Source organism: Eucyclogobius newberryi, unplaced genomic scaffold, assembly GCF_026437365.1.
Source record: "Eucyclogobius newberryi isolate DKJ021-1_F unplaced genomic scaffold, fEucNew1.0.hap1 SCAF_13, whole genome shotgun sequence".
In the NCBI taxonomy this organism is placed as follows: domain Eukaryota; kingdom Metazoa; phylum Chordata; class Actinopteri; order Gobiiformes; family Gobiidae; genus Eucyclogobius; species Eucyclogobius newberryi.
In genome coordinates this window covers 17284699-17356787 of record NW_027315757.1, presented here as the reverse complement: position 1 = coordinate 17356787, position 72089 = coordinate 17284699, and the positions used below count along the sequence as shown (strand labels likewise).

Sequence of the window (72089 nt, the reverse complement as noted above, 5' to 3'; positions counted from 1 at the left end):
AATGCATAAAAAATGTTTTTTTTAAATAAAAGCGAAAAAATATATAATAATAATACAAAATATAGCCGCAAGCGGCAATGATCGGCCCTCGCCACGCCGCCGCCACGCCGCAAGAGGAGGGGGCGCTAACGCGCCCCAATTGTCCTTTTATTACATCTACTGCTGAATCTGTGACGCTGTCACATCTTCTCCCCTTTGTTTTACCATCAAAAAGCAATTTTATTTTGAATTCTTGGCAAAATGTGCGGCTTTGCCGCACAGACACCGTGACTCTTTGAATAAAAATGTGGATTTGATGGTCCACCACTGAAGATGAGTCTCACCAAATTTCAGGTTAATATGTCTAACGCCCTGGGAGGAGTTTGTGAAAGTATAAAGTGTAAACATGTTCTGGCGATTTCCCCATTGGAATAACATGGAAGGTTTCGGTCATCGTTACGGCAACGCCATAACAATATGACATGGGTCTCATTGACTTTTTTGATGGGGATTCTAAAATTGAGTTGTGTGTCAAATTTCATATAATTTCGCAAAACTAAACATTTAACCTCCATATAAAATCTGTAGGGGGCGCTGTGGCTCCAAATTAATTTATTTCACTTCAAGTAGTTTTAGGGCAAAGAGTTTAACAACTGATTCTAATTTGACACAATTCGGACTTTATCTGCGCAAACGGCAGAAATGTAAAATTTGGGAGATTTCTGAAATTCTTGCTACAGTTTGCGGCTTCGCCGCACAGAGACCGTGGCAGGAGACTTAGGTCTTTTGGAGTGACAGGGCCACTCCTGAAGACCTTCTATGACTCTGTGGTGGCATCAGCTCCTGTAGGTGTGGCCTGCTGGAGCAGCAGCATCACAGAGAGGGAGAGGAGGAAGCTGGACAGAGTCATCAAGAAGTCCAGCTCCGTCCTGGGCTGTGCTCTGGACTCGGTGCAGGAGGTGGGGGACAGGAGGGTCCTGGCTAAACTCACATCTATGCTGGACCATGAGTGTCGCCCCCTGCAGGACACTCTGTCCGCTCTGGAGAGCAGCTTCAGTGAGAGACTGATCCACCCTCGCTGTGGGAGGGAGACGTTTCACAGGTCTATTCCTTCCTGCTGCTGTCAGACTTTATAACAAACACTGTTAGTCCTGAACACTCGCAATACTGACTTAACCTAATACTGAAGTGCAATTCCGTCATATGCACATATGGAGGAGATCTTCTACTGAAAGTGTTTTTCAGACTTCCTATAAGTGATCTGTTCTTCTGGATCTACCTCTGTATCTTCCTGCGTTGCACCAATGAAATTTCCCCATGTGGGACAATAAAGGAATATCTTATCTTATCTTAAACCGCACTCCCTTTTCGAGCCGGCTGAAACCGCTTTGTTTATCAATTGTTTACTGATTAATGGACGATGCACAAGCGCGAATAAACGACACTGAAGTTTTGATTGATCGTACAAAGCCGAATGATGCAGGTTCAAACTCTTTTACTGCTGGAACTTGAACCAAAGCTGCCAATTACCGACTTGTGTAACCATGACAACTGCTCCTCCTCTGTGACCTCTGACCTTTGCACTTCCTGGTTCACACGGCGAGTCGGGCAATTACATCAGGAAGTGGTGGACAGTACAAGACAAACTTCACTTTCTCTCTCGGCACAAGGAGAAGCCACAAAGGCAGAAAGCCACAGACGACTTTATAAATAATAACGTACAAATATCGGAGGGAAAAATCTAGAAAATCTACGGAAAAAACAGTCTGATATTTGATTGAAGTGACGTGTTTACTTTCCCCCGGCCGTCAAAAAGAGTTAATCTCATCTGCTGCAAGCACAAAATCGTTCCGTTCTCGGTGTGCAGATGTTAAAACCCGTTTGCTGAGCCGTTATGTCATAAAAAGATAATAATAATAAAGTAGATAAAAGTGGATTTTATCAATTTCAAGAGTAACAAACGGGAAATACCTTAAACTGTTTTCTAATTTCACATAAACACAGTGTAATTCATTTGTCCTGATGTGTGACATGTTTTAAAGGTCATACTAAACCGATTTTTTATTTTATATTCGAGCCAGTGACTTTTTAAAAATGTTCTTTCATTCAAAAAAAAAAAAGGCAACGTTTCATAATATTAGTACATTTAAAGTATTATGTGGTATTCAGGGTACATTGTGTAAAACCTGGTGATTTCATGCTGTGAAGTCATAATGTACAGATTATACTGCAGTAAGGCATTAAAGGGGACGTACAGCGTAATGATAAATCAACTTAAATTGGATTTTAACCTCATTAAAATGTATTTCCTCATAATTTGTTCACTCAAATTAGTATTTTGTTTGATTCCTGAATGTTTGAGTTTATTGTGTCCTGCAACCAAGGCTCGGGAAAATTTTCTGAAAATTCCTGTTTTCACCTACCCCCTAGCCCCGCCCACTCACCTGTATTTAGTTATGATTTATTTTGATTTTTTTCCAATTTTATTTTAATGACAACAAAAATGAACATAACAATACGGTTGATTTTGTTTTGTGATCGTATTGTTATGTTCATTTTTGAAAACAAAATCAAATATACCCCACCTTCACCACATATTTATTCACAAAAAACTACAAAAATTAAAAAAATATATTAAAAAAGTAAATAACATTGATACTGTACCCGGTGCATTTGGGGGGATTATCGCTGCTGTGCCCGGTGCATTTGGGGGATTATCGCTGCTGTGCCCGGTGCATTTGGGGGATTATCGCTGTTGTGCCCGGTGCATTTGGGGGATTATCGCTCCTGTGCCCGGTGCATTTGGGGGATTATCGCTGTTGTGCCCGGTGCATTTGGGGGATTATCGCTCCTGTGCCCGGTGCATTTGGACGCGTTCACAGAGCTCTGCATTAGCTCAATGTAAAAGAAACGTGGAAATGTTGAAATGTTGAAAGTGTACGCTTTGTTATCATTATTTTTTGAGGAGTTTCTTCAAGTGTAGACCAGTTGCCTCATCATTTAGTTCAAGTTTAAGATCAAAATTGGGACTAAATCAGGAATAAACTCCAAACCAAGTCCACATTGGGATTAAAATGGGCTCAAATCAGAAATAAATAAAGTATAAACCCTTTAGTCCAGATATAGTCTCGGCCTAATAAATGATTATATTTGTTAGTAATGTTTTGTATGTTTTGATTCTGCCTCTTGGTCGTGGACTGTTTCGTTTGTTTGTAATGTCTACCGTATTTTCTGGACTATAAACCGCACTTTTTTCATAGTTTTGGCCGGGGTGCGACTTATACTTATATTTATACTTATGTACTTATACTCCGGAGCGACTTATATGTGATATTATTTGTTATTTTCACACTTGCATCCGCATTTCATACTCCAGTGTGACTTATATATGTTTTTTTCTTCTCTATTATGCTTTTTTTGGCTGGTGCGACTTATACTCCGGAAAAATACGGTAATAGTTGATAAAGTTGACCAAAAACACACATTAAATGAAGTATTTTTGATCCTTTATCAGCAACGTCAATATCTTGGACTAAGCACATTGGTTCATTGGAGGGCAGCTTGTGCGCACATGCCTTCGTCCTCCGGGGGCAGCGTTAACACGTGCGCGGTAATTAAATCAAAGAGTAAACAGGGCGAGATAATTAGCATTTCGCGCTAACCGGCTTTTGTCTGAGATAAGTAATCGATATACAATCCTCTGCCCTGCCGTTTTGATTGATTTGCCACCGGCCTGTGGCATAGGAACCGGCGCTGCTGGTGGGGGGGTGGTGCTGGTGGGGGGGTGGTACTGGGGGGGTGATGGTGGTGGTGGGTCAGCAGAGAAGTTGTTGCTTGGTTTTAATGTTCCGCGTTATGGCATTAAAACTTCTCTTTCATTGCATCACAGGCGTTTTTATTTCTGTATACCTTGAAAAACATAATTTCTCATTCTTAGAGGGGGTCATCTTTCCACAGATCTGACCTGTAACGTGGCTTGGGAGAGGGGTCACCTTTCTACAGATCTGACCTGTAACATGGCTTGGTAGAGGGGGTCACATTTCTACAGATCTGACCTGTAACATGGCTTGGTAGAGGGGGTCACCTTTTCACAGATCTGACCTGTAACATGGCTTGGTAGAGGGGGTCACCTTTCTACAGATCTGACCTGTAACATGGCTTGGTAGAGGGGGTCACCTTTTCACAGATCTGACGTGTAACCCGGCTTGGTAGAGGGGGTCACCTTTCCACAGATCTGACCTGTAACATGGCTTGGTAGAGGGGTCACCTTTTCACAGATCTGACCTGTAACATGGCTTGGTAGAGGGGTCACCTTTCTACAGATCTGACCTGTAACATGGCTTGGTAGAGGGGGTCACCTTTCCACAGATCTGACGTGTAACATGGCTTGGTAGAGGGGGTCACCTTTCCACAGATCTGACCTGTAACATGGCTTGGTAGAGGGGTCACCTTTTCACAGATCTGACCTGTAACATGGCTTGGTAGAGGGGTCACCTTTCTATAGATCTGACCTGTAACATGGCTTGGTAGAGGGGTCACCTTTCCACAGATCTGACCTGTAACATGGCCTGGTAGAGGGGGTCACCTTTTCACAGATCTGACCTGTAACATGGCTTGGTAGAGGGGTCACCTTTCCACAGATCTGACCTGTAACATGGCTTGGTAGAGGGGGTCACCTTTTCACAGATCTCACCTGTAACATGGCTTGGTAGAGGGGGTCACCTTTCCACAGATCTGACGTGTAACATGGCTTGGTAGAGGGGGTCACCTTTTCACAGATCTGACCTGTAACATGGCTTGGTAGAGGGGGTCACCTTTCCACAGATCTGACGTGTAACATGGCTTGGTAGAGGGGTCACCTTTTCACAGATCTCACCTGTAACATGGCTTGGTAGAGGGGTCACCTTTCTACAGATCTGACCTGTAACATGGCTTGGTAGAGGGGGTCACCTTTTCACAGATCTGACCTGTAACATGGCTTGGTAGAGGGGTCACCTTTCCACAGATCTGACCTGTAACATGGCTTGGTAGAGGGGTCACCTTTCCACAGATCTGACGTGTAACATGGCTTGGTAGAGGGGGTCACCTTTTCACAGATCTGACCTGTAACATGGCTTGGTAGAGGGGATCACCTTTTCACAGATCTCACCTGTAACATGGCTTGGTAGAGGGGTCACCTTTCCACAGATCTGACCTGTAACATGGCTTGGTAGAGGGGGTCACCTTTTCACAGATCTCACCTGTAACATGGCTTGGTAGAGGGGGCTGAAGACACATTTCTACCTTTGACGTCACAAACAAAGTGTGTTGGAGAGGCTCAGTAAACAGGATCAACAAAACAAAATCCAACCCCGGGTTTATTTGGGAAAGGAGCCCCCAGGACCCTCTTGCTGTGAGGCGAGAATGGCAGGAGCCCCCCGGACCCTCTTGCTGTGAGGCTGTTAGGCTGTGTCCTTCAGTTTGCCTCGATGCGGTCCATGTTTGGTGAGTTCTTTTGGGGTGAAAAGTGCACGTGTTGTTGCCTGGTATTGTCCGGTTAAACAGCGGAAACACAATGCAGCCTCCAGCTCGTGTGCGGGACGCTCCGAGAGGACAGAAAGAGCTTTTGTTTCAGCCGTTCCCAGGGCAGGAGAATAAATAGCATGTGCTTAACCAATGCTATGTGCCATCGCAAACATGTTACAGCGGTTACCACGGCGCTGCTGCTTCTGGAAACGCTCAGTCACTTTGGGCTCACTGCATTTTTAGCTCTGGTTCAGGCCTCCAGTTTAGACCAAGATGAATCCTGGTTTAGACCTGGTTCAGTCCTGGTTCAGTCCTGGTTCAGTCCTGGTTTAGTTCTGGTTTAGTCCTGGTTTAGTCCTGGTTTAGTCCTGGTTTAGTCCTGGTTTAGTCCTGGTTTTGACCTGGTTTTGACCTGGTTTAGTTCTGGTTTAGACCTGGTTTAGACCTGGTTTAGACCTGGTTTAGTCCTGGTTTAGTCCTGGTTTAGACCTGGTTTAGACATATTTTAGTCCTGGTTTAGACCTGTTTAGTCCTGGTTTTAGTCCGGTGAAGACTCACTTTAGATTTGTTTCACTTTCAGTCCCAGCGTTGAGACAAGTATTCCTGGATTTTGTCTTTATTTAATGCTATTTCAAACCACGACTCCTTTAAAGTGTGTTCTTCTAGCTTTTCTCGCGACCTCAAACACATCTCTCTGTCTATGAACTCTAAACATCCGTCTGAACCGAAACAGGAAACAATTTCTCAATCATTCTTATTGTTTACCCCTATGTTGGTGTTTTGGAAGTGGGCCCTCGATCCCTCCTCGCTCCCTCGCTTCTCACTCACTCGCTCCCTCGCTCCCACCCACCCTCGATCCCTCCTCGCTCCCTCACTCCTTGCTCCCTCCTCGCTCACTCCCTCGCTCCCTTGCTCCTTGCTCCCTTGCTCCCTCGCTCCCTCCTCGCTCGCTTCCTCGCTCCCTCCATGCCCCCTTGCTCCCTCCCTCTCTCCCTCCTCGCTCCCTCGCCCCCTCGCTCCCATGCCCCCTCACCTCCTCGCTCCCTCGATCACCCCTCGCTCCCTCGCCCCCTCCCTCGCCCCCTCACCACCTCGCCCCCTCACTCCCTCCCTCTCTCACTCGCTCCCTCCTCGCTCCCTCGCTCCTCGCTCCTCGCTCACTCGCTCCTTCCTCGCTCCCTGGCTCCTTGCTCCCTCCTCGCTCGCTCCCTCGCTCCTTGCTCCCTCGCTCCCTCCTCCCTCGCTCCCTCGCTCCCCCTCACCACCTCGCCCCCTCGCTCCCTCCCTCTCTCACTTGCTCCCTCCTCGCTCCCTTGTTCCCTCGCTCCTCGCTCACTCGCTCCTTCCTCGCTCCCTCGCCTCTTGTTCCCTCGCTCCCTCCTCGCTCGCTCCCTCGCTCCTTGATTCCTCGCTCCCTCCTCGCTCCCTCCCTCCATGCTCCCTCCCTCTCTCCCTCCTCGCTCCCTCGCACCCTCACTCCCATGCCGCCTCACCTCCTCGCTCCCTCCCTCACCCCTCGCTCCCTCTCTCCCTCGCTCCTCCTCGCTCCCTCACCCCCTCGCTCCCTCCCTCCCTCTCTCCCTCGCTCTCTCCCTCACTCCATCCCTTGCTTCCTCCTCGCTTCCTCCTCGCTCCCTCCCTCCCTCCCTCCCTCGCCCCCTCGCTCCCTCTCTCCCTCCCTCCCTCCCTCCCTCCCTCCCACAAAACAATACAAATAACGCTCCTTGTTTTGAGTTCGGTCCCTTGAGGAGTTGGAAAAGTGTCATATTGTGTGTAATTAAAAGCAGAATGGACCTGGCGGGGAACAGGACATTGGTATTGACAAAACACGATAAAAGATTGCCGTCGTTTTGTTTTGGGACATTTTTGGAAAGTATGTTTGTCGGTCGACTCTTGACGGGAACAAAAGGGAGGGTTTTTGGGGGTTAGCTAAAGGTTGTTTCATTGTTGCGTTACTTCAATGCAAATAAAGCGAGCGCAAACAACAACGGACAACGAGAGAAAGCAGAACACATTTGTTCATCTGGTTTATTTAGACACTTTGCAACACATTTAGTTCCGACTTTCACACGGTCACATGATGTCAAATCAACCTTTACGAGCTTTTAATCTTGTTTGAGTTTGTTCTCTTGTTTGGTTTCTTATAGAGCGGCAAAACTAGATGTATTTTTCTTCTCAAAATCACAACTGAAATGTGAAAAAGCTACAGTTTGATGACAAATATAGTGTCTACAACTCAAGGCTAAATGTATAGTTTGTACGTAACATGAATAAAAACAACATAAAAATATAGCCGCAAGCGGCAATGATCGTCCCTCGCCACGCCGCCGCCACACCGCCGCCACGCCGCAAGAGGACGGGGCGCTAACGCGCCCCAATTGTCCTTTTATCACGCCTACTGCTGAATCTGTGACGCTGTCACATCTTCTCCCCTTTGTTTTACCATCAAAAAGCAATTTTATTTTGAATTCTTGGCAAAATGTGCGGCTTTGCCGCACAGACACCGTGACTCTTTGAATGAAAATGTGGATAACTTTTGATGGTCCTGAAGATGAGTCTCACCAAATTTCAGGTTAATAGGGCTGACGCCCTGGGAGGAGTTTGTGAAAGTCTAAAGTGTAAACATGTTCTGGCCCCATTGGAATAACATGGGAGGTTTCGGTCATCGTTACGGCAACGCCATAACAATTATGACATGGGTCTCATTGACTTTTTTGATGGGGATGCTAAAATTGAGTTGTGTGTCAAATTTCATATAATTTCGCAAAACTAAACATTTAACCTCCATATAAAATCTGTAGGGGGCGCTGTGGCGCCAAATGAATTTATTTCACTTCAAGTAGGTTTAGGGCAAAGAGTTTAACAAATGATTCTAATTTGACGCAATTCGGACTTTATCCGCGCAAACGGCAGAAATTTTAAATATGGGAGATTTCTGAAATTCTAGCTACAGTTTGCGGCTTCGCCGCACAGAGACCGTGAGAGGTATCAATGTAATTTGGATAACTTTTGATTTCCCACTCCTCAGTAGCATTTTCACCAAATTTCAGCTTTTTAGGGCCAACGCCCTGGGAGGAGTTCGTAAAAGTACGACGTTTGGAAAAACTCCGAAGTCATGTTTAGCCATTTTTGAAGCAATATGGCCGACATTTGGTTGGGCGGACGGCGTTGCCGTAATAATATTTTTTACTTTTCTTGTCACCATCTACCTCTGCGCCAAATTTCATGATTCTACGATCAGATTTTTTTTGGGTCATTTCCCATCTCTCAATGCATTTTTGGTACATTTGGGGGCGCTGACGCGCCAATTTTTTTTATTTTAGAAAAGGGAAATAGCCAGAATGTAGAGAGGCACGATTTTTAGAGGTGTGAACATTTTTGTGACTTTTCGTCAATGTTCACTGGGTGAAAAATAGGGGGGTTGGTCCCGAGAAGAAGAAGAAGAAGAAGAAGAAGAAGAAGAAGAAGAAGAAGAAGAATATTCCGATGCGAAAACAATGTTTCCCATTTTTCAAATATCATAAACTATACATTTTCGGAAAGCGCTCGCGCTTTCCTACCTCATGGTGTGGGTCCCTGGTCACTGACGGGTACTTTCGTTAATTTTGAGTGGGCTCCGCCCACTTTGTGTTTTTGGCCCTCTATACAGTAATAATGTTCAATTTTTGCATTACATGCTTATATGCACGGAACATGCAAGAGATGGGGAACGTATTCGTGAGCTACTTAGCGCAAATGAGTGCTTTATATGGGGATGACGACCGCGAAGCGGTCGTCATCTCAATGTAAAGTGCTCGTTTAGTGCGCACTTTTGCACGGGCTTCGCCCGTTTACAACGGTAATGTTCCATTTTCCTACTACTAATTAGTATGCACGGGGCGTGCATGAGTGAAGGAGTGCGTTAGTGAGTGTTTGGAAGTGGGCGAGCGCTTCGCGCTCGATTTCGTGCGCACTACGTGCGCACTTTCGCAGCCGTGCTTCGCACGGCCTTACGAGATTAATAGGCCTCTCGCCAGCTTGTGGCGCTCGGGCCTAATTAAAGCCGCAAGCGGCATCCAACGGCCCTCGCGGGCCGCCGGCCTTCCGACTCTGCGCTTTCGACTTGATAAAGATGGCGCCCTTATTGTGTGTTGAATAAAAAAAGAACTTGACAGACGGCGACACATTGGACATGGCCAATCCAGTGCAAATGAACACAAGTGTCAGTCAAATTTGCTGCGCCGCCGAACAGAGACCGTAGCACTTGGAATAAAAATATGGATAACTTTTGATGCCCCGCTTGTGTAGATGATTTTCCCCAAATATGAGCTTGATCGAGCTATTGCCCACAGAGGAGTTCATTAAAGTGTGAAGCGTAAATGTGAACATTTCAGAGATTTCGCTGTTTTCCCATTTCTGACATATATTTGCGGGTCCGCCACACAGAGACCGTAGCACTTAGAATCAAAATATGGATAAGTTTTGGTGCCCCGCTTGTGTAGATGATATTCTCCAAATATGAACTTGATCGGACAATCGCCCTAGGAGGAGTTCGTTAAAGTGTGAAGCGTAAAAATGTGGTGATTTGAGCAATTCTATGATTTTCCCATAAGGATAACATGGGATGTTTCTGTCATCGCTACGGTTACGCCGTACAAAATATGACTTTGGCTCTCATACTTTTGTGATCAGGATGGCAAATTAGAATTTTGTTCAAAATATCATGTCATTTGGAAAAACTCTATTGTTTATAGGCCACTCTGAAGGCCAAATTGTCAGAATTCTGGGAAACGTTTGCGGCTCCGTCGCACAGAGACCGTAAAAGCTATCCTTAAAATTTGGATAACTTTAGATGCCCCACTTGTCTAGAGGACGTACACCGATTTTGAGGTCGGTGGGCAAAACGCACAAGGAGGACTTCGTTAAAGTGTAAAACATAAAAATGTGGATATTCGAGAGATTTAGCGGTTTTCCCATAGGGATAACATGGGAGGTTTATGTCATCGCTACGACTACGCCGTAAAAATTAAGGCATTTGTCTGATTGGCTTTTTTGATCGCGACGCCAAAGTAGAATTTTGGGTAAAGTTTAGAACATTTTGGTAAAACTAATTTTTGACCTTCAATGTTAATTTAAAGGTCACTCTGTAGGGGGCGCTATCGCGGCCATTTCAATTTTGTCATCATAAACTGGTCCAAACTAGAAAGTTTAACAACTGATTCAAATTTGGTCCTAATCGGACTGGTTTTGATCAAATGGGAGCAATTTTTAGATCTGCAATATTCCAAAATAAATTGTCCAACTTTGCGGCTGCGCCGCACACAGACCGTAAAAGGTATCTCAAAAAATTGGATAACTTTAGATGCCCCACTTGTCCAGAGGACGTACGCCGATTTTGAAGTCGGTGGGCAAAACGCCCTAGGAGGAGTTCGTCAAAGTTTGACGTGAACAAAATGGCTAACACGGCGTGTTTTCATTTTCAAAGGAAGATGGCGGGCATAGGGTAATTCTGGGGGCGTGGCCACAATAACATTTGTTTTTTGTCCTCACAAGAGGAATGCGTGTTCCGAATTTCGTAGCTCTACGACAAAGTTGACCTCGGGGCGTCTCCCATAGGCGCAATGTATTTTGACTTTTGTCGGTGGCGTTGTCACGCCATTTTTTAACAAAAAAAAAAATGGCCCAGAAAAAACAAAATTTTTCGCCGATTTTGAATTTTGGGTAAAGTTTGGTGAGTTTTTGAGCATGTTCAGGGGGTAAAATTAGAGCTCAAAAAGCAGAAGAACAAGAAAAATAATAAAAATAAAAATATTTTTAGCAAAAACAATATAGCCGTTTCCACTATAACAACAAATTATACATTGTTTGAAAGCTCTAAGCCTTCCCCATGCCGCCATGGGGTGGAATCATCATTACGAGCGCTTACGCGCTCGTCACTCCCCATTCCGTCGGGATGCCCCGCCCACTCCCCATAGACTTCCATTGATTTGAGCAGATACAAGCATGGCCCATGCCTGCGGCATGGATTCTCGCGTACAGGACAATGCCAGGAGGGTTTTTGGAGGAATGCAGCGCTTCGCGCTGCTGTTGTCAACAATTTGTGAATGGGCTACGCCCATTCACAAATTGTTGACTATTTCTGTCATAGCAGGAGTAAGTATGCATGATCCATGCCTTCGGCATGGGCTAGTTCACTGTACTTGCCAGGGGCGACGGGGTACCAAACATGCGGGCTGCGGCCGCATGTTTGGTACTTTTGGTACTTCGCGACAGTTGCAACGCTGCCTTCGGCAGCGTTGCGGGAGCAATAGGCCCTCCGCCCTGCTGGGGCTCGGGCCTAATAAGCATTATTTTTGTGAATCCTAATTTAGACCGGGTTTAACGGTGGTTTCATTATAGAACTATCCATTCATCTTCTTCTGCTTTTCAGAGGAAACAGCTCCTCAGGCCAAACTCAAACAGAGCCGTGCAATCAGGTTTATCTCAGGGACACTTTGGTCATTTATCATTTAGGACAAACTTCCTAAAAGTATAAAGAAAGGCCGTCTGGATCTCTCCTGGACGAATGAGGTATTACACCTACTACAAATCTGCAAAGTTTTGTTCTGTTGTTGTCACGTTTGTCTTGTCCCGCGCACCTGATTGGCTCATCCACCCGTCAATCATGTCCGGCAGAACTCAGCAGTTAAAAAAACAGTTTACACATCCAGAATTGACAACACGCTTCTTTATTATAACGACTTTGTTTTCTGAAAGTCACTAACCCAGTAAGGCCACAGTTATATTATTACTTGGTTCACGGATCCGCCGCACTTAGATTATTGGTTTCTACAATATAAATAAAATAAATTATTATCAATTTTTTTTTATAAAGTACCACAGTTAACGCAAAATAGCTTTAAATGAAATATAAAAAGCGGTAAGAAGTCAAAAGATAAAAGCGCATGAAGCAGTTTTTCGTCAAAATCCTGCTGGAGTCTGTGTGACGGAGCGGGTCCGTCCCTGTGCGGGACCGTCTCTGTGCGCGGCACCGGGAGAGTACGAGAAGACGAGTGCGCCCGTTTCCTTGTCTGCTAGGCGCAGGGCTAACTCCTTAAATCGCAAATACACATTTTAAACCCTTTTACCACATTTTCTCCAGCGCATTTTGCCATGACTAAGCTGCACACTTAGAAGTGTCAAGTCTCCCCCCCCCCCTCCTACCATGGTGTATTTTGGGAAAACCCGGAAGAAACGTCTTTTGAAATTGAAATTACATTTATATATTTCGACCGCCTGTTCAATATATTTCATTTAAAAATCAGTAAACCAAGTAATAAAATAACTGCGGCCTAATGACTGAAATACAAGCTCTTAACAGCTAATTTGTTCTTTTTTACAAAGGTGCATCTACTTTGCCCTCTTTTAATGGCAAAACACATTGTTTAACTAATATTTATGTTCATTTATTTATGTTTATCTGATTTCATGTGGGACAGTGCACATTAATCGACATGCGTTAGTTCAATATGTAAATTTATCTATATCTGTATACTTTATTTTATAATTTATCTGTTTATTTTTGTGGGTTTTGTTCTGGGCTGTGGTTTCAGCTTTGTCTTGGTCGCTTGTTTCCCTCTAAAGATCTTGAAACTCTTCACATATCTTTGTAAAGTGTTGGAGAAATGGAAGTTTGGGTGTTTTATAGTGACACATTTCATGCAAACTCGATGCACTAAAGAAAACAGTCCAAAGCAGGAAACATGACATAATATTGGAGCAAAGATCACGAGTAAAAGGCCTTCCCCCCGTCCTCCTGCATGACCGCGTCCATCAGAGTCTCCTTTAATCCTCACAAGTGCCTCCCTCGTCTTATGTAACGGGGGAAATACCTTCACGCTCCAACCCACATTCAAAAAAGTCACGTACATCAGCTGACCTCAACGTATACTTCAGCTGTACACGCGGCGAAATCGGGAATGAACTCGTACCGATGTCGTGCTGGGGTCGTTTCTTTCCGTCGAATGTTGCGTCGTCTCGGTAGTCGCGAAGTGCCGGTTGGAGTCGGGATTCAAACGGTCAACTTTTGGGGCGATCCCATCTCAAAATGCTCACGACTCGGGTGACGTTCCAGAATAGTCGTTTGTGGCACATTCTGTAAAATCGTGATAATCGCCAACAAACGTAATCGTCAATATACGCCAAATGGAAAAAAGATATTTATCCACGATGAGATGTAACACTAACCCATACAAATAACGCTTAACTGTGCCTTTTAATGCTATACTCTGGAACATTTCAGTGACATAGTGCATCTTTCATGAGGTAGTGTAGTCGCCTCAGTAACAAAAATGTTGTACACAGTTGACATATTATTGAATACTTCTCAAGATCTTGAACCAGGAGATTTTTTTAATAGAATTTGATAGAATTTTATTTTATTTATTTTATTTATTTTATTTATTTTATTTATTTTATTTATTTTATTTATTTTATTTTATTTATTTTATTTATTTTATTTATTTTATTTATTTTATTTATTTTATTTATTTTATTTATTTTATTTTATTTTACATACATACACATATACATATACATATAAATATACACATACATATAAATATTTATATGTACATATACATTTTAGTTTTACACAAATCGAGCGGGTATTTGTGGAGGAAAGTTGCCTTTTTTTGGAAGATGACAGGAAGTGACATCACACCAGGGACACTCATTCCAGTCAAATTGTATGCATAAATTACACAAAGAAACAACTTTCAATATGAATTCAACAAAATATACTTTTGTCTGTCAAATAAAAATAATCAGGTGACTTTCTGCCTGGGTAATTTCCTAGTGTGATGTCATCAATTACAAACAGCAAGTGAAATTACAAACCTAAAAAATTTGCTGTTCTGTGATTGTTATTTTTTACATTTTTCAACAAAATTCTAAATATATTTATCGTAACTGCATTTTAGTTCAACGAGTCGCCCGACCTGTAGGGGGCGCTTTAACTGTAACACACTGCTCATTGTTTCCCCCCGACTTAACAACATGTAACACAGAAAATGTTTAGTTTTTAGCAACGTTTTGAACCAAATTAAAGTAATACTCTTTCTATAATCCAGTGAGATGTTTAAACACTTTAATAACGTTCTTGAATTCAAAACCTCCACAATCAGTGATTCTTCTCCGTGAATCTCGACACAGACGAGACACGGACGCTTTTGTGGTGGTGAAGATACTTTGACCCGATTAAATAATACAAAGAACCATTACGTGCTATAATAACATGCAGCCGTGTAACTCTGAATGAGAAACATGCACCAAACATGGAATTACGAGACCCCGCCCAGTGTTTTGACCATAAATGACAGAAGTAGCATGTATATAAGTAACAGTAGTAGTAGTAGTAGTAGCACGCTGTATAGTTAGGATTGTACTCTGTAGTTAATCACATTGAAATACATCTGTTTCGACGTGTCACCCATCAGTTTGTGTTTCAGTAAAAGCGGTTGTGGTTTGGAGCCGAGTTCAGACTGTGGTGGGAAAATAGACTTTTTATTTGTGTTTTAAATAAGTCTTTAGCTATTTTATGTTTTTGCTCTTAGGATTAGGTAAAATGAATGGAGCATTTATTATTCATTGCTATTACATTATTATTATTATTACTATTATTATTATTATTATTATCATCATTATTATCATGATCATTATTGTTATTATTATAGTATCATATCATCATATTATTATTATTTATTGCTATTATTAGGCCCGAGCGCCACAAGCTGGCGAGAGGCCTATTAATCTCGTAAGGCCGTGCGAAGCACGGCTGCGAAAGTGCGCACGAAATCGAGCGCGAAGCGCTCGCCCACTTCCAAACACTCACTAACGCACTCCTCCACTCATGCACGCCCCGTGCATACTAATTAGTTGTAGGAAAATGGAACATTACCGTTGTAAACGAGCGAAGCCCGTGCAAAAGTTCGCACTAAACGAGCACTTTACATTGGGATGACGACCGCGAAGTCAATGAGACCCATGTCATAATTGTTATGGCGTTGCCGTAACGATGACCCAAACCTTTCATGTTATTCCAATGGGGAAATCGCCAGAACATGTTTACACTTTAGACTTTCACAAACTCCTCCCCCTCAGGGCGTCAGCCCCATTAACCTGAAATTTGGTGAGACTCATCTTCAGGACCATCAAAAGTTATCCACATTTTCATTCAAAGAGTCACGGTGTCTGTGCGGCAAAGCCGCACATTTTGCCAAGAATTCAAAATAAAATAGCTTTTTGATGGTAAAACAAAGGGGAGAAGATGTGACAGAGTCACAGATTCAGCAGTAGGCGTAATAAAAGGACAATTGGGGCGCGTTAGCGCCCCCTCCTCTTGCGGCGTGGCGGCGGTGTGGCGGCGGCGTGGCGAGGGCCGATCATTGCCGCTTGCGGCTATATTTATTATTATTATTATTATCATTATTTATTATCATTATCATCATTATTATTATCATCATCATCATCATCATCATCATCATCATCATCATTATTATTATTACTATTATCATTATCATGATCATCATTATTATTATCATCATCCTTATTATCAATATTATAATTACTATCATTATTATTGTTATTGTTATTATTATTATTATGGTTTCACTCTGTTTCCGTACAGTGCTTTAGAAACAAATATAAATAAAGTGGACTGGATTAATGAGAGGATTGTTTTGTGGTAACGCCCACAAACTACAGAACTAACAGTCAATTTTGGAAGTTGCATCAAACAAAATTAAATATTAGCAGAAGCATTAGTCTGATAGAAGTCGTCCAATATCAGCCGCAGTCAAGTTGAAACAAACCTGTTCTGTCCACATTCTGGAAAGTGACTGATTTATTGACATGTTAGTGAGATAGTGAGATAGTGAGATGGCTTTGGTGATATGACTTCAAATAGTTCTGAACATACGTGGAACATACGTGGAAAGGCACTGACGTGATATATGTCCGTTGCGCAACACGTGCTCTGACCGTCCCCATCAGGTTTGAGTTTGGGAATCCTGGCCGAGGCTTGTGAGGTGGATTTTTTGGAAACTTCGGGGATCAAAACGGGATAAAAGAGAAGCGAGAGTGACGCAGAGACGAGGGAAAAACACATCCGTCACTTTAACAAAGCCTCCTGCGCGTGTTGAACCGCCACGTGCATTCGTACTGAGCCTCTCAACAGATCTGACGTGTAATCTGGTCCGGTGGCGTCGCCTTTTTCGCTTCACAGCGCTAATAAAGAAATAAAGACATGTATTATGCAAAATTGACTTTGTTTGAGCTTCTAACCGTGTTCTAGCTTTGTTCCCTCATCACAAACACACGTGGAGTTGTGTTCAGCTTCATTCATGCGTTTTAAATGAATCTTGTTTACGAGGTCATGTTCTCGGCTTCTTTTCTGAGCCTCACAAAAACACCCAGTTTCAAGTGTCCCAGATTGATGCCATCAGAGGCAGAAATCTTAAGGTCTGCAGCTGTTTTAATTCCATAAATCATCTCCAGACTCGTTCTGAGCCTTTCTGCCACCAACTCGCTTGCATTACAACCGCGTGGCTACATTAGCATATCGGGGCAAGCTAGCTTTTGTTTATTGCCTCATAGTAATACTTTCTGCTGTCGATGGAGCGCTAACGCTTATCGCCCGTGAAGGCCTGTTTATTAAGTAGTGTGTGGTTCTGAAAGATGAAATGCCAAAGCAGAGTTACTCAAGAGCATGTTTAAAAGCACAAAACAATACAAATTACGCTTAACTGTTAATGCTATACTGTGGAACATTTCAGTTACATAGTGCATCTTTAATAAGGTAGTGTACATAGTCCCCTCAATAACAAATATGTTGTACACAGTTGACATATTATTAAATACTTCTCACGATCTAGAAACAGGGGATTTGTTTTGTTATTGAATTGCATTTTTTACTTTTAATTTAATTTAATTCAATTTAATTCATTATTTTTATTTTATTCTATTTTATTATTGAGTTTATGGTGTAGGACATATGCTTTACAATAATTACATATAATACAAACGTACAGATGCACAAACGAGTTCATTCATAATTGTACACATGAAGTCCCTGATACAAATCAATGACAAATACTAATAATAGACAATATTATCTCGGAGTGTGAAGGGTTCATAGCAGGAGGATTATTCTGTTCTCTGCATTAATAAAAATAAGAAGATAATACTTACAAACACAATGCCGTCATGTCTTTCTTTCTCTAAATTGTTTGCTAAACTTGTACAACTCAGACGTAGTTTCACATAAAGTCAACGGTTCTCGGACAATGGCATTTCCTCCTCGGACTTCAAAGCCGTCGAGTCTATAACGACATTAACAAGACACGACCCAAACATTTGTAGATTTATCTCTGAACTTTTCTTTTCCCCCGCGCTTCAAAGCCAAGTCTGCATCTCAGCAGCTGTTCACAATCACCCCTGAAAAAACATCTCAGACCCCTTGGACCCCTCGTAACATCTGGGACCCCTCGGACCCCTCGTAACATCTGGGATCCCTCGGACCCCTCGTAACATCTGGGACCCCTCGTAACATCTGGGACCCCTCGTAACATCTGGGATCCCTCGGACCCCTCGTAACATCTGGGACCCCTCGTAACATCTGGGACCCCTCTGACCCCTCGTAACATCTGGGACCCCTCGTAACATCTGGGACCCCTCGGACCCCTCGTAACATCTGGGACCCCTCGTACCCCTCGTAACATCTGGGACCCCTCGGACCCCTCGTAACATCTGGGACCCCTCGTAACATCTGGGACCCCTCGGACCCCTCGTAACATCTGGGACCCCTCATAACATCTGGGACCCCTCGGACCCCTCGTAACATCTGGGACCCCTCGGACCCCTCGTAACATCTGGGACCCCTCGTAACATCTGGGACCCCTCTGACCCCTCGTAACATCTGGGACCCCTCATAACATCTGGGACCCCTCGGACCCCTCGTAACATCTGGGACCCCTCGTACCCCTCGTAACATCTGGGACCCCTCGGACCCCTCGTAACATCTGGGACCCCTCGTAACATCTGGGACCCCTCGGACCCCTCGTAACATCTGGGACCCCTCATAACATCTGGGACCCCTCGGACCCCTCGTAACATCTGGGACCCCTCGGACCCCTCGTAACATCTGGGACCCCTCATAACATCTGGGACCCCTCGGACCCCTCGTAACATCTGGGACCCCTCGTACCCCTCGTAACATCTGGGACCCCTCGTACCCCTCGTTCCCCTTGTACCCCTCTGACCCCTCGAAACCCTCGTACCCCTCTGACCCCTCGTACCCCTCTGACCCCTCGAAACCCTCTGACCCCTCGTACCCCTCTGACCCCTCGTACCCCTCTGACCCCTCGTACCCCTCTGACCCCTCGAAACCCTCGTACCCCTCTGACCCCTCGTACCCCTTTGACCCCTCGTAACATCTGGGACCCCTCATAACATCTGGGACCCCTCGGACCCCTCGTAACATCTGGGACCCCTCTGACCCCTCGTAACATCTGGGACCCCTCGGACCCCTCGGACCCCTCGTAACATCTGGGACCCCTCGTAACATCTGGGACCCCTCGGACCCCTCGTAACATCTGGGACCCCTCATAACATCTGGGACCCCTCGTAACATCTGGGACCCCTCGGACCCCTCGTAACATCTGGGACCCCTCGTAACATCTGGGACCCCTCTGACCCCTCGTAACATCTGGGACCCCTCATAACATCTGGGACCCCTCGGACCCCTTGTAACATCTGGGACCCCTCGGACCCCTCGTAACATCTGGGACCCCTCATAACATTTGGGACCCCTCGGACCCCTCGTAACATCTGGGACCCCTCGTACCCCTCGTAACATCTGGGACCCCTCGTACCCCTCGTTCCCCTTGTACCCCTCGTACCCCTCTGACCCCTCTGACCCCTCGAAACCCTCGTACCCCTCTGACCCCTCGTACCCCTCTGACCCCTCGAAACCCTCTGACCCCTCGTACCCCTCTGACCCCTCGTACCCCTCGTACCCCTCGAAACCCTCGTACCCCTCTGACCCCTCGTACCCCTCGTACCCCTCTGACCCCTCTGACCCCTCGTACCCCTCTGACCCCTCGTACCCCTCTGACCCCTCGTACCCCTCTGACCCCTCTGACCCCTCGGACCCCTCGGACCCCTCGTACCGGACGCCCTCTTCCTGTCTCTCTTGTTTCTGTCAGGTTTAAATGGAGCGACCTCATGCTCAGGATCAGACGCTGAATTATGGACATTTTTCACATTCCTGAGCCAAGTCACCGAAGTCAAGAAAAGTGGACTCTGCTCCAAGAGCACTGGACCCAGAGACCTCCTCCTCTCTCCTCCTCCTCTCTCCTCTCTCCTCCTCCTCTCTTTTCCTCCTCTCTCCTCTCTCCTCCTCCTCTCTCCTCTCTCATCCTCCTCTCTTTTCCTCCTCTCTCCTCCTCCTCCTCCTCCTCTCTCCTTCTCCTCCTCCACCTCCCCCTCCTCCACCTCCTCCACCTGCTCCTCCTCCACCTGCTCCTCCTCCTCCACCTGCTCCTCCTCCTCCACCTGCTCCTCCTCTCTCCTCCTCCACCTGCTCCTCCTCTCTCCTCTCTCCTCCTCCTCTCTCCTCTCTCATCCTCCTCTCTTTTCCTCCTCTCTCCTCCTCCTCCTCCTCCTCCTCCTCCTCCTCCTCTCTCCTCCTCCTTTCTCCTCCTCCACCTCCCCCTCCTCCACCTGCTCCTCCTCCACCTGCTCCTCCTCCTCCACCTGCTCCTCCTCCTCCACCTGCTCCTCCTCTCTCCTCCTCCACCTGCTCCTCCTCTCTCCTCCTCCTCCTCCCACCTCCTCCACCTCCTCTCTCCTCCTCCTCCACCTCCCACCTCCTCCTCCTCTGGATCTTTAAAGGGGAGTTTTTAGCATATTGTTCAAAGCGTCTGGAGTAAACAAGTGAAAGAATGAGGAGGAATTGTCGGTGTGGAAGTGTTACACAGTGTTCTTCTGGTCTGAGGCATTTCCGGACGTTATTTAAGGAAAGCTGACCCCGGAGAGCGGCTTTTATGGACGCGAGGAGGCCGAGTTCACCAGCACAAAACAGATGTGCCCCTTGTACCTAATCTGCTTTGAATCATAATCGCGTAATGTCGTTTCCTCATCAGAAAAAAGAAACGTACCTGGGGTTTGTTTCGTTCCGTACAATGATGGAGAATGATATTTACTCTTTCCATATCCTCCATACCGGGTTCAGTCAAGGTCTAGTTTGGGTTTAGTCCTGGTTTAGTCCCGGTTTAGTCCTGGTTTAGTCCTGGTTTAGTCCCTGTTTGGTTCCGGTTTAGTCCTGTTTTATCTCTGGTTCAGTCCTGGTTTAGTCCCGGTTTATCTCTGGTTTAGTCCTGGTTTATCTCTGGTTTAGTCCTGGTTTAGTCCTGGTTTAGACATGGTTCAGTCCTGGTTTAGTCCTGGTTTAGTCCTGGTTCAGTCCTGGTTTAGTCCTGGTTTAGTCCTGGTTTATCTCTGGTTTAGTCCTGGTTTAGTCCTGGTTTAGTCCTGGTTTTGACCTGGTTCAGTCCTGGTTCAGTCCTGGTTCAGTCCTGGTTCAGTCCTGGTTTAGTCCTGGTTTAGTCCTGGTTTAGTCCTGGTTTAGTCCTGGTTTAGACCTGGTTTAGTCCTGGTTTAGTCCTGGTTTAGACCTGGTTTTGACCTGGTTTAGTTTAGTCCTGGTTCAGTCCTGGTTTAGTCCTGGTTTAGACCTAGTTTAGTCCCGGCTTAGTCCTGGTTTTGTCGCAAAATCGACTTGAACGCAACCGTAATCTCCTTCTCCAGATGTCGTTGCACTTTTCAGGTGTCGCCTGCTCGCCCCAAAAAATTGGGATTACATTATTTTTTTTTCTTCTCTATTATTTCTTTTTTGGCTGGTGCGATTTATAGTCCAGTGCGACTTATAGTCCAGTGCGACTTAATATAATAATTATATAACAATAATTGTTGTCTCAATGGCATTTTTTTCTCTTCTTTTAAATTTAAAATAAATGAATAAAATAAATTAAAATTTAAAATAAATAAAAATTAAAAATAAATAAAAATTAAATAAATCAAATAAATCAAATAAATCAATAATAATAATAAATAAGTAAAATAAATAGTAATAATCATAATAATCATAACAATAAAACACACACAAAAATAATGACAAATAATGACAAATAAAATTAAGGCACAGTAAGTCCATTTAGACCAAATTTGTCAATTTCCAAATTTAATCCGAATTTCCTTTTTTCCCATTTGTCTTTGATGTTTATAACAATTTCGGTCCAGTCCTCGATCGTCTGTGATGTTTGTATCATCCACTTCTTTGTGATTTCCCTTTTCCCTGACGCCAAAAGTATGTTCAATGGAGTTACGTCAATGCCCCACAGCAACAGGGTCTAAATACAACTGGTTAAACTTTATTTAAACAGGTAAGAACCCATTGAGATCAAGACTAGATAGAACTGAACCAGGACTAGACCAGTTCTATGAAAACACTTTTGCCTCTCAGAAAGCAGAAGTTCTCACTGTGTTTGCCCATGAAAACAAAAAGCATATTACCGTATTTTAATACAAAACTATTGCCCCAGCGGAACCGAACGGGGGGTTAAATTCACAAAACGTAGTGCACATAATGATATCGAAGATTAAAAAGCTTATTTATCCCCATTTTGACCATTTTGGTGAAGTTTAAGATGTCACTTCCTGGTTGCACATGGGCAGCAGAGTGTGACAGAGGTACTTGTGCAACTGTTACCGTGCAACCGTGCTGTAACCAAGGGCCAAATTCCATGTACATTACACAAAAGTTATCAATTAACACGTAATAATCATAAATAACGCTGACAGGTCTTAAACTGGACATGACACGAGTGAATGAAGCAGAAGAGCTGTTTAAACAAAGCTCTGTGACTCGAGAATGTGGAAAAAACACTTAAATGAACCATTACGCCGCAAAGTTGCTAGTGTTAGCCGGCTACATCACCGGCAAAACGTTAATAATTCAGTACGTATATAATTATTAGTCCATAAATGTGCATGTCAGACATATTTGACGAATATTTATTACAGAAATCCATATTAATCAAAGTTTTGCAGTTTGTTTGTTTTTTGAACTTCGCTTATTGATGACATCACAGCGCAATTCTGTGATTTTTAACGTCTATTTTTCATGTTTCCTGCACAAACTGCCACTCAACTGATGTAAAACTATGATACATATTTACCACAGGTTCTTTCCCACCAAACTATGTCATAATTAGAAAAACACGAGAACCCGTCATGGGCACTTTAATCTTACCAGGAACTCAACAAACCTTTAATTGTAAAAAAGCGACTTTAGCAATTCAGTCACAATTCACCCACAACCGCGCATATTTGATCCGTTTTAGTTTATATTGTGACTTTATTGCGTATTTTCCTGTTTTGTAAAGCACTTTGAACTACTTTGTGCTCTAAATATAAACCTTGTGACGCAACTACTGTACGTGTGGACGGTGCCTTTCAAAATACCGTATTTTCTACTATAAGTTGCACCTTTTTTCGTAGTTTTGGCTGGGGTGCGACTTATACTTATTATATATTTATACTTATTTACTTATACTTATGTGATTATGTTATTTTCACACTTGCAACTGCATTTCCGCAAAAATAAATTGATTTGATTTGATTTGATTTCATACTCCAGTGCGACATATGTTTTTTTTTCTTCTCTATTGTGCATTTTTTGGCTGGTGCGACTTATACTCCGGTGCAACTTATGTGATATTTTTTATATTTATATTTTTATTCTCTGTTATGCATTTTTTTGTTAGGTAGGATTTATACTCTGGTGCGACTTATAGTCCAGAAAATATGGTAAAAGCTTAAAAACCAACAGCCGTCCATTCTTTTCACGATTACGACGACTAAAACTAAACCCAAAAAGGAATGCTCAAAGTGTGTTTAATATTTATTCTTCAAAAAACAAGTCATACATCAAATACAATTCAACGAGTGGCGGTTTGGTCCGTGTCGAGGACCAACAAGTGCAAAACGGTCTGAAATTCACGTTCAGTACAAAACATACAAAAACGACACAATAACACGTCAAGACAAACAAATTAAAAGTCAGCTTCAAATATTAATAAACCTTTCATTTACATCGGGAAAAATAAATCCTCATTTCCCATCATCAAGAAGTTATTAATTTACTTAACTTATGTTACAATATATTTTAATAAAAACCTTTTCCATTTAAAAATACATCGTGAAATTTTGCGGTAAAACTACAAAACAAAATGTGCAAAAGTCGTGCAAGACTTTGAGGACATAATTAAGCTAGTTTGGATTATAATCGTCTGTTAAAGGTGCACTGTGTAACTTTAACAGGGTCTGTGACTGCTCGTCGTCATGGAGATGGGACGGGAACAGTGTAAAAAATGTCCTATGCTCATTTACACCCGAACACAAATGTGTCGATGTCCCACGGTGCGGTATTAAACAGATCCATCTTCCATCGGAAAAGTTACGCCGTGAATCTTTAACGTGAAAAGTGCAGCGACGTTTTTATTCATTTAGTATGTGGTTTTTTGTAAAATGGATTTAACGGCTGGTTTAAAGTTGTTGAATTAATATTAAAAAGAAAAGAAAATGAAAAAAACAAAACAAAATGTAACAATAATAAATAAACTTTATTGTGGCGTCAATTGGAAGTCGTTTTAGTTCACAAAGACGGTGCAGTTTCCAATATTGTCCCGCAAACGGTTTCGATTAGAAATAAATAAAATATACAAATGGAAACAAAATTTTGATGATTTTTTTTTTTTTTTTTTTTTTTACAAATACCACACACAAAAATACTTCAAAAATACAGTTATTGAATTAAAAATGCTGCTGCAGAGACTGAACGTACAATTCTATACAAAAACGTCTTCGGCACAGTTTTTGCCGTTTTTTACCCTTGACGCAGCGCCCCCCTACGGTTCAAAGTAAATCACAACCATCCATCATTGCACCTAGTTAAAGGGGCACTATGTAACTATTTGGAGCCCTCGTTTCCATGGTGATACAACAGCATTGCCTGAAATGTTCCACAGCAAGACATGAACTTTATCTTACACCTTAAAAACCCTTCCACGGATCTGACCTGTCATGTGGTTGTGTCATCTGCTCGTTTCCATGGAGACAGACACGTTTAATGCCACACTGAGGAACATTCTAGGGGAAACAAACTCACGCAGAAAGCTCCAGAAAGCAATTGTTACAAAAAAAAGCTGTGAATTAGATTTTTTTTTTAAACTAAATTCGACACGGATGAAGCTAGAGAGATGCTGCTCGAGAACATCTAGATTGATTATACCAAAACACAAAATATTACACATCTCCAGTGTAATTATGATGGAATTACTGCTTTGTCTGAGTCAAAAAGAGTCAAAAAACGTCTTTTCTTCTCGCGCTGCATCAGTCTGAGTCCGTGTTTGGACCAGTTAACAATTAATGGGCTAAACGTTTACTCGGCTTGACATTTACTCGGCTTGACGTTTACTCGGCTTGACGTTTACTCGGCTTGACGTTTACTCGGCTTGACGTTTACTCGCCTTGACGTTTACTCGCCTTGACGTTTACTCGGCTTGACGTTTACTCGGCTTGACGTTTACTCGGCTTGACGTTTACTCGGCTTGACGTTTACTCGCCTTGACGTTTACTCGAACGCTTAACGTGTTTGCGATGAATAGTTTAACTTGTTTTAGCCTTAATCCAGTCGTTACAAGTTCAGATTTTCACCAGGATACACCAGAGGGGGCGCTGCAGACGCTTTTAGTCACGCTTAAAGTCGTAGAGTTCTCTTTGAATTCAAACAATTTCCAAAACAAAAGGCATCTGGGCCACTTGAACGGCTCCCGAAGGCGAACCAGGTGGAGTGACCAAATCGTCCTTCATAACGTCTTTTCTTTTCTTTAACGGGAATCCACGTGTTTTTCGAGCCTAAAAAAGGTCCTCAAAATGGCGCCGACGCAAACGATCGCGGCCCGATCGCGTGGGCTCAACAGAAGAGTTCCTGCTTGATCTTGGGCCGCGTCGGGAAGGGGCATTCGGCGAGCGAGAAGGCGTCGCGCCCCGCCTTGAGCTCGCCTTTGGCCGGACAGAGCAGGGCGAAGGTCTCCAGGACGTCCAGCTCCGGGGACGGGGCGGGGCTCTCGGGCTCGGACTCCGACTGGCTGGCCTCGGGCTCGTCCAGGGAGGAGCGGTGGTGGGACGAGGGGGACGAGGCAGCGTGGAGGTGCGGCGGGCGGGACGCGGGGCGGAGCCAGGGGTGGAACAGGCACTCGTCCGCCGTGGCGCGCACTCTGGACGGAGGGAAAAACAGAACGTGGACTTTACTGGAGCGATCGGGGTTAAAGTTACAGATTATACAGTTAAGAAACAATGTAAGCAATTAAATCAATAGTTGCCGTGGACAACATGAGTGGATACTTTTGGAACATGCATTTGGCAACGACTAAGGACTGAATTTAACATCAATTAGACGAAATGGGACTCGTATCTTGGACCTATTGTGCCTTAACCTTTCTTTTTTCTTTTTATTCTTTTTATCGTTTCTTGGATGTGTTACTTTTCCTAAATTTGTATTTTTAAATTTTACCCATTCTGTCTTTTGTCTGTTCTCATTTTGTCTTTCTTTTTTTCTTTAATTTAGTCGATTTTTTTTATTTATATATTTTTTAGTCTTTGTGTCTGCACATATGAATTGTGATTTCTTGAATAAAATAAAATAAAAATAAATAAAATGAATAAAATCAACAAATGCAAGAAATAATGTGTTGAAAACTAAATAAAACAAATGCTGTTTGAAATAATATTTGCAGTTGTTTTGAAAAGCACTGACGTGTAATGATCAGTTTTTAGCCAAGTTTCTGGTCTTCACTATGATAATTCATGAAAGGCTCGATTCAGACTTAAAACCTCTGCAATCTATATTTTGATATATATTTTGGAGGTTAATACTCTTTTCATTATACCACGAAACCCTTATGTGCAATTATTAATATCAATTTTCGCGCCATTTCTAAATCGTATTGTTAGTCAAGCATTTTATTTTATCAGAGATTAAACTTTGCATGAAGAAATCTGACTTTTCTTTGTCTTAATTCCTGCAAAAGATTTCACGTTCAATACATTTAATGAAGCGCTGTGCTGTTTCTACAAAAAGTAAATCAATTCAAACAACAATCAATATCAGGATCTTTTTACTAGAAACGATATGAAAAACGACCCAAAACCACAACTATTTTAAACACAAAACGTCAGAATCTGTAAAATAAACGGACTCAGATGTTCACTACTTTAGACATTGCTTATTCTAGTGATTTAAATGTGGTTTTCAAAGTGCAAGCAGCACCTGGCTGTGTCAAAAGAGTCCGTTTAAACCTTCTAAAGAGCATTTTTGGCATCAGCCTCAAACCTCCTCATGTTGGTCAACCACTGACCAACTGCGTCTATTTGTGACCCAACGAAACGAGGAGGGAGATTCCAGTAGAGTTTATAGTGGGACAGTTTTGCCTCTCGTCTTTATTCAGATTTAGTTTCCGAGCGGCACAAATACAAACACTTTCCGCTCAAAAACGCCCAAGAATCTCGCTCCGCTACAGACCACTAATCTAAACTAATCTCCGGCAATTAAACGGCCGAGACTCCGAATTACGGGTTGTATCGAATTTAGAAGAGCTTCTGCCAAAGAGATTTTTTTGTTTTTAATCGAAAAATTGAGGCGACAAATTAAAATGTGTTTTTTTTTTTTTGCTGGATTTCGCTGGCACGGCTTTAATTCAGTTTAATCGTGAAACTATAATCAAGTTTACTGTGTATAATATACTGAGACCACAAAGAAGTACAGCCAATACAAACATCTACTTAAGTAAAAGCTTGGAAGTACCCGTTAAAAATGCCCTTTAAGAGTAAAAAGTAACTGTATGTCACACAGATTTTAAGAAATGTTACAGCGTTAAATGTGGTAAAGAATTGTGGTAGTAATTTGAATACATTTTTGAATTTTTCCAGTTAAAAAATAAATTATTTACATTTTTTGGGGGCGTTTTAAGTGTCCGTCGTTGCCCCCTGCTGGTTCTGGCCTTTTAACGTTTGAAGATAACTCTCCTGAGAAACCCTGGCCCTTTTTTAAAATTTGGCAACGTTAAATATTTTTTATGCGATTGTACAGACTAAAAATAAACTAAAAATAAACTAAAAATAAACAAAAGTTAGAAGCGTGTAAGTTCAATATCTGACCATGTATTTTCACAAGGAACCTGCAGAGCTCTTCCGTCAGCGTTACTCAGTTCTGCTTTAATGTGTGTGTATATTTTTAAACTCAAAACCTCTCAAACCGCATTAAAAGTACTTTCTACCTGTCGGTCCGCACAAAGGGAAGTTCTACGCACATCCTGTACATTTAGCATCAGAAACAAGCACACAGATGCACTTTAACAGAATATTATTAAAGATAAAAGGCGATATTTTTCAGTGATGCAAGCACTTATTTTGAAAGGATCATAAACAACTCGCAGTATTTTTGAAAGCGTTAAACCAGCGTTCGCACAGAGGGAAGTTGGTATGGACTTGTTCTAAGCATATCGCCGCCGTCGCGCTCGCGTGTCATGTTCGTACCTGGGGTTTTTGACCAGCAGCGTTTTGATGAAGTCCACGGCGGTCGGCGACACGCCCTCGAACGTCTCGTCCGAGTAGTCCACGTTGATCTGGGAGATGTTCAGGAACGTCTCTTGTTTGCTGTCACCCAGAAACGGAGACTCGCCCGTCAGCATGATGTAGATGAGCACGCCGATGCTCCTGGGACCAGACAGGAGGGGAAATATGTCACTTTGAGGGGTAAATTTACATATATTTCAATAACTTATGAACCTCTACTTCGCCTGTGCTTATAGTATCAAAGTAATCTATTAAAGAAGTAGTAAATGTATCATAATTTGTTCATTTTACTCATTTTATAAACCTGATATAGTCCCAGTGTAGACTTGCTTTGGCCCTGGGATTACCCTGGTTTTTCTCCTTTCTTGTTTAGTGCTTTATACTTGGTCTAGTCCCTGTTTGGATCCACTTAAGGTGCGTTTACACACGTCGTAATTTAGTCCTGAATTGAGTGCATTTTAGTCCTGATGTGGAGTTGGATTGGTCGCGTTTTGGTCCTGGTCTAGTCCTGGTTTTGACTTGGTCTAGACCTGGTCGGTTTTGACCAGGTTTGTGACTTGTCTTCCTCTGTAAACCGCTCCACTAAACGCATCAGGTTTGGCCTTCACTCACCACATGTCGGTGGCGGTGCTGATGGGCTCGTAGTTCAGGATCTCCGGTGCTGGAAAGAAAGAGCACAAGTTAAAACCTTCCAAAGCTCTGAAAAGATCCCTGAGGAGACCCCTGAGGAGACCCCTGAGGAGACCCCTGAAGAGACCCCTGAAGAGACCCCTGAAGAGACCCCGCTGCTTGGTCGTTGAGACTCACCTACGTACTCGGGCGTGCCGAGGATCTCCCTGACCTCCGTGATGCTGTCCATGCGTCTGGACAGACCGAAGTCCACGATCCGGATGTCTCCCAAAGGCCTGGAGCTCGTCAACAAGATGTTCTGAGGCTGTCGACCAGAGAGAGGGCAGAAGTGAGTGACATAACAGAGAGAGGGCAGAGGGTGAGTGACATGACAGAGAGAGGGCAGAGGGTGAGTGACATGACAGAGAGAGGGCAGAGGGTGAGTGACATGACAGAGAGAGGGCAGAGGGTGAGTGACATGACAGAGAGAGGGCAGAGGGTGAGTGACATGACAGAGAGAGGGCAGAGGGTGAGTGACATGACAGAGAGAGGGCAGAGGGTGAGTGACATGACAGAGAGAGGGCAGAGGGTGAGTGACATGACAGAGAGAGGGCAGAGGGTGAGTGACATGACAGAGAGAGGGCAGAGGGTGAGTGACATGACAGAGAGAGGGCAGAGGGTGAGTGACATGACAGAGAGAGGGCAGAGGGTGAGTGACATGACAGAGAGAGGGCAGAGGGTGAGTGACATGACAGAGAGAGGGCAGAGGGTGAGTGACATGACAGAGAGAGGGCAGAGGGTGAGTGACATGACAGAGAGAAGAACAATTTAATCACCATCAAACAAAAATGTAGAGGTTTGGGTGTGATTCATGGCTGTCAATAACGATTCATTTAATAGTCAGTCAACATTTTAAAATGACTGATGGATAAATTTAACCTAAATGGAACCTTGTATGTCTTAAGCTTTTTTTTATTTTAATTTTTTAAATGTGCTAATTTATTTATTGGACGATTCACTTTTCTTAATTTTTTAGTCAACCCAGTCTTCTTGTTCTTGTTCTTGTTCTTGTTCTTGTTCTTGTTCTTGTTCTTGTTCTTGTTCTTGTTCTTGTTCTTGTTCTTGTTCTTGTTCTTGTTCTTGTTCTTGTTCTTGTTCTTGTTCTTGTTCTTGTTCTTGTTCTTGTTCTTGTTATTGTTATTGTTATTATTATTATTATTATTATATTTATTTCATTATTTATTTTATTTCATTATTTCTTATTTAATCATTTATTTATTATTTTATTTATTGCATTTGTGTGTATGTTTTGTGCTCCAGATTGAATAGAAATGACATAATTTTGCTTCTAAAATGGTCACGATTATATTGCGACATGAAGAATCACGACGACCATTAATTTGAAAAACATGTCGCGTTATGGTCAGCGGAGTCGCCCCTGCGCAGATCTGACCTGCCACTCGGCCCGGTGGCGTATCCATGGAGATGTCTTAGCTTAACGCCATCCTCTTCTCCGTACTCACTTTCAGATCGAGATGCACGACGTTGTTCCGGTGCAGGAACGCCACGCCGTTCAGGATCTGCTTCGCCAGCCGGATCACGTCCTCCTCGGTGAACGCCTCGTCGCTATCGGCAACGCACTGGTTGAAGATTTCCCCACCGGCAGCGCTGGAAAAGACCAAACAATAAACGTTTAAAAAAAAAAAAGCAAAACTTGTGTCAAAAATGGGACTAAACCTGGAAGTAAATCTGGACCAAACCAAGTCTAGATCAGGACTGAAACTGGACCAAACCAAGTCTAGATCAGGACTGAAACTGGACCAAGTCAAGTCTAGAGCAGGACTGAAACTGGACCAAACCAAGTCTAGAGCAGGACTGAAACTGGACCAAACCAAGTCTAGATCAGGACTGAAACTGGACCAAGTCAAGTCTAGAGCAGGACTGAAACTGGACCAAACCAAGTCTAGAGCAGGACTGAAACTGGACCAAACCAAGTCTAGATGAGGACTGAAACTGGACCAAACCAAGTCTATATCAGGACTGAAACTGGACCAAGTCAAGTCTAGAGCAGGACTAAACTGGACAAAACCAAGTCTAGATCAGGACTAAACCTGGACCAAACCAAGTCTAGATCAGGACTAAACCAAACCAAACCAAGTCTAGATCAGGACTAAAACTGGACCAAACCAAGTCTAGAGCAGGACTGAAACTGGACCAAACCAAGTCTAGATCAGGACAAAACCAGACCAAACCAAGTCTAGAGCGGGACTAAACCGGACCAAACCAAGTCTAGATCAGGACTAAAACGGACCAAACCAAGTCTAGATCAGGACTAAAACTGGACCAAACCAAGTCTAGAGCAGGACTGAAACTGGACAAAACCAAGTCTAGAGCAGGACTGAAACTGGACCAAACCAAGTCTAGATGAGGACTGAAACTGGACCAAACCAAGTCTAGATGAGGACTGAAACTGGAACAAACCAAGTCTAGATGAGGACTGAAACTGGACCAAACCAAGTCTAAATCAGGACTGAAACTGGACCAAACCAAGTCTAAATCAGGACTGAAACTGGACAAAACCAAGTCTAGAGCAGGACTGAAACTGGACCAAGTCAAGTCTAGAGCAGGACTAAAACTGGACCAAACCAAGTCTAGATGAGGACTGAAACTGGACCAAACCAAGTCTAGATGAGGACTGAAACTGGACCAAACCAAGTCTAGATGAGAACTGAAACTGGACCAAACCAAGTCTAAATCAGGACTGAAACTGGACCAAAACAAGTCTAGATCAGGACTGAAACTGGACCAAACCAAGTCTAGATGAGGACTGAAACTGGACCAAACCAAGTCTAGATGAGGACTGAAACTGGACCAAACCAAGTCTAGAGCAGGACTAAACTGGACCAAACCAAGTCTAGATGAGGACTGAAACTGGACCAAACCAAGTCTAGATGAGGACTGAAACTGGACCAAACCAAGTCTAGAGCAGGACTAAACTGGACCAAACCAAGTCTGGATCAGGACTGAAACTGGACCAAACCAAGTCTAGAGCAGGACTAAACTGGACCAAACCAAGTCTAGAGCAGGACTGAAACTGGACCAAGTCAAGTCTAGAGCAGGACTAAAACTGGACCAAACCAAGTCTAGATCAGGACTAAAACTGGACCAAACCAAGTCTATATCAGGACTAAACTGGACCAAACCAAGTCTAGATCAGGACTGAAACTGGACCAAACCAAGTCTAGATGAGGACTGAAACTGGACCAAATCAAGTCTAGAGCAGGACTAAACTGGACCAAACCAAGTCTAGATGAGGACTGAAACTGGACCAAATCAACTCTAGAGCAGGACTAAACTGGACCAAACCAAGTCTAGATGAGGACTGAAACTGGACCAAACCAAGTCTAGAGCAGGACTAAAACTGGACCAAACCAAGTCTAGAGCGGGACTAAACCGGACCAAACCAAGTCTAGATCAGGACTAAAACGGACCAAACCAAGTCTAGATGAGGACTGAAACTGGACCAAACCAAGTCTAGATGAGGACTGAAACTGGACCAAACCAAGTCTAGATGAGGACTGAAACTGGACCAAACCAAGTCTAAATCAGGACTGAAACTGGACCAAACCAAGTCTAGAGCAGGACTGAAACTGGACCAAGTCAAGTCTAGAGCAGGACTAAAACTGGACCAAACCAAGTCTAGATGAGGACTGAAACTGGACCAAACCAAGTCTAGATGAGGACTGAAACTGGACCAAACCAAGTCTAGATGAGAACTGAAACTGGACCAAACCAAGTCTAAATCAGGACTGAAACTGGACCAAACCAAGTCTAGATCAGGATTGAAACTGGACCAAACCAAGTCTAGATCAGGACTGAAACTGGACCAAACCAAGTCTAGATGAGGACTGAAACTGGACCAAACCAAGTCTAGAGCAGGACTAAACTGGACCAAACCAAGTCTAGATGAGGACTGAAACTGGACCAAACCAAGTCTAGATGAGGACTGAAACTGGACCAAACCAAGTCTAGATGAGGACTGAAACTGGACCAAACCAAGTCTAGATGAGGACTGAAACTGGACCAAACCAAGTCTAGAGCAGGACTAAACTGGACCAAACCAAGTCTGGATCAGGACTGAAACTGGACCAAACCAAGTCTAGAGCAGGACTAAACTGGACCAAACCAAGTCTAGAGCAGGACTGAAACTGGACCAAGTCAAGTCTAGAGCAGGACTAAAACTGGACCAAACCAAGTCTAGATCAGGACTAAAACTGGACCAAACCAAGTCTATATCAGGACTAAACTGGACCAAACCAAGTCTAGATCAGGACTGAAACTGGACCAAACCAAGTCTAGATGAGGACTGAAACTGGACCAAATCAAGTCTAGAGCAGGACTAAACTGGACCAAACCAAGTCTAGATGAGGACTGAAACTGGACCAAATCAAGTCTAGAGCAGGACTAAACTGGACCAAACCAAGTCTAGATGAGGACTGAAACTGGACCAAACCAAGTCTAGAGCAGGACTAAAACTGGACCAAACCAAGTTTAGAGCAGGACTGAAACTGGACCAAACCAAGTCTAGAGCAGGACTGAAACTGGACCAAACCAAGTCTAGATAAGGACTAAACCGGACCAAACCAAGTCTAGATCAGGACTAAAACTGGACCAAACCAAGTCTAGAGCAGGACTAAACCAAACCAAACCAAGTCTAGATCAGGACTAAACCGGACCAAACCAAGTCTAGATCAGGACTAAAACTGGACCAAACCAAGTCTAGAGCAGGACTGAAACTGGACCAAACCAAGTCTAGATCAGGACAAAACCAGACCAAACCAAGTCTAGAGCGGGACTAAACCGGACCAAACCAAGTCTAGATCAGGACTAAAACGGACCAAACCAAGTCTAGATCAGGACTAAAACTGGACCAAACCAAGTCTAGAGCAGGACTGAAACTGGACAAAACCAAGTCTAGAGCAGGACTGAAACTGGACCAAACCAAGTCTAGATGAGGACTGAAACTGGACCAAACCAAGTCTAGATGAGGACTGAAACTGGACCAAACCAAGTCTAGATGAAGACTGAAACTGGACCAAACCAAGTCTAGATGAGGACTGAAACTGGACCAAACCAAGTCTAAATCAGGACTGAAACTGGACCAAACCAAGTCTAGAGCAGGACTGAAACTGGACCAAGTCAAGTCTAGAGCAGGACTAAAACTGGACCAAACCAAGTCTAGATGAGGACTGAAACTGGACCAAACCAAGTCTAGATGAGGACTGAAACTGGACCAAACCAAGTCTAGATGAGGACTGAAACTGGACCAAACCAAGTCTAAATCAGGACTGAAACTGGACCAAACCAAGTCTAGATCAGGACTGAAACTGGACCAAACCAAGTCTAGATCAGGACTGAAACTGGACCAAACCAAGTCTAGATGAGGACTGAAACTGGACCAAACCAAGTCTAGAGCAGGACTAAACTGGACCAAACCAAGTCTAGATGAGGACTGAAACTGGACCAAACCAAGTCTAGATGAGGACTGAAACTGGACCAAACCAAGTCTAGAGCAGGACTAAACTGGACCAAACCAAGTCTAGATGAGGACTGAAACTGGACCAAACCAAGTCTAGAGCAGGACTAAACTGGACCAAACCAAGTCTGGATCAGGACTGAAACTGGACCAAACCAAGTCTAGAGCAGGACTAAACTGGACCAAACCAAGTCTAGAGCAGGACTGAAACTGGACCAAGTCAAGTCTAGAGCAGGACTAAAACTGGACCAAACCAAGTCTAGATGAGGACTGAAACTGGACCAAACCAAGTCTAGATGAGGACTGAAACTGGACCAAACCAAGTCTAGATGAGAACTGAAACTGGACCAAACCAAGTCTAAATCAGGACTGAAACTGGACCAAACCAAGTCTAGATCAGGATTGAAACTGGACCAAACCAAGTCTAGATCAGGACTGAAACTGGACCAAACCAAGTCTAGATGAGGACTGAAACTGGACCAAACCAAGTCTAGAGCAGGACTAAACTGGACCAAACCAAGTCTAGATGAGGACTGAAACTGGACCAAACCAAGTCTAGATGAGGACTGAAACTGGACCAAACCAAGTCTAGATGAGGACTGAAACTGGACCAAACCAAGTCTAGATGAGGACTGAAACTGGACCAAACCAAGTCTAGAGCAGGACTAAACTGGACCAAACCAAGTCTGGATCAGGACTGAAACTGGACCAAACCAAGTCTAGAGCAGGACTAAACTGGACCAAACCAAGTCTAGAGCAGGACTGAAACTGGACCAAGTCAAGTCTAGAGCAGGACTAAAACTGGACCAAACCAAGTCTAGATCAGGACTAAAACTGGACCAAACCAAGTCTATATCAGGACTAAACTGGACCAAACCAAGTCTAGATCAGGACTGAAACTGGACCAAACCAAGTCTAGATGAGGACTGAAACTGGACCAAATCAAGTCTAGAGCAGGACTAAACTGGACCAAACCAAGTCTAGATGAGGACTGAAACTGGACCAAATCAAGTCTAGAGCAGGACTAAACTGGACCAAACCAAGTCTAGATGAGGACTGAAACTGGACCAAACCAAGTCTAGAGCAGGACTAAAACTGGACCAAACCAAGTTTAGAGCAGGACTGAAACTGGACCAAACCAAGTCTAGAGCAGGACTGAAACTGGACCAAACCAAGTCTAGATAAGGACTAAACCGGACCAAACCAAGTCTAGATCAGGACTAAAACTGGACCAAACCAAGTCTAGAGCAGGACTAAACCAAACCAAACCAAGTCTAGATCAGGACTAAACCGGACCAAACCAAGTCTAGATCAGGACTAAAACTGGACCAAACCAAGTCTAGAGCAGGACTGAAACTGGACCAAACCAAGTCTAGATCAGGACAAAACCAGACCAAACCAAGTCTAGAGCGGGACTAAACCGGACCAAACCAAGTCTAGATCAGGACTAAAACGGACCAAACCAAGTCTAGATCAGGACTAAAACTGGACCAAACCAAGTCTAGAGCAGGACTGAAACTGGACAAAACCAAGTCTAGAGCAGGACTGAAACTGGACCAAACCAAGTCTAGATGAGGACTGAAACTGGACCAAACCAAGTCTAGATGAGGACTGAAACTGGACCAAACCAAGTCTAGATGAAGACTGAAACTGGACCAAACCAAGTCTAGATGAGGACTGAAACTGGACCAAACCAAGTCTAAATCAGGACTGAAACTGGACCAAACCAAGTCTAGAGCAGGACTGAAACTGGACCAAGTCAAGTCTAGAGCAGGACTAAAACTGGACCAAACCAAGTCTAGATGAGGACTGAAACTGGACCAAACCAAGTCTAGATGAGGACTGAAACTGGACCAAACCAAGTCTAGATGAGGACTGAAACTGGACCAAACCAAGTCTAAATCAGGACTGAAACTGGACCAAACCAAGTCTAGATCAGGACTGAAACTGGACCAAACCAAGTCTAGATCAGGACTGAAACTGGACCAAACCAAGTCTAGATGAGGACTGAAACTGGACCAAACCAAGTCTAGAGCAGGACTAAACTGGACCAAACCAAGTCTAGATGAGGACTGAAACTGGACCAAACCAAGTCTAGATGAGGACTGAAACTGGACCAAACCAAGTCTAGAGCAGGACTAAACTGGACCAAACCAAGTCTAGATGAGGACTGAAACTGGACCAAACCAAGTCTAGAGCAGGACTAAACTGGACCAAACCAAGTCTGGATCAGGACTGAAACTGGACCAAACCAAGTCTAGAGCAGGACTAAACTGGACCAAACCAAGTCTAGAGCAGGACTGAAACTGGACCAAGTCAAGTCTAGAGCAGGACTAAAACTGGACCAAACCAAGTCTAGATGAGGACTGAAACTGGACCAAACCAAGTCTAGATGAGGACTGAAACTGGACCAAACCAAGTCTAGATGAGAACTGAAACTGGACCAAACCAAGTCTAAATCAGGACTGAAACTGGACCAAACCAAGTCTAGATCAGGATTGAAACTGGACCAAACCAAGTCTAGATCAGGACTGAAACTGGACCAAACCAAGTCTAGATGAGGACTGAAACTGGACCAAACCAAGTCTAGAGCAGGACTAAACTGGACCAAACCAAGTCTAGATGAGGACTGAAACTGGACCAAACCAAGTCTAGATGAGGACTGAAACTGGACCAAACCAAGTCTAGATGAGGACTGAAACTGGACCAAACCAAGTCTAGATGAGGACTGAAACTGGACCAAACCAAGTCTAGAGCAGGACTAAACTGGACCAAACCAAGTCTGGATCAGGACTGAAACTGGACCAAACCAAGTCTAGAGCAGGACTAAACTGGACCAAACCAAGTCTAGAGCAGGACTGAAACTGGACCAAGTCAAGTCTAGAGCAGGACTAAAACTGGACCAAACCAAGTCTAGATCAGGACTAAAACTGGACCAAACCAAGTCTATATCAGGACTAAACTGGACCAAACCAAGTCTAGATCAGGACTGAAACTGGACCAAACCAAGTCTAGATGAGGACTGAAACTGGACCAAATCAAGTCTAGAGCAGGACTAAACTGGACCAAACCAAGTCTAGATGAGGACTGAAACTGGACCAAATCAAGTCTAGAGCAGGACTAAACTGGACCAAACCAAGTCTAGATGAGGACTGAAACTGGACCAAACCAAGTCTAGAGCAGGACTAAAACTGGACCAAACCAAGTTTAGAGCAGGACTGAAACTGGACCAAACCAAGTCTAGAGCAGGACTGAAACTGGACCAAACCAAGTCTAGATAAGGACTAAACCGGACCAAACCAAGTCTAGATCAGGACTAAAACTGGACCAAACCAAGTCTAGAGCAGGACTAAACCAAACCAAACCAAGTCTAGATCAGGACTAAACCGGACCAAACCAAGTCTAGATCAGGACTAAAACTGGACCAAACCAAGTCTAGAGCAGGACTGAAACTGGACCAAACCAAGTCTAGATCAGGACAAAACCAGACCAAACCAAGTCTAGAGCGGGACTAAACCGGACCAAACCAAGTCTAGATCAGGACTAAAACGGACCAAACCAAGTCTAGATCAGGACTAAAACTGGACCAAACCAAGTCTAGAGCAGGACTGAAACTGGACAAAACCAAGTCTAGAGCAGGACTGAAACTGGACCAAACCAAGTCTAGATGAGGACTGAAACTGGACCAAACCAAGTCTAGATGAGGACTGAAACTGGACCAAACCAAGTCTAGATGAAGACTGAAACTGGACCAAACCAAGTCTAGATGAGGACTGAAACTGGACCAAACCAAGTCTAAATCAGGACTGAAACTGGACCAAACCAAGTCTAGAGCAGGACTGAAACTGGACCAAGTCAAGTCTAGAGCAGGACTAAAACTGGACCAAACCAAGTCTAGATGAGGACTGAAACTGGACCAAACCAAGTCTAGATGAGGACTGAAACTGGACCAAACCAAGTCTAGATGAGGACTGAAACTGGACCAAACCAAGTCTAAATCAGGACTGAAACTGGACCAAACCAAGTCTAGATCAGGACTGAAACTGGACCAAACCAAGTCTAGATCAGGACTGAAACTGGACCAAACCAAGTCTAGATGAGGACTGAAACTGGACCAAACCAAGTCTAGAGCAGGACTAAACTGGACCAAACCAAGTCTAGATGAGGACTGAAACTGGACCAAACCAAGTCTAGATGAGGACTGAAACTGGACCAAACCAAGTCTAGAGCAGGACTAAACTGGACCAAACCAAGTCTAGATGAGGACTGAAACTGGACCAAACCAAGTCTAGAGCAGGACTAAACTGGACCAAACCAAGTCTGGATCAGGACTGAAACTGGACCAAACCAAGTCTAGAGCAGGACTAAACTGGACCAAACCAAGTCTAGAGCAGGACTGAAACTGGACCAAGTCAAGTCTAGAGCAGGACTAAAACTGGACCAAACCAAGTCTAGAGCAGGACTAAACTGGACCAAACCAAGTCTAGATCAGGACTAAACTGGACCAAACCAAGTCTAGATCAGGACTGAAACTGGACAAAACCAAGTCTAGATGAGGACTGAAACTGGACCAAATCAAGTCTAGAGCAGGACTAAACTGGACCAAACCAAGTCTAGATGAGGACTGAAACTGGACCAAATCAAGTCTAGAGCAGGACTAAACTGGACCAAACCAAGTCTAGATGAGGACTGAAACTGGACCAAACCAAGTCTAGAGCAGGACTAAAACTGGACCAAACCAAGTCTAGAGCTGGACTAAACTGGACCAAACCAAGTCTAGATGAGGCCTGAAACTGGACCAAACCAAGTCTAGATGAGGACTGAAACTGGACCAAACCAAGTCTAGATGAGGACTGAAACTGGACCAAACCAAGTCTAAATCAGGACTGAAACTGGACCAAACCAAGTCTAGAGCAGGACTGAAACTGGACCAAGTCAAGTCTAGAGCAGGACTAAAACTGGACCAAACCAAGTCTAGATGAGGACTGAAACTGGACCAAACCAAGTCTAGATGAGGACTGAAACTGGACCAAACCAAGTCTAGATGAGAACTGAAACTGGACCAAACCAAGTCTAAATCAGGACTGAAACTGGACCAAACCAAGTCTAGATCAGGACTGAAACTGGACCAAACCAAGTCTAGATCAGGACTGAAACTGGACCAAACCAAGTCTAGATGAGGACTGAAACTGGACCAAACCAAGTCTAGAGCAGGACTAAACTGGACCAAACCAAGTCTAGATGAGGACTGAAACTGGACCAAACCAAGTCTAGATGAGGACTGAAACTGGACCAAACCAAGTCTAGAGCAGGACTAAACTGGACCAAACCAAGTCTGGATCAGGACTGAAACTGGACCAAACCAAGTCTAGAGCAGGACTAAACTGGACCAAACCAAGTCTAGAGCAGGACTGAAACTGGACCAAGTCAAGTCTAGAGCAGGACTAAAACTGGACCAAACCAAGTCTAGAGCAGGACTGAAACTGGACAAAACCAAGTCTAGAGCAGGACTGAAACTGGACCAAACCAAGTCTAGATGAGGACTGAAACTGGACCAAACCAAGTCTAGATGAGGACTGAAACTGGACCAAACCAAGTCTAGATGAAGACTGAAACTGGACCAAACCAAGTCTAGATGAGGACTGAAACTGGACCAAACCAAGTCTAAATCAGGACTGAAACTGGACCAAACCAAGTCTAGAGCAGGACTGAAACTGGACCAAGTCAAGTCTAGAGCAGGACTAAAACTGGACCAAACCAAGTCTAGATGAGGACTGAAACTGGACCAAACCAAGTCTAGATGAGGACTGAAACTGGACCAAACCAAGTCTAGATGAGGACTGAAACTGGACCAAACCAAGTCTAAATCAGGACTGAAACTGGACCAAACCAAGTCTAGATCAGGACTGAAACTGGACCAAACCAAGTCTAGATCAGGACTGAAACTGGACCAAACCAAGTCTAGATGAGGACTGAAACTGGACCAAACCAAGTCTAGAGCAGGACTAAACTGGACCAAACCAAGTCTAGATGAGGACTGAAACTGGACCAAACCAAGTCTAGATGAGGACTGAAACTGGACCAAACCAAGTCTAGAGCAGGACTAAACTGGACCAAACCAAGTCTGGATCAGGACTGAAACTGGACCAAACCAAGTCTAGAGCAGGACTAAACTGGACCAAACCAAGTCTAGAGCAGGACTGAAACTGGACCAAGTCAAGTCTAGAGCAGGACTAAAACTGGACCAAACCAAGTCTAGAGCAGGACTAAACTGGACCAAACCAAGTCTAGATCAGGACTAAACTGGACCAAACCAAGTCTAGATCAGGACTGAAACTGGACAAAACCAAGTCTAGATGAGGACTGAAACTGGACCAAATCAAGTCTAGAGCAGGACTAAACTGGACCAAACCAAGTCTAGATGAGGACTGAAACTGGACCAAATCAAGTCTAGAGCAGGACTAAACTGGACCAAACCAAGTCTAGATGAGGACTGAAACTGGACCAAACCAAGTCTAGAGCAGGACTAAAACTGGACCAAACCAAGTCTAGAGCTGGACTAAACTGGACCAAACCAAGTCTAGATGAGGCCTGAAACTGGACCAAACCAAGTCTAGATGAGGACTGAAACTGGACCAAACCAAGTCTAGATGAGGACTGAAACTGGACCAAACCAAGTCTAAATCAGGACTGAAACTGGACCAAACCAAGTCTAGAGCAGGACTGAAACTGGACCAAGTCAAGTCTAGAGCAGGACTAAAACTGGACCAAACCAAGTCTAGATGAGGACTGAAACTGGACCAAACCAAGTCTAGATGAGGACTGAAACTGGACCAAACCAAGTCTAGATGAGAACTGAAACTGGACCAAACCAAGTCTAAATCAGGACTGAAACTGGACCAAACCAAGTCTAGATCAGGACTGAAACTGGACCAAACCAAGTCTAGATCAGGACTGAAACTGGACCAAACCAAGTCTAGATGAGGACTGAAACTGGACCAAACCAAGTCTAGAGCAGGACTAAACTGGACCAAACCAAGTCTAGATGAGGACTGAAACTGGACCAAACCAAGTCTAGATGAGGACTGAAACTGGACCAAACCAAGTCTAGAGCAGGACTAAACTGGACCAAACCAAGTCTGGATCAGGACTGAAACTGGACCAAACCAAGTCTAGAGCAGGACTAAACTGGACCAAACCAAGTCTAGAGCAGGACTGAAACTGGACCAAGTCAAGTCTAGAGCAGGACTAAAACTGGACCAAACCAAGTCTAGATCAGGACTAAAACTGGACCAAACCAAGTCTATATCAGGACTAATGCCTTATGACGTCATGAGACGCCTTATGACGTCATGAGACGTCATAAGGCGCTGGTACAGCTGGCAGCCCGGTGTAAACGCTCTCTCTTCTTTCTCACACTTATTGTGCTTTATCTCCTATATTTTGTAAATATAGTTAGTATATTTTTTCTATTTTACTGTACGATAGGGACACGCGCTGGAATAGTTTTTTTAATTCAACTGTTTTTGACTTTTTTCGGCTGGATTTGAGCGTTTTTCGTTGTGTTGTTGTGACGTGAGCTAGCTCCGAGCGAGCCCACCAGCCCCCCCGCGCCCTCCGGCCGCGCTAAAGTACGGCGTGTCGTCGGTACACGTTTATATACACGTTTATATGAAAGAGGAACTTCACGAACGATCGGGACACGCACTGGAATCGCTTTAAATTAACTTGTTTTGACTTTATTCGCCTGGATTGAGTGTTTTCGTCGTGTCGTTGCGATGTGTCTTGGCTCTGAGTCCCCCGGCTCCGCCCCCGCCCCCCCGGCTCCGGCCCCGCCCCCCGGCTCCGGCCCCGCCCCCCGGCTCGTACCGCGTTTCCACAAAGGAGGAACTCATGAAACTGCGGAGAACTGTCGTCTTACCCGGAGATCGTCACGTTATCCCGTCGCAATACTGACCTAACCTAATACTGATGTGCAATTCTGTCGTATGTGCAATTGCTGTTGGAATTCATGTGCAATTCATGTGCAATTACTGTGAAATTCATGTGCAATCTATGTGCTGTCGTGACACATATTCATGTGCAATTACTGTCGGGATCACATGCAATGGTATTTATGTATTTATTTGTCTATGGGAGTTTTTATTTATTTATAGGAGATCTTCTACTGAAAGTGTTTTTCAGACTTCCTATAAGTGATCTGTTCTTCTGTATCTACCTCTGTATCTACCTGCGTTGCACCAATGAAATTTCCCCATGTGGGACAATAAAGGAATATCTTATCTTATCTTATCTTATCTTAAACTGGACCAAACCAAGTCTAGAGCAGGACTGAAACTGGACCAAACCAAGTCTAGATGAGGACTGAAACTGGACCAAATCAAGTCTAGAGCAGGACTAAACTGGACCAAACCAAGTCTAGATCAGGACTGAAACTGGACCAAATCAAGTCTAGAGCAGGACTAAACTGGACCAAACCAAGTCTAGATGAGGACTGAAACTGGACCAAACCAAGTCTAGAGCAGGACTAAAACTGGACCAAACCAAGTCTAGAGCTGGACTAAACTGGACCAAACCAAGTCTAGATGAGGCCTGAAACTGGACCAAACCAAGTCTAGATGAGGACTGAAACTGGACCAAACCAAGTCTAGATGAGGACTGAAACTGGACCAAACCAAGTCTAAATCAGGACTGAAACTGGACCAAACCAAGTCTAGAGCAGGACTGAAACTGGACCAAGTCAAGTCTAGAGCAGGACTAAAACTGGACCAAACCAAGTCTAGATGAGGACTGAAACTGGACCAAACCAAGTCTAGATGAGGACTGAAACTGGACCAAACCAAGTCTAGATGAGAACTGAAACTGGACCAAACCAAGTCTAAATCAGGACTGAAACTGGACCAAACCAAGTCTAGATCAGGACTGAAACTGGACCAAACCAAGTCTAGATCAGGACTGAAACTGGACCAAACCAAGTCTAGATGAGGACTGAAACTGGACCAAACCAAGTCTAGAGCAGGACTAAACTGGACCAAACCAAGTCTAGATGAGGACTGAAACTGGACCAAACCAAGTCTAGATGAGGACTGAAACTGGACCAAACCAAGTCTAGAGCAGGACTAAACTGGACCAAACCAAGTCTGGATCAGGACTGAAACTGGACCAAACCAAGTCTAGAGCAGGACTAAACTGGACCAAACCAAGTCTAGATGAGGACTGAAACTGGACCAAATCAAGTCTAGAGCAGGACTAAACTGGACCAAACCAAGTCTAGATGAGGACTGAAACTGGACCAAATCAAGTCTAGAGCAGGACTAAACTGGACCAAACCAAGTCTAGATGAGGACTGAAACTGGACCAAACCAAGTCTAGAGCAGGACTAAAACTGGACCAAACCAAGTTTAGAGCAGGACTGAAACTGGACCAAACCAAGTCTAGAGCAGGACTGAAACTGGACCAAACCAAGTCTAGATAAGGACTAAACCGGACCAAACCAAGTCTAGATCAGGACTAAAACTGGACCAAACCAAGTCTAGAGCAGGACTAAACCAAACCAAACCAAGTCTAGATCAGGACTAAACCGGACCAAACCAAGTCTAGATCAGGACTAAAACTGGACCAAACCAAGTCTAGAGCAGGACTGAAACTGGACCAAACCAAGTCTAGATCAGGACAAAACCAGACCAAACCAAGTCTAGAGCGGGACTAAACCGGACCAAACCAAGTCTAGATCAGGACTAAAACGGACCAAACCAAGTCTAGATCAGGACTAAAACTGGACCAAACCAAGTCTAGAGCAGGACTGAAACTGGACAAAACCAAGTCTAGAGCAGGACTGAAACTGGACCAAACCAAGTCTAGATGAGGACTGAAACTGGACCAAACCAAGTCTAGATGAGGACTGAAACTGGACCAAACCAAGTCTAGATGAAGACTGAAACTGGACCAAACCAAGTCTAGATGAGGACTGAAACTGGACCAAACCAAGTCTAAATCAGGACTGAAACTGGACCAAACCAAGTCTAGAGCAGGACTGAAACTGGACCAAGTCAAGTCTAGAGCAGGACTAAAACTGGACCAAACCAAGTCTAGATGAGGACTGAAACTGGACCAAACCAAGTCTAGATGAGGACTGAAACTGGACCAAACCAAGTCTAGATGAGGACTGAAACTGGACCAAACCAAGTCTAAATCAGGACTGAAACTGGACCAAACCAAGTCTAGATCAGGACTGAAACTGGACCAAACCAAGTCTAGATCAGGACTGAAACTGGACCAAACCAAGTCTAGATGAGGACTGAAACTGGACCAAACCAAGTCTAGAGCAGGACTAAACTGGACCAAACCAAGTCTAGATGAGGACTGAAACTGGACCAAACCAAGTCTAGATGAGGACTGAAACTGGACCAAACCAAGTCTAGAGCAGGACTAAACTGGACCAAACCAAGTCTAGATGAGGACTGAAACTGGACCAAACCAAGTCTAGAGCAGGACTAAACTGGACCAAACCAAGTCTGGATCAGGACTGAAACTGGACCAAACCAAGTCTAGAGCAGGACTAAACTGGACCAAACCAAGTCTAGAGCAGGACTGAAACTGGACCAAGTCAAGTCTAGAGCAGGACTAAAACTGGACCAAACCAAGTCTAGAGCAGGACTAAACTGGACCAAACCAAGTCTAGATCAGGACTAAACTGGACCAAACCAAGTCTAGATCAGGACTGAAACTGGACAAAACCAAGTCTAGATGAGGACTGAAACTGGACCAAATCAAGTCTAGAGCAGGACTAAACTGGACCAAACCAAGTCTAGATGAGGACTGAAACTGGACCAAATCAAGTCTAGAGCAGGACTAAACTGGACCAAACCAAGTCTAGATGAGGACTGAAACTGGACCAAACCAAGTCTAGAGCAGGACTAAAACTGGACCAAACCAAGTCTAGAGCTGGACTAAACTGGACCAAACCAAGTCTAGATGAGGCCTGAAACTGGACCAAACCAAGTCTAGATGAGGACTGAAACTGGACCAAACCAAGTCTAGATGAGGACTGAAACTGGACCAAACCAAGTCTAAATCAGGACTGAAACTGGACCAAACCAAGTCTAGAGCAGGACTGAAACTGGACCAAGTCAAGTCTAGAGCAGGACTAAAACTGGACCAAACCAAGTCTAGATGAGGACTGAAACTGGACCAAACCAAGTCTAGATGAGGACTGAAACTGGACCAAACCAAGTCTAGATGAGAACTGAAACTGGACCAAACCAAGTCTAAATCAGGACTGAAACTGGACCAAACCAAGTCTAGATCAGGACTGAAACTGGACCAAACCAAGTCTAGATCAGGACTGAAACTGGACCAAACCAAGTCTAGATGAGGACTGAAACTGGACCAAACCAAGTCTAGAGCAGGACTAAACTGGACCAAACCAAGTCTAGATGAGGACTGAAACTGGACCAAACCAAGTCTAGATGAGGACTGAAACTGGACCAAACCAAGTCTAGAGCAGGACTAAACTGGACCAAACCAAGTCTGGATCAGGACTGAAACTGGACCAAACCAAGTCTAGAGCAGGACTAAACTGGACCAAACCAAGTCTAGAGCAGGACTGAAACTGGACCAAGTCAAGTCTAGAGCAGGACTAAAACTGGACCAAACCAAGTCTAGAGCAGGACTGAAACTGGACAAAACCAAGTCTGGAGCAGGACTGAAACTGGACCAAACCAAGTCTAGATGAGGACTGAAACTGGACCAAACCAAGTCTAGATGAGGACTGAAACTGGACCAAACCAAGTCTAGATGAAGACTGAAACTGGACCAAACCAAGTCTAGATGAGGACTGAAACTGGACCAAACCAAGTCTAAATCAGGACTGAAACTGGACCAAACCAAGTCTAGAGCAGGACTGAAACTGGACCAAGTCAAGTCTAGAGCAGGACTAAAACTGGACCAAACCAAGTCTAGATGAGGACTGAAACTGGACCAAACCAAGTCTAGATGAGGACTGAAACTGGACCAAACCAAGTCTAGATGAGGACTGAAACTGGACCAAACCAAGTCTAAATCAGGACTGAAACTGGACCAAACCAAGTCTAGATCAGGACTGAAACTGGACCAAACCAAGTCTAGATCAGGACTGAAACTGGACCAAACCAAGTCTAGATGAGGACTGAAACTGGACCAAACCAAGTCTAGAGCAGGACTAAACTGGACCAAACCAAGTCTAGATGAGGACTGAAACTGGACCAAACCAAGTCTAGATGAGGACTGAAACTGGACCAAACCAAGTCTAGAGCAGGACTAAACTGGACCAAACCAAGTCTGGATCAGGACTGAAACTGGACCAAACCAAGTCTAGAGCAGGACTAAACTGGACCAAGTCAAGTCTAGAGCAGGACTAAACTGGACCAAACCAAGTCTAGATCAGGACTAAACTGGACCAAACCAAGTCTAGATCAGGACTGAAACTGGACAAAACCAAGTCTAGATGAGGACTGAAACTGGACCAAATCAAGTCTAGAGCAGGACTAAACTGGACCAAACCAAGTCTAGATGAGGACTGAAACTGGACCAAATCAAGTCTAGAGCAGGACTAAACTGGACCAAACCAAGTCTAGATGAGGACTGAAACTGGACCAAACCAAGTCTAGAGCAGGACTAAAACTGGACCAAACCAAGTCTAGAGCTGGACTAAACTGGACCAAACCAAGTCTAGATGAGGCCTGAAACTGGACCAAACCAAGTCTAGATGAGGACTGAAACTGGACCAAACCAAGTCTAGATGAGGACTGAAACTGGACCAAACCAAGTCTAAATCAGGACTGAAACTGGACCAAACCAAGTCTAGAGCAGGACTGAAACTGGACCAAGTCAAGTCTAGAGCAGGACTAAAACTGGACCAAACCAAGTCTAGATGAGGACTGAAACTGGACCAAACCAAGTCTAGATGAGGACTGAAACTGGACCAAACCAAGTCTAGATGAGAACTGAAACTGGACCAAACCAAGTCTAAATCAGGACTGAAACTGGACCAAACCAAGTCTAGATCAGGACTGAAACTGGACCAAACCAAGTCTAGATCAGGACTGAAACTGGACCAAACCAAGTCTAGATGAGGACTGAAACTGGACCAAACCAAGTCTAGAGCAGGACTAAACTGGACCAAACCAAGTCTAGATGAGGACTGAAACTGGACCAAACCAAGTCTAGATGAGGACTGAAACTGGACCAAACCAAGTCTAGAGCAGGACTAAACTGGACCAAACCAAGTCTGGATCAGGACTGAAACTGGACCAAACCAAGTCTAGAGCAGGACTAAACTGGACCAAACCAAGTCTAGAGCAGGACTGAAACTGGACCAAGTCAAGTCTAGAGCAGGACTAAAACTGGACCAAACCAAGTCTAGATCAGGACTAAAACTGGACCAAACCAAGTCTATATCAGGACTAATGCCTTATGACGTCATGAGACGCCTTATGACGTCATGAGACGTCATAAGGCGCTGGTACAGCTGGCAGCCCGGTGTAAACGCTCTCTCTTCTTTCTCACACTTATTGTGCTTTATCTCCTATATTTTGTAAATATAGTTAGTATATTTTTTCTATTTTACTGTACGATAGGGACACGCGCTGGAATAGTTTTTTTAATTCAACTGTTTTTGACTTTTTTCGGCTGGATTTGAGCGTTTTTCGTTGTGTTGTTGTGACGTGAGCTAGCTCCGAGCGAGCCCACCAGCCCCCCCGCGCCCTCCGGCCGCGCTAAAGTACGGCGTGTCGTCGGTACACGTTTATATACACGTTTATATGAAAGAGGAACTTCACGAACGATCGGGACACGCACTGGAATCGCTTTAAATTAACTTGTTTTGACTTTATTCGCCTGGATTGAGTGTTTTCGTCGTGTCGTTGCGATGTGTCTTGGCTCTGAGTCCCCCGGCTCCGCCCCCGCCCCCCCGGCTCCGGCCCCGCCCCCCGGCTCCGGCCCCGCCCCCCGGCTCGTACCGCGTTTCCACAAAGGAGGAACTCATGAAACTGCGGAGAACTGTCGTCTTACCCGGAGATCGTCACGTTATCCCGTCGCAATACTGACCTAACCTAATACTGATGTGCAATTCTGTCGTATGTGCAATTGCTGTTGGAATTCATGTGCAATTCATGTGCAATTACTGTGAAATTCATGTGCAATCTATGTGCTGTCGTGACACATATTCATGTGCAATTACTGTCGGGATCACATGCAATGGTATTTATGTATTTATTTGTCTATGGGAGTTTTTATTTATTTATAGGAGATCTTCTACTGAAAGTGTTTTTCAGACTTCCTATAAGTGATCTGTTCTTCTGTATCTACCTCTGTATCTACCTGCGTTGCACCAATGAAATTTCCCCATGTGGGACAATAAAGGAATATCTTATCTTATCTTATCTTATCTTAAACTGGACCAAACCAAGTCTAGAGCAGGACTGAAACTGGACCAAACCAAGTCTAGATGAGGACTGAAACTGGACCAAATCAAGTCTAGAGCAGGACTAAACTGGACCAAACCAAGTCTAGATCAGGACTGAAACTGGACCAAATCAAGTCTAGAGCAGGACTAAACTGGACCAAACCAAGTCTAGATGAGGACTGAAACTGGACCAAACCAAGTCTAGAGCAGGACTAAAACTGGACCAAACCAAGTCTAGAGCTGGACTAAACTGGACCAAACCAAGTTTAGAGCAGGACTGAAACTGGACCAAACCAAGTCTAGAGCAGGACTGAAACTGGACCAAACCAAGTCTAGATCAGGACTAAACCGGACCAAACCAAGTCTAGATCAGGACTAAAACTGGACCAAACCAAGTCTAGAGCAGGACTAAACCAAACCAAACCAAGTCTAGATCAGGACAAAACCGGACCAAACCAAGTCTAGATCAGGACTAAAACTGGACCAAACCAAGTCTAGAGCAGGACTGAAACTGGACCAAACCAAGTCTAGATCAGGACAAAACCAGACCAAACCAAGTCTAGATCGGGACTAAAACGGACCAAACCAAGTCTAGATCAGGACTAAAACGGACCAAACCAAGTCTAGATCAGGACTAAAACTGGACCAAACCAAGTCTAGAGCAGGACTGAAACTGGACAAAACCAAGTCTAGAGCAGGACTGAAACTGGACCAAACCAAGTCTAGATGAGGACTGAAACTGGACCAAACCAAGTCTAGATGAGGACTGAAACTGGACCAAACCAAGTCTAGATGAGGACTGAAACTGGACCAAACCAAGTCTAGATGAGGACTGAAACTGGACCAAACCAAGTCTAAATCAGGACTGAAACTGGACCAAACCAAGTCTAGATCAGGACTGAAACTGGACCAAACCAAGTCTAGATCAGGACTGAAACTGGACCAAACCAAGTCTAGATGAGGACTGAAACTGGACCAAACCAAGTCTAGAGCAGGACTAAACTGGACCAAACCAAGTCTAGATGAGGACTGAAAATGGACCAAACCAAGTCTAGATGAGGACTGAAACTGGACCAAACCAAGTCTAGAGCAGGACTAAACTGGACCAAACCAAGTCTGGATCAGGACTGAAACTGGACCAAACCAAGTCTAGAGCAGGACTAAACTGGACCAAACCAAGTCTAGAGCAGGACTGAAACTGGACCAAGTCAAGTCTAGAGCAGGACTAAAACTGGACCAAACCAAGTCTAGAGCAGGACTAAACTGGACCAAACCAAGTCTAGATCAGGACTAAACTGGACCAAACCAAGTCTAGATCAGGACTGAAACTGGACCAAACCAAGTCTAGATCAGGACTGAAACTGGACCAAATCAAGTCTAGAGCAGGAATAAACTGGACCAAACCAAGTCTAGATGAGGACTGAAACTGGACCAAATCAAGTCTAGAGCAGGACTAAACTGGACCAAACCAAGTCTAGATGAGGACTGAAACTGGACCAAACCAAGTCTAGAGCAGGACTAAAACTGGACCAAACCAAGTCTAGAGCGGGACTAAACTGGACCAAACCAAGTCTAGATGAGGACTGAAACTGGACCAAACCAAGTCTAGATGAGGACTGAAACTGGACCAAACCAAGTCTAGATGAGGACTGAAACTGGACCAAACCAAGTCTAGAGCAGGACTAAACTGGACCAAACCAAGTCTAGATCAGGACTGAAACTGGACCAAACCAAGTCTAGATGAGGACTGAAACTGGACCAAATCAAGTCTAGAGCAGGACTAAACTGGACCAAACCAAGTCTAGATGAGGACTGAAACTGGACCAAATCAAGTCTAGAGCAGGACTAAACTGGACCAAACCAAGTCTAGATGAGGACTGAAACTGGACCAAACCAAGTCTAGAGCAGGACTAAAACTGGACCAAACCAAGTTTAGAGCAGGACTGAAACTGGACCAAACCAAGTCTAGAGCAGGACTGAAACTGGACCAAACCAAGTCTAGAGCGGGACTAAACCGGACCAAACCAAGTCTAGATCAGGACTAAAACTGGACCAAACCAAGTCTAGAGCAGGACTAAACCAAACCAAACCAAGTCTAGATCTGGACTAAACTGGACCAAACCAAGTCTAGATCAGGACTAAAACTGGACCAAACCAAGTCTAGAGCAGGACTGAAACTGGACAAAACCAAGTCTAGATCAGGACTGAAACTGGACCAAACCAAGTCTAGATGAGGACTGAAACTGGACCAAACCAAGTCTAGATGAGGACTGAAACTGGACCAAACCAAGTCTAGATGAGGACTGAAACTGGACCAAACCAAGTCTAGATGAGGACTGAAACTGGACCAAACCAAGTCTAAATCAGGACTGAAACTGGACCAAACCAAGTCTAGATCAGGACTGAAACTGGACCAAACCAAGTCTAGATCAGGACTGAAACTGGACCAAACCAAGTCTAGATGAGGACTGAAACTGGACCAAACCAAGTCTAGAGCAGGACTAAACTGGACCAAACCAAGTCTAGATGAGGACTGAAACTGGACCAAACCAAGTCTAGATGAGGACTGAAACTGGACCAAACCAAGTCTAAATCAGGACTGAAACTGGACCAAACCAAGTCTAGATCAGGACTGAAACTGGACCAAACCAAGTCTAGAGCAGGACTGAAACTGGACCAAACCAAGTCTAGAGCAGGACTGAAACTGGACCAAACCAAGTCTAGAGCAGGACTGAAACTGGACCAAACCAAGTCTAGATGAGGACTGAAACTGGACCAAACCAAGTCTAGATGAGGACTGAAACTGGACCAAACCAAGTCTAGATGAGGACTGAAACTGGACCAAACCAAGTCTAAATCAGGACTGAAACTGGACCAAACCAAGTCTAGAGCAGGACTGAAACTGGACCAAGTCAAGTCTAGAGCAGGACTGAAACTGGACCAAACCAAGTCTAGATCAGGACTGAAACTGGACCAAACCAAGTCTAGATGAGGACTGAAACTGGACCAAACCAAGTCTAGAGCAGGACTAAACTGGACCAAACCAAGTCTAGATGAGGACTGAAACTGGACCAAACCAAGTCTAGATGAGGACTGAAACTGGACCAAACCAAGTCTAGAGCAGGACTAAACTGGACCAAACCAAGTCTAGATCAGGACTAAACCGGAACAAACCAAGTCTAGATCAGGACTAAACCGGACCAAACCAAGTCTAGATCAGGACTAAAACTGGACCAAACCAAGTCTAGAGCAGGACTGAAACTGGACCAAACCAAGTCTAGATCAGGACTAAACCGGACCAAACCAAGTCTAGATCAGGACTAAAACTGGACCAAACCAAGTCTAGAGCAGGACTGAAACTGGACCAAACCAAGTCTAGAGCAGGACTAAACTGGACCAAACCAAGTCTAGAGCAGGACTAAACTGGACCAAACCAAGTCTAGAGCAGGACTGAAACTGGACCAAACCAAGTCTAGAGCAGGACTGAAACTGGACCAAACCAAGTCTAGATCAGGACTGAAACTGGACCAAACCAAGTCTAGAGCAGGACTGAAACTGGACCAAACCAAGTCTAGATCAGGACTGAAACTGGACCAAACCAAGTCTAGATCAGGACTGAAACTGGACCAAATCAAGTCTAGAGCAGGACTAAACCAGACTACACCTTAAGACCACCTGTGGAGTTTAGCTTGGCCCACTTTCTGTACGTTTTATATAATTCAATTTAGCCAATCTCCAATGATAACAAAGCAAGTGACTGAAAGTACAAGTACACGGAGTACGCCCTTCCTTTGTGCTTGTAGTACATTCCAGTCCGTTAAGCTCAGACAGTTTGGCGAATACTTCATTTAAATTATGCAACCTCCCGAGATAGTTATGATTATGAGTCACGTTTATGTAACACCTGAAAGCCGTTTCTATGGCGACGAGATTAATTAAAACGCTTTTTTAATAAACAAATCCTAATACCTCCAAACAAACATCATTTTATCTTGCATAAAAGCTGCTTACTCTGTAGTTTCCATCTGTACAAATACTTTTACCAGTAAAAGTAGAAACAAGAGGTCAATTAGGCTCAAATTATTTTTACTCAAGTTACCGTGACATAAAATAAATAAAATAAATAAAATAAATAAAATAAATAAAATAAATAAAATAAATAAAATAAATAAAATAAATAAAATAAATTACATTAAATCACATTAAATTAAATAAATATAACAAATGGTAAAAAAACAAATTAAAAAATACATATAAAATTAAACAACTTTTATGGATGTATTGAATAAAAAATGTGGCTATTTCATGATCATACGTTTATTTTCCTGCCCTCCAGCTCTTGCCTTTCACATCACAGCCTCAATAAAAGTTTCCGTTTATTCACACGCTGCATCATCTCCTGCCCTGGTTAAGAAGTGCACCCTCGTTAAGAAGTGCACCCTCGTTAAGAAGTGCACCTTCGTTAAGAAGCGCACCCTCGTTAAGAAGCGCACCCTCGTTAAGAAGCGCACCTTCGTTAAGAAGCGCACCCTCGTTAAGAAGCGCACCCCCGTTAAGAAGCGCACCCCCGTTAAGAAGCGCACCCCCGTTAAGAAGCGCACCCCGTTAATAAGCGCACCCTCGTTAAGAAGCGCACCCTCGTTAAGAAGCGCACCCTCGTTAAGAAGCGCACCCCCGTTAAGAAGCGCACCCTCGTTAAGAAGCGCACCCTCGTTAAGAAGCGCACCCTCGTTAAGAAGCGCACCCTCGTTAAGAAGCGCACCCTCGTTAAGAAGCGCACCCAGCGAGTCTTAAAATACCAAAGTCCGAGCTTGTTCGAGGTCGTGAATCACGGCTTTGATTTACTGCAGGTTTAACCCGCTGAACGCTTTCCCACCATCACCGATTATTCACGATTATTGTTTAGTTTTATTTCATCGATGAACGGTAATGTGGTCAGGAAAGAAAATTAAGAATTTTATTCTCGTTTTGGTCATAATTTGGTAGTTTTGATTTTATTACAATCAGGGATGTCATGGTTTAAAATGTTAGTCTATATTTTTGTTGATACCAATAGTGAGGAATATATTGTACGTGTAAGTTTACACGTGGCACAATTAATACATATAAAAACAAGCACAGGTTTGCAAATTAAACTCTCAAATATATATATAATAAATATATCAATAACAATAAAACAATAAATAAATAAAACTAATACAATATTTCATGAATAAATAAATTTAACAAAAGAAAAAAAAAAAGAAAATAATTATGGAAAGTAAATATATAACCTACTAAAACACATTGAAATAGTGTTATTTTCCTTTTTGTCCGTTATTTAGTCCGTTTTAGTTTTTGATTGGGTTTTTGTGTGTGAATGTAAGGTGGTGGGTGAGGTTTTATTTTTGTTTGTGTTTGTGACTGTATTGTTATGTTAATTTTTGTAATATTTGATTGATGTTATTAATTTAAAAATAAAACTCTCTAATCGGAGCGTGAACCTTATCAGAAACCTCAGAGATCTCTTGTAACGCAAGCAGGTCGTGAGAGGCTCAGACGCCGCCCCCCGAACAACCAGAACCATGTGTGAGGGATCCAGTCGTGTTCCTCAAACCTCTCGACCGTCGGCGTTTTCCGTTACATAACCAACCCCGAAAACAAAACCCCCCCCGGGCGCTTTTCAGCTGTTCAAATACCGCCGTGTTTTCCCAGCGAGGAAATCCAACGAGAAGTCTTTATAATCCTCTCGAAATAGAAGGCCCGCCTCTCGCCTCGAACGCCGCGGAAACCCAAAAAGCAAAGACGAATCTGACCGGCGAAGTGGTCTGAAGCGTATCATTTAGAGTTTAAATATGTACAGTATTGTCAAAGTGGATGAAACGTCTGAAAATAAGTCTTAAGTTTAGTTTTATTTAGGGCGGGGCAACATTTAAAAGCAATAATGCAACGTCAATTTCGAAAAGGAAAGGGTAAAAAAAAAGTAAAGATTTAGTTTTATTTTTTAGTAATTTCCTCATCTTCGTCTAGATCAGTCACAATAAAATATTTCAAAGTGATTTACTGCTACAAAAAACACGATAAACCATAATAATTAAACTATTTCATGCCACTGCAGGAGAATCCCTGATATTGTAAAAAAAAAACTGTGATAAATACAGTATTTCAAAGTATTTATTTAGTATTTATAAGATCATAGTTACTTTTTCAAAAATGTACAGCTCAAATCTGATCAAATTAAGTCTAAAATGTGCTAAATTGTGCTAAAATGTCAGAAAATGTCCTAAAACATGCTAAAACGTGCTAAAACGTGTTAAAACGTGTTAAAATATGCGAAAAAGTGTTAATGCCTTTTAATGCCTTGGTCCAATTAAAGTTTTAAAGAGAAAATGAAAAAACTTCAGAAAATGTTAGAAAATGTTACATGAACATGCTAAAATGTTCAGAAATGTGCTAAAATGTTCAAAAAACGACTGAACATGTTATAGAAGACTGTCCTATACTTTTCTTTTTTGACAGCATTTCTTGAATGTTTGATTAGTCGTGGCTTGAGAACGGTCCAGAAAACGTTAACAATTTGAATTAAACGAGTGATTTCTCCAACTCTACAAAAGGTCGTGGTTAAAGCTGTGAAGTTTCAATGTTAAGTTTAAAAGGTAAACTTGTGTGGAGCTCCTTTAAGGCTTTGAGACGATATGAAATCACGTTCCACAAGTTCAATTTGGATGAAACTTTGCACCATTAAAAGTCTGTTGATTGGCGCTTGGTGCGGGTTTCGCTTCGTCCTTCGCTGACCCGTTAGTTGAATATTTAACCTTTGTCAGATGTGTGCGGTGCTCTCTGCTTAACGTTTTCTCTGGCGTTTTGGCTGCAGGTGATGATTCGAAACCGTCTTCTCCGACACGAGCTCAGGAAGTGGCTTTTTCTTCTCGACGTGTGCTACTTTTCTGCTACTTTTTTTTCTAAACCCAGAGGAAATGGAAAATAGCTCTGAGGTCGGACGCTTTGGCAGCGAGTCGCGTGTGAACTGAGCCCAAGTCTGCGCCGTGTCAATGTGCGGCGTGTGAGCTCGGACTTTGAATAAAACGTGCTAGAACGTGCTTTTAATGTGCAGAAACTTGCTAAAAACGTGCTAAAATGTCAGAAAACGTGCTAAAATGTCAGAAAATGTGTTAGAATTGGCTAAATACGTGCTAAAATGTGCTTAAACTTGCTAAAATGTGCTAAATACGTGCTAAAATGTCAAAGAATGTCAGATAAAGCCAGAAAATTTCAGGAAAATGTCCAAAAATGTGCCAGTAAATGCCTTGGTCTGGATGAAAGTTTTGTACAAAGAGTGAATGAACTGTAATATTAAAACCAGAAGTTCAGAAGTTAGGCCGATTGCACCGCGAGCTTCTGCTTTTAACGACTGTTTCTGCATCTTTTTGTCTTATGCACTTGAACTAAATTAAACTGTAAACTTCAGTGTCCCACAGCAGCACATTTGTCTTGGGCACGTTGATATTTTTGAACTTTGCACAAGTATAAAATCACCTACTACAGTCCATTACTACAGTCCATTTCCCAATGCAATTTTTATTAATTAAGACACACAATGGATTATTTTATCATTTCTATTGTACATTGAGACTTATGCAATACATTTATACCAAATAAATGTTGAAAAATGGTGACCGAACGCTTCTTGATCGAGAATATCCTAAATTTAGTCTGCTATTGTTGAAAATCACAATTCTTTTATACTTTTTTTCAACATTTTCATTTAATAAACGTATTTAAAGTCAATAATATGTCCAGATAATGACTATAAAAATACAAATACAATTGTTTTATAAGTAATATTCAACTACCACTATTTTGTGCTGGAAACTGCATATTGTTGTCTATGTAGTGTTTCTTTTCATCATTGTGGCATTGAAATTGGAGTTTGAAGACATTTTTTGGCATTGATTGGGTGATGAACATCTCTCGACAACGATATTTCGCGCGACACATCGACAACGGGTCAAAATGCATCTGTAAATGTCTTGGTTGACATTTAAGTATTGCAAAAAAACATGAACGGGCCACGAAACCAACCAAAAAACAGCAAGAATCTCGCTTTAAGAGTACAACTTAACGTAACTCCGGTCATTTTCAACGGTTTAAACCACGCTACGTCTCCGGACCACCGTCACGTCGGGACAGCGGCGCAGCTTCGGTCGACTTGTGCAGCGCGACCTTGTGGCGACGCGAATGCGGCGGCCGACGAACAAAGTTGCGTCTTCGTTTTGCCGATTGGAAGACGGACATCAGAGACACCGGACGATCCACTTTGGACACTGGACACCGACCGCCGCAGAGCCAAGCCAGACGGATAAGTTAACACACCGGGATCATTGCACCACGAGAAACAAGAACTACGGCCGACGCTGTGGCACGAATAAGACTTTAACGATAATCGGACGATATTGAGTAAATCAGAGAGAAATGCTCTGAATCGTGTCTTTGAACGGATCGGTTGAGGTTTACTTATCAGACAAATGCAAAATGTCTGTAAAATATAACAAAAAACATAACCTTGCACCCTTATTTGAAAGTTTACAAGCTCTTTTTGTAGCATTTGTTGCCGATAAACTCAAACTGCAACGATTAGCTGGAATAATCGTGACTAAAACCATCAAAATAGTCGACAGATATTTGCGATTCCAGACTAAAACACATGAGATGTTTCAGCACAAGCAAAGTGACATTGTTAAATCAGATTGGCAAATATCATAAAAAATACATTAAAAAAAAAAAAAAAAAAAAAATCAACATATTGTTTACCTTCATCTCACTATAAATCCAATTTTTAAAGTGTTGAATCAATTATGAATCAAAAAGATGAAACCTTTGTGGCCCGAAAACCTGAAAGTTTGTTTGCAAATGTAATGTATGTTTTCTTCTAGTATGACATTTATTTGATCATTGACATTTTTGTATTCAGTTGTCACTAGATTCTACTACCACTACCATTGTAATTATTAGTGTATACTATTATTATTGTATTATTAAGTTGCAACCATTTAGCAGTTTAGTTGGATTATCTGTCTGAATTCACACAAGAATCCACTTGTTTCTCCTCAAACTCACACTGTAATAAATGTAGTGAGAACAAAGCGAGAGGCGTTCAAACGTCTGCACGTTCACGCGCTCGCTTCACACGCTGGTATTTAAAGGGACGTTCACACCGCTGGTATTTAAAGGGACGGTTACTGCAAACGGGCTCAGCGTTACAAGAAACGTGGCAGTCAGAAAAAATGAAAAGATAAACCGCAGCGAGTTTCCCCTTAACAACAGTGCAGCGTTAACGGGCGCTCGGCGTGAACAACTGTCAAACTCACAAGAACAACACGGCAAAATCTGAGCTAGAACCAGAACTGAATCAGGACAAGACCCAGACTGGACCGAGACTAGAACCAGACCGGACAGAGTCTATATCAGGGCTATCAGGGTTCACACCAGGACAAGTGAACTAGACATTGCCAAACTTGGATCTTCAACATTTAAAACTATAATAATGACATTTTCTTAAAGCGAGACGCTGCAGGTGAACAGCAGTTAAAAAATGTACGACAGGTTTTTCATCATGTGAGGTTTTTATATAGAAATAAGACATTGTACTTGTAAAAACGGCCCAAATTGCACATATTTGGGACGTTTGAATCTGGAAAATGGACGGAGCCAGGTTTAAACGTCTTGATTTGTTTTGTTGAAATATTAGACAAAACAAATGCACAAAGTGGATTTCGGATGTATAATTATTTAGTTTTTGAGTAAACTTGATCTGACAAGAAATTTGCCTAAAATTTCTAATTTTGCCTTATTTTTTTTTTATTTAAAACTTGAATAAATCAGACTGTCAACAAAAAAAGGGGTTTTCATCAAAACATTGTCAAGTACAAGTTTGGAAAGTGTGGTGTGTAGTAGGTGCTAATTTAGGGGCTGATTTTTATGTCTAAAAATACATATTTAAAAACTGCCTTGGAGTTACAATGTCCCGTAGAAATCTAAGGATGTGAGTGAATTCAATGAAATTATTAAAACAAATTGTGGCAGACTGTTTCCATGTGCAAAAACTAAATGTTGAGACCAAACTGACCGAAAAACTAAAAATGTGTTGTGCCTGCCGTGCTTTAAGTAAACGAAACATCTTTACACGTCTGATACGCTCGTGCAAAGTGTCCGATCTTACATCTTGGCACAATTTTATGACCGCAACCAGGGAACGTTTTCAATGGCCTTCCCCCAATTTTGTCCCATAATTGTGCAGCAGATTATTTGATTTAGTGGTTTACATTTAAATTGCAAATTCAGCTCCAACTTACCACTGTAAAATGGATAATTACTTATGCAACGTTTGCATTTATTTACATTATTTTCCCATGGAGAGAAACTGCAAAGGTTATCTAGTTCAAACCACATCTAAACCTTTTAAAAATAAGATGATTCAGTCTTAAATATCATAATTGTGCATTGTTAATCTAAATTTATAATATAATGTCCTAAAAACTGACAATTTTTAAATTTTTCCACCCATATAAAACACATATTTACAACATGTAGATTGAAATATTCACTATATTCTACTTTTTTCAAGGGTATAGTAACTTACCACTCCAAGACGAGTATAATATCGTGGCTCGTCTCGTACACCTCATGCAGGGCCACGACGTAGGGGTTGGATTTGGCCGACTCGAGCACGGCGATCTCGTTCAGGACGTCCGCCCGGCAGTCCGCGCCCTTTCGCCGCAGCCGCAGGAACTTGGCGGCGTACTGCTTTCCCGTCGACTTCTCCACGCATCTCTTCACCACCGCGAACTTCCCCCTGAAAGGAGAAAAGGCGGGGATAAGATGAGAGGGACAAGATAACGACAACGATGGCCGTGCCGTAGTCGGTCGGGTTTCCGAAAACTCGGTCGGGTTGGCGCAAAATTGGTTCAAATTGGGCGAGAAACACGATGAAGAAATGGGGATTGGATGTGGTAAAAATGTATGCGCAGGATATAATTCCAACTGAGCTAGCAAGTCAAGTTGGACGACGTTGCTTAGAATCTTCGGGAATTTACGGGATTTAATGGGAATAAACAGTGAGTTAACTAGACAAGGAGTGACGCGCGGAAGCATGATAAGCGGAATTTATGAAAACACACATCACTAAAGAAATTCCCGGTGGATTAAAGACCTTCCCTGCCGATCGATTTGCCAACTGAAGGGGGCGGAGCGTAAAACTGGCGAAAGGTCTCGAAACCTTCCAGAGTCTCTACGATCCAAACGAGCGTCGGACCCAAACCGCACTTGCAAGACGATAATCGCTCTGGACTATTTAGAGAGAAAAAGGAACATCAGCGTCTGAAATAGAGTCTGTTTTACTTGGTTTTGGTGGGATTGGTTTGGTCGTTTTAATAGTCCTTGTTTGGTCCTGATCTGATCCGGGTTTGGCTTCGGGTTTAGTCCTGGTTTAGTCCTGGTTTAGTCCCAGTTTTGAGCCTTAAACGCTCTCAGATCTTCAGCAAACTCGCTCCAGGTCCCTTTTCCTTTCATTGTGGTCATCCCATATAAATACTTGAACAATAAACCATATAAATCATCATCTACATAAGATCATTAGTCGACTAAAACGCCATCGATTCATCAACTCATCATCTAAAGTCGGACAGCTCTAATACACTTATATTTATTGACACTTTTCACAATCATATGAAAGATTGCCAGATGTGATCACTGGAGCTTGATGAGGAAGAATAGGCAACGAGTAACGCATGAGAAAAAGTAACAGTATAAGAGAAAAAGAACGCTTTTCATTGTTTTCAAGGTGTTTTTGAGCAATAAAATAATACATCCATACTTTAATAAATACTAGATAAATCAGTTTCAGCCATTTAGTGGAATATTCCCGATAAAACAACCCATCTCCACAAAGACAAGCAACCTCCGCCAGAAAAGTGAATGAGTACACCTTTAAAATGCCTCAAAAACAATCAATTTAAGTAACGTACTGCTACTGAATAAATATGAAGAATTATTCAAAACAAAAACAGAAATGTAATAATGTCAAATCTAAAGAAATAACTAATTTTCTCATCTGATACGTGACGTTTAAAGTGCAATTTGGAGCCGTGAAGAAGCTCTATTTACATTTGGCGGAGCTTCATTTCCTCGTCACGAGCGACAGCGGAACGATAAGGACGACGACGCTCCGGACAAGAGCTGCTGAATAGTGCCAAGAGCGAGATAAGCTTCCAGCGTCTCTGCGGCGAATCCGTTTCACCCATCGACCCGCTAACGGCTAATGAGCGAAAAGAAGGCGTTCATCGCAATTGTAGTTCTACCGTCTTTAGTCCAAACAGTTGAGCTAGAATCGAGTCGAAAAGAAGTCAATTAATTCATCTAAACAGGTCAAAGCTATTTAAGATACTAGATTCAATTCATTAAATATCAATTAATTAATTAAACGTTCAAGCACATATTTCTAAAAGAGACAAGTTTTCAATTGTCTGCGAACCAGGAAGTAAAACCGCTGCGTTGTTGGCATGCTAGTCTTTGTTAGCTTTACTGTGACAGGAAAACTAGGGTGACCAGACGCCCCCTTGTCCCCGCGACCGTCCCTGTTTTGAGCCCCGTGTCCCATGTCCCAGGAGATGTTTCCAAAACCGCTGATTTGTCCCAGTTGTCCTGCTTTTTGACCACTTTGAACCCGCCAACAGTGAAGAATATAAGGGGAATATAATGTTGTTTATTTAGCCAGAATAGTGAAAATCTGGCTTTAGAACTCATATCCACTGATAGAAGTCTCTCAGATTAAAATATAGCTCTTCAATCACGCATTTTCCCCCACTTTTATTACTATCCCCATCACAAACCGGGTGTGTCTCAGTTTTAATTATGAAAATCCAGTCACCCAAAGCAAAAGAAGCCTCTGAAAGTTTGTGAAAAACACAGATAAACTCATGCGAATGCAAATAAATACGACGCTAGCTTTGCAATATTAAATCAAATTAGAAATGCTTCCGGGGCGCCGCAAACCATTTAAGCCGAGACAATTTAAAGTTTGACGTTTTAAAGACAGCGAGGCTCAGGTGCAGCGCCTTCAAACGCCTCGATATAAATATAAACCCCTCAGAGAACAACGCCGCAGCTCATCTACCGCGAGGTGACATTTTTACGATCTCTATTAATCGCCCGACGGATTGACAGGGGGCGTCCGGGTCAGCGTCGGGGCGTGTGCAGAACGTCCGGTGAATCACCCCCCGTTGTGTTTTGACTGTCCCACTCCCAGGCTGATAAAAGGGCTTGTCCACTTCCCCTTTTCTTCACAGCTGACAGCCGAGGCGCAGGACTATTGTGTTTGGCCACCGCCGTATCCCCCCCCCCCCAAGACCCTTAAACGACACGGGAGGACAAAAGGTGACCGCTGGCCCGACGGGTCAGGGCACCGCGTTGAGAGGGACCACCCACAGGACAGAGGGGGTCCCGGGGCGAGTGCGGGGAGGGGGTCGGCGGCAGTGAAATACAGTCTGCGTCTCGTTTGCCATCGACAAACGAGCGGATTGTCGACCGCCCTCATCCAGGGACACAACGAACGTACTTACAGTCATTAACGATTATTTATCTATTGTGTTTCTATTGTACGTTGTGATTTTTAACCGAATAAAAAAGGTGAAAATTTGCTGATTTAAAGCTCCTAGATGAAGGGTATTGAAGAATTGATGAAGAATATTTACAAATGAAGCGCAATATTGATAAAAATGGTTCAAACATCGTTTCTTTTTAATAGTCTTTTTGAACATTTTGATAAGGCCATTTCTGAAGCGTTTTTGCGTCTGTGTAGTCCAGATTGCAATTTTTTTTTTTACGGTTGATTAGTCGCGATTGGTCAATACGCCGTCGCAGCCCTGACCAAAAAGGCGCACTGTGGAACGTTTCAGAAAAGTTCAAGACATTGAACTACGCAGCCCAAGCAGAGTTAGAGCGATGACGATACGACTTTAAAATACACATCGGCAAAAAAAACACATAACTAAATAAATGCAAGACCGATACGTTTAATACCATACTGTGGAACATTCAATAACACTTCTGGAAAAGTTACACAGTGGACTTTTAACAAGGAAATCAACATAAAAGCTAAATCCTGGCAGTTGCTTCACTCATTTCCAAATTTTCACCGTTCTAGACCTTTGAAAACGACACATATTATGCATTTGTTTGTATCGTATTCAAACTTTCTCTTGTACTTTAACTTTAGAACTTAAAGTCAACTGAAAGCAATACTTAACAACCGCAAAACTTTCCTCCTACTGGCAGAGGAAGGAATACCACGCGGCGGGAATAAACAAATCTGGCCTTTAAACCTACAACGTCTCAAGTCTGGAAAACGTGGGAAAGTGACAAGAGTGTTTTTGTTTTTGCGCGCGAACGGGAATGAAGCTAAACGCAGCGGCGGGCACGTGATCGTCGAGGAAACCGCGCGATAACGTGGTCAAAAGCTCCATTTGTGCAACACAAATCCCTAAATAGTGGATCACAAAATCTGTCTGGACGTGAAACGCGACAGAAAAGCCAAAAAACGCCAAAAGCGTGTCGCCTCTCATTTTCCCACACTGCTTTGCTCCAAAAAGTGACGGGCCCATAACAGCGGCGGTTCCGTCAGGCCCAGAACCCCAGAGTCATTCAGGGCGTAACCCCCTTCTCGCTTGTTTTGGCAGGGTGTATGATGGCTGCCCCTTTTGTGCCGCGCTGAAAAGGCAAAGACGCCATCGGGGGCTCTTTCTTTCTCGTTTAATTAGCCAAGTTCAGAGCGGCTTTTGGCAGCGGGACGGGAACTACAGAAGCGGCAGCAAATATTAAGAGTCTAAAAGGTGTTATTTTTGTGATTCATTTTTCAAACATTTCACATTTGTCTGATGATTGAACCTGAAATAATACGTGTAAAGATATGATTTAACACATTTCTGTTGGCATCTGACTATCAGTATCGGGAAACTCCCAAAAATATCAAAATACATTTTTAGCCATTTTAAACCGCTATAAAATGAAAGCGCCGTCCAAAATTCAAGCACTTTTCACATCTTGGAAGCCACACCCACAAACCAATTTTTGTACATCACAAAAACAAGCGTCAACTCTTCTCAAAACATCTCGTTATGAAGAAAACTGAGATTGGATCATATATTTGTCTGGACGTTTGAGGAGCTTCGCGTGCGTTTTATCTCCACCCACAGGCCAAAGACGTCCTCACACGACCCACTTCCTCTTTGTCTTTTCGGGTTCATCGGCGTTTTACGGGCGTGGGTTACCTGGCGAGTGAAGCGCCATGACAACAAGCCTTCCGTGATGGGATTTGGGATCAAAATCTAGCACGGTTTGCAATTTACATTTTGCGATACACCGATATAACCGATATTTTTCCAAGAACCCAATACATTTTAACAATATTTTTCTTTGTTAAACCAAGACCAGCGCAAACTAAAAATGAAACATGCCCATTTTCATAATCAAACCAGTCAAAATGTCGAATAGTTTTGCGGAAAAAAAAGTTTTGTTTCTTTAAACGAGCAACACAATCGTAGCGCGGTCACAAAATAATCCAAAAATGACTCATGGCGATATATCGATACAGCAGCCCACGATATCCAATATAGTACCGATATTTTGGCAACACCGCTATTTACAACTCAAATCTAAATGTTAAACCTTTTGAAACTGGTATAGATTGTCATTAAAGCCATTCAACATTGGATTTCCACTATAATTTGTCTGGATTTCATTATTTCCCAATGTTATTTCAAATAGCCCAGAATGCTCCACAATAAGGCTTTAATCTTACCCATCTTGCATTTATTCAATAGCTTGTGTTTCACACGTATTCAGTGGCGAGAGTTGAATCCACGTGATGGCAAAAATATTCAGGGAAAATTCCACAGCGACATCCAAAATCACGACAAAGACTCTTTTCATTTTTAAAGAAATCAAGATGAGGTCACATGCTGCATCGTCTCCGGTTTGATGCCCTGCCCTCCTTTTTTTAAAACTCAGAATAAATGAATAGAATATCGTACACGTGACGACACAATTAGAGATATGGATTTTTCAGAGCCGATGCCAGTATTTGTCCTGCTGCTATGGCAACCAGAATTTGGGCAAAACCGTTAAGCAAACGTTTAAGTCCATTGCAAGGTCAGCATGTACAAGTTTTGGACACGTTATAGTAAAGATTGTTGCAAGATTTGGAAAACACTAATTTATTTAATTTATTTTGTATATTCATTATTATATATTATTATTGTTTTTAAACATTTATTATATATTTTTTATCAATCTTATTTATTGTAATTTTTTTGTATTAGTATTATTTATATATATATTATATTTTTTTGAAATTACTATTATTTTATTATTATTTTCATTATTATTATTATTTATTTTTATTTTTTATTGCCAAATCGGCGTTCTATTTCCATGTTCGTTCTTCCATGTTCTTTGGTCGGTTCCAAAAGACGACTCTGAGGACAAACTGGAGCCACCGGGAAGAAGGATCGGCACCAAATATCGGCCAAATCTCGACAAACGCGGCGCCCGACGTCACCGATATCGCCCGCTCGACGCTCGGGCCTCGTAAGCGGCTCGGACCTCCTGGAATGCGGCGGTGCACATTCCCGCGCGTAATGCGATTACACGAGGCCTTCGTTTATTGCTACGTTGTTTTGTGGGAAGAGGGGCGGGGCCAAAAAAAGATGATGACAAATCAGAAGCAAAAAGAACAAAAAGCATCATTTTCAAGCTGGACAAGGGTGAAACCAGGTCTAATGCTGCAAAAAATGAGTTTCTAGAATAGTTAAATTACGGCATTCATAGCATTAATCATGAGTTCAATCATTTTCAATAGTTAATAATAATGTTGTTATTATTATTATTATTATTATTATTATTATTATTATTATTATTATTATTATTATTATTATTATTATTATTATTATTATTATTATTATTATTTTAATGATTACACGTGTTTCTGACCTGTCTCAGTGCATTCATTCTTATTTCAAGTCTAATTGTGTGTCAGTGTGGTAAGATTTTCCTTATTTCAAGCTCAATTATCTTGTGATTATCCAGAAATGTCTTGAAATCAGTGAAATGTTCAACTTTGCATCAGCAATTGAATCAGATTTGGTCAAAACGGCTTAAATTAAGATTGATTTTCTGAGTTTGGGTAATTTTATGCAACACTCGTCAATGTGTGCAGCGTCGCCAAGGAGTTTAAAATATAAATGAACAAGATCCGAGCAGGGACCGGACTAAAACGGGACTAAAGCAGGACTAAAACAGGACTAAAGCAGGACTAAAACAGGTCTCAAGCAGGACTAAAGCAGGTCTAAAGCAGGACTAAAGCAGGACTAAAACAGGTCTCAAGCAGGACTAAAACAGGACTAAAACAGGACTAAAACAGGACTAAATTAGGATTACTTGAACCATGTCAACATCGGGGACTAAACCAGGTTTGAATCAAGACTACAGAGCAATAAACTAAGATAAAACCATAAACAGTGAAACGCATAAGACAAACCAGGACAATGTAATAAATAAATAAATAACTGGTGAAATCAGGTCTAAACATGGATCAACTTTGGGCACAAACACCAGGAATAAAATCAATCCCTAAACTCCAAACACAAACGTGAGGGAGATTCATCCAGACAGAGTTGGCAACGGTTTCCGACGTGACTATTGGGCACCTGCGAAACCACTCGTGAGTTTATTTTCACACATTCCTCAACCAAATCCACAAAGTCTACAGAAGTATGCGTCCTGACAACACTCATACACACACAAAACACACGCAAACACACGCAAAACACACGCAAAACACACGCAAAACACACGCAAAACACACGCAAAACACACGCAAAACACACGCGAAACACACGCGAAACATACGCGAAACATACTCAAAACACACGCAAACACACGCGAAACACACGCGAAACATACTCAAAACACACGCAAACACACGCGAAACACACGCGAAACATACTCAAAACACACGCAAACACACGCAAAACACACGCGAAACACACTCAAAACACACTCAAAACACACGCAAAACAAACGCAAAACAAACGCAAAACAAACGCAGACACACGCAAAACACACTCAAAACACACGCCAAAAACACATCACTCTAGACATCAATAATAATGCCGTGGATGTCATTGCGCACCGGGCACGCGGGCCACATCCCCGTGCCCAGAGCCCCGTGCCCAGAGCCCCGTGCCCAGAGCCCCGTGCCCAGACCCCCGTGCCCAGACCCCCGTGCCCAGAGCCCCGTCTCACCTGCCCAGCTCTTTGCCCACCAGCTCGTAGTTCGCCGTGAACGGGTCCGTCCTGATCCGCGTGTGGACTTTGCTCAACATCCCGTTCTTGCTCATGATGTTCGCGAGGTCACGCATCGAAAACGTCCAGGAAAAAACAACAACAAAGCAACAAAAACCGAATGAAACGTCCCGGTGGTCGCGCGCTGTTAGTCTCGGTCTGCACGGGTCAAAGGTCGCATGGCAGCGTCAGAACGAGCCGTGACAGTACGGGACGGTGCGGGAGCGCGGGACACGGTGGCGGCGGCTGCGCGGTCGGAGCGGTCTGAAGTGCGGCCGCGGACTGCGCACGTTTCACACGGTAAACTCTGCGCGTAAAGACACGCCCCCCGGTACTTTAGACAGGGCGTGCGCGGCCAATCCGGGCGCAGCAGGGGCGGGGCGCGAGGAGGGGCGTTCCCACGAGGAGAGGGAAGTGGGTTTTTATCAGTGTCATTGTGTTTTGTGGATTAAAAGATGACGACATGAGCTATTTCCTCCTGTTTGATTAGAGTTGATGACTTACAGGGATTTAAATGGTTTTATCACTGGATATTTGCATAATAATGTAAAAATAAGACCTGACTGTGACGCTGAACACATTAGAAATCAGCCGTTACTTGGACTATTACCAAAGTAAACCTTTATTTCTCACAAAATGGGGAAATCAATAACATTCAGACTTAATTTGGAAATGGAAAAGTTTGAAAGACTTTTTGGGACTGTTATTTTAATTTAAATATGCTTCCAAAATGCTGTTTTGTTTCTGAATGTTTAGTTGATGTGTATTTTAGTTTTATCTTTGCTCTCTGGGTTAAAGTACAGTTAAAAACATTCTGCAAAATGATACTTCAACTACTTCGATTAGAAAAGTAAAGCGTTGCCAAAATAACACAAACTGCAGTAGAATAAAAAAGTGCAGTATTGCCAGCTTGAATAACTATTATTATTATTACTATTACTAGGTTTTTACTAAGTTTGTGGGGGAAAGTACAGTTAAAAAGCACACTGGAAATATTTCTACTACTTCAGTAAAAAATTAGAACATTTCTACTACTGTCAGTAGAAAATTAAATAAATAAACCTTTATTTCAGGTTTGCAACATAAAAGAGCAGCAGTAGAATAAAAACTGCAATACTTCTATGCAACTATGGGCTTCAATTACTACAACAACGTAAGAATCAAAAAACGAAAAAGCTTAGGCTACCGGAAATATTTCTACTACTATTAAAGCTGTTCGATAATTACCGTATTTTCCGGACTATAAGTTGCACCTTTTTTCATAGTTTTGGCCGGGGTGCGACTTATAATTATATTTATACTTATATCCTTATACTTATACTCCGGAGCAACTTATATGTGATATTACTTGTCATTTTCACACTTGCAACCGCATTTCATATTTTTGGCGGGTGCGACTTATACTCCGGAAAATACGGTAGCTAAATCAACCTTTGTTTAACTTCAGTACCAAAACAAATGTAGAATAAACCAAAAAAAGTGATATTCCAATGCTACTACAGGCTTCAACAGCTAAAAAGCTCAAACTAAAAAACATGAGCTATTGGAAATACCGTATTTTCAGGAGTATAAGTTGCACCCGCCCAAAAATACAGTATACACTACCCCTGCCAACTTAATGTAAATAATGTGTTCTGTCGTCTCATAGTGATAAAAGGCTTTACGGGAAGTGAAGTCGTTCTTGCATGAGTCTATATAAGGCCTCATGATGGCATCATGCATGGTATTTGTGATGCTGCAGGTTTGGTATGTGGCCTCTGGGCTGGGCTCGCGCCGCAGGTGAAACGTGAAGCATTTTCTCACACTTTTCAAAGTACGGAAATGTCCCCGGGCTAAACGCGAAGGACGGGAAGTACCCAAGAATACCTGCGGTCAAGTCCAAGTACTACAAAGACAACTTGCACCGCGCGTACCAGTTATGTAAGCTGTAGTTTGTGTACGGCAGGGAGAGTACAGAGAGTATTTGCGGAAGTGAGGGACTGATCGGAGCTTGGATGGGAGACCCCCGGGACGTCAGGTGCCACAGGGGGGCACTAGAGGGAACGTTGTTGTGTCCTTAGGCAAGACGCTTCACACACACTGCCTAATGAAGCGCATCGAAGGTGGAAAAAGCGCAGTATAAATACACGACAACTATCTGAAAATAAGGGATACTAACTCGACCTGTCAAGGAAATTACACATATTTCTGGTGGAGCGGGTGGGACACCAGGTGGAGCGGGTGGGACATCCGGTGAAGCGGGTGGGACACCTGGTGAAGCGGGTGGGACACCTGGTGGAGCGGGTGGGACACCCGGTGGAGCGGGTGGGATAACTGGTGAAGCGGGTGGGACACCTGGTGGAGCGGGTGGGACATCTGGTGAAGCGGGTGGGACACCTGGTGAAGCGGGTGGGACACCTGGTGGAGCGGGTGGGACACCCGGTGGAGCGGGTGGGATAACTGGTGAAGCGGGTGGGACACCTGGTGGAGTGGAGCGGGTGGGACACCCGGTGGAGCGGGTGGGACACCTGGTGGAGCGGGTGGGATAACTGGTGAAGCGGGTGGGACACCTGGTAGAGTGGAGAGGGTGGGACACCCGGTGGAGCGGGTGGGACACCTGGTGGAGTGGAGCGGGTGGGACACCCGGTGGAGCGGGTGGGACACCTGGTGGAGCGGGTGGGATAACTGGTGAAGCGGGTGGGACACCTGGTAGAGTGGAGAGGGTGGGACACCCGGTGGAGCGGGTGGGACACCTGGTGGAGTGGAGCGGGTGGGACACCCGGTGGAGCGGGTGGGACACCTGATAGCTGGAGTCAGTATTGACACTGGCGGAAAAGTACAAAATTTAAAAGTACTGAGTAAAATGTTTAAGTAGCTGCGCTTTAGTTTAGTACTTTTTACTTGCACGTCACTACATTTAAGAGCATGAATTTGTATTTTTATTTTTTATTTTTTTTACCCTTGTTATCTGGCCTGAAAAGTAAAAAAGTACTTTTCTTTCCGGCTGAATTACCATGGCAACATCCTGCCTGAAGATTCTGAGTAAAGACCGTGTTTTGACTAAATATATCCATAACAATGATGGATGTATTTAAGTTCTTTATCTCTTTATTAACTCTTTATCTAGATCTCTACATTAATACTTCAGGATATTCTCAATCTGTATGAGATACTTTTATTTTACGGCACATATTTCCACTGGTACTGGTATTTATTATTGCAATAAAGCGCTTTACGTCTGATGAATTATTATTATTATCATTCGAAAAGGGAAATTTGGACAAGACTTTTACAAATTCAGACCCATTTTTCTCGTACAAATCATTTTACGTTTCACAATTCCTGTCTAGACTTGGTTTCATTTGTTCTAAGCGTTTAATGTAATTCTCCGTTTCCCCACAATAAACAGTCTGAACCCGCCCAAAGCCCAAAGCGAGTCCTCACATGGTTTTACACATCTTTTATAAACCGTAAAATGTGTTAAATTGAAGGCGGCGGTGACGATTTCCACGTGAATCAGCGTTGTTTGAAAATGTCCGTCGAAGTGGCAAACGTCGCGGCCGAATGTGAGAGGATTCGGTTCAGGGGTAAATGCTCTGACTCTATGAAGTAGCTCGACATCCTGAGAACATAATTCGTTGTGTTTTCACAGTCTAAACTACACTTTTAAAGACTTTTGAAGACTTAAGGAGTCGGTGCGTGCAGATTTTTAATGCAGAAAAGCGAATCCCGGTATATTTCTGGTTCCACGGATTTATTTTTTGACATTCTTGTTTTTTTCTTTTCTTTTTTATACCAAAACAAACCTAAAACAACAACAACAACAACAACAACAACAACAACAACAACAGAATTAAACTGGATTATAAAGGGTTTGCAGCCAAACAAAAGAAGGGTTATTGCACATTAAAGGGCCCATGACAGGTATGATGTTCTAATTTTGTCTTTATTTGGTGTATTTATACCTGTTGTACATATACATCACAGTTTTACACCAATCGAGCAGGTATTTGTGGAGAAAATGTTGAAAAATCTGTAGAAAACTGACAGAAAGTGACATCACAACAGTCAAAGTTTATGCGTGATTTACACTTTTTTGACTCTCTGAACATTAATTCAACAAAATAAAGTCGCTCTCATATATTTTTACTTTTTAAGATAAAAAAAAAAATGACATGTGAATAGTTTTGGCCCAGTGTTTTCTGGGTAATTTCCTCTTGTGATGTCATCAAACGCAAACAGGAAGTGAAATCATAAACCTAAAAAATGTCCTGTTCTGTGATGACATGTTTTTATCATTTTTAAACAAAATTCCAAAAATAATTATCGTAACTGCATTTTAGTTCAGTGAGCTGTCCGACCTGCAGGGGGCGCTTTAAATCCAAAGTCCCATTTTGTCCGTTTTCCGTAAAATTTCTTCTTAATTGTTCTTAATTGTCAGGGTTTTTGTCAAATTACAAGATAAATATGTCTAATAGTTTGGAATATTTCAGGCAAAGTATTGGTACAATTTGGTATATTCTCCATGGTGCTTTCAATTGTATTCTTGATGTAACACGGAGAAAAGAGTGTGTTTTTGAGTCTATAACGAACTATTCCTGAGGCTAAACCAAGTGTAAAAAAGACATTGTTCTGACCAATAAATAACCCCCTATAAAGGTGCAAATCTGTGGATAAAATTGACCCTAAATCAAGAGACAAACCGCAGTCTCAGAGGAGGCGGTCTCTGTTTTCGGCGGTCGTGTTCGGGCCTCCAGCTCGCCGCGTCTCCCGGGTCACATGCCCGACGTGGCGCCCGCCAAGCGCACACTGGAGGGATTGTCCCGTCATACCAGTGCTAACTTTGTTTCCATAAAAACACACGTAAAGAGGAGGCCCATTGATAAGGACGGGACATTCCCCCCCCGAGTCCTGTCCTTTATGTAACCGCTTCCAAACGTTACCTTTAAG

General features: G+C 43.2%; 1 protein-coding gene across 1 annotated transcript; it reads right to left on the bottom strand.

Annotated features, from left to right (window-relative positions):
• Positions 1-23516: 23516 nt before the first annotated feature.
• Positions 23517-67249, bottom strand: stk17al (serine/threonine kinase 17a like). The gene is made up of 7 exons (XM_072442764.1): positions 67122-67249; positions 59404-59616; positions 30330-30474; positions 29005-29131; positions 28810-28858; positions 28159-28338; positions 23517-25841 (listed from the first exon to the last, which is right to left on the bottom strand). Exons 1-7 carry the CDS (start codon positions 67235-67237, stop codon positions 25538-25540), a joined length of 1134 nt encoding a protein of 377 aa, XP_072298865.1. The 5' UTR covers positions 67238-67249; the 3' UTR covers positions 23517-25537.
• Positions 67250-72089: the final 4840 nt, after the last annotated feature.

Excerpts from the sequence above, each read along its gene's own strand:
- stk17al (XM_072442764.1), bottom strand. The coding sequence starts at position 67,237 with ATGCGTGACCTCGCGAACATCATGAGCAAGAACGGGATGTTGAGCAAA. Across the intron at positions 30,475-59,403 it reads ATTATACTCGTCTTGGAGTG|CGCTGCCGGTGGGGAAATCT; the intron begins GTAAGTTACTAT and ends GGTCTTTTCCAG. Across the intron at positions 28,339-28,809 it reads AGCACCGCCACCGACATGTG|GAGCATCGGCGTGCTCATCT; the intron begins GTGAGTGAAGGC and ends GTCTGGTCCCAG.